The sequence below is a fragment of the Triticum aestivum genome, chromosome 4B, assembly GCF_018294505.1.
Source record: "Triticum aestivum cultivar Chinese Spring chromosome 4B, IWGSC CS RefSeq v2.1, whole genome shotgun sequence".
NCBI classification, from domain to species: domain Eukaryota; kingdom Viridiplantae; phylum Streptophyta; class Magnoliopsida; order Poales; family Poaceae; genus Triticum; species Triticum aestivum.
This window is the reverse complement of record NC_057804.1, coordinates 494424090-494496178: the sequence shown is the minus strand read 5'-3', so window position 1 is coordinate 494496178 and position 72089 is coordinate 494424090.

Genomic DNA, 72089 nt, shown 5'->3' with positions numbered 1-72089 from the left:
CACCAGAACAACAACCAGCGCCGATGAAAAATAGCGTAGATACGAAGGATCTAACCTATTTATAGATCCATGGACACTAGCACCCAGGACTTATTTTTATAGAAGAAACCCACCCAGGTGAGGAACCAGACATTCGACCCCGACAGGATTCGAACCTTGGCCGCAGGGTTTGCCACTGCCCACCCTTGCCACTAGGCTAAAGCCTAGTTCTCACGAACATAGACGAACATACGAACATATCCTAGCAAATCCACCAAAGAATGATCTGCTGGAGACACACCTCCACACATTCGCCGATGATGTTGCACACATCACCGGGACGGGGACTTGGCGAGGAGAACCTTATTCCATCTTCAGGGAGTCGCCGCTCTCTCGTCTTCCTAAGTAAGACACAAACCCTAACAAAACTCAAAGAAACATCTAGAAACGGAACCCTCCCATTAGTGAGGGCGGAGATCCATTGCCCCCAATGGCCCTAAGGCGATCAGAGACGAGATGGACCGGGCGGTAGGCAGAGGAAATCTAGGAATTTTTGGAGTCGAGGCGGTTGCTTACAAGTACCGATACTGATGATTTAGTCCTGTTAGCATTATTGAGTACGTTTTTACTTCTACCGGTTATATATAATGATGTTGTTTTAAACATTGCCCGCTCCCCAAAATATGGCATCGACCGCTACTTTTTATGGTTTTGCTAATTCTCAATCGTATATGAACTACTAAACACTCAAGATGTTGACCATTGTCGATTTGACATCGAGATGGGTATATCATTCTCCATTTTTGAACTTCAATAACAATATGTTATATTTTTAGTTCTAAGTAAACACTAATTAGACGACATACCTTTTTAGACTTGCAAGAACATTCTTGTAAGTGCTAAAATAAGTCTACTGAGACACAGATGAACAAATCATTCTAGGGAGGTGGACTTTTTTTTGATGGTGGCACGGGGGGCGCTACGCCATGGATTCATACATAGACCAATTCCCTCTTTCCTGTAAAGAGAAAAAACGATGGAGAGGGGGAAACAAACGATTGGAATGAACGGTCTCTTTCATTGATGAATTTGGGGTATACTAGTAAGCATGCACGTGCAACGCACGTATTATCGTGTGAAATATCAATAAAATGAACAAAAATATAAGCAAGACAATAGAGAATTAGAGATGTTTAACAATTGTGGAAATAATCATAACTTGGTGTAAAAATAAGATCATAACTTCCAAAAATTAAATGTATAGCAAAAATAACCTAAACTTGCCGAAATAATAAAGATGTACATAGCATCTTCTACTCTCTCAATCCGAAAATAAACTTTGCAGTACTGAAGTTCTTTAAGAACGTACATATGTACATAGTATCTTCCAAAAACTGAAGTTGCTTCTTTCTTTATGACAACGTTTGAGGTGTACAACACTGAACAAAAGAGACTATAGGAACATGTAGTGTCTTTAGCACAAAAGAAGTTGTACAAGTTATTCCAAGGATGTCAAGATGAAATGTTAGTAGATGCACCAGCTGACATCGGGAATCTTGCTAGGCCACTGTTTAGAGGTCCTAAACTGCAGTGTTGCATCTGAACATGGACACTCTAGCTACAGTTACAATCCATTGGACAGATGAACTGTGAAATCTCAAACCATTTTTCAACTCTCACATGCTACACCTCTGAGAGTTTCGGGAAAAGTAGAAGTTCAAATATTAGCCGTGGTACAAATATTAAGAAACTTGATGTACTATCTTACATTTGTTTGCATAGAAACCAATAAACAAACATCACTCCAGTCCAGAGTAGCACGGCAAACAAAATAAAGACTATCTGTAGACAAGAACGGAAACTATGTTAATAAGCTATACAGTGCCACTTGAATGGGAGAATACGTATTGCTAATACACTTTGTCACTCCTCTCATGGAGAATGAATGAATTGCAATTGGCAAAACTTTCTTCCAGGTGAATGAGTGCATCGAGGTAAAATTGCAGACATGATTATATCATTCGTGGGGACAAAAATACTTTAAAAAAAGCAACAACTCCAAAGGATAATTTACGACTTTCAGCTCAAGACGATTTGCCTCTATCACCGGCATTTGAAAGACCAATGAACTGAAGATCTAAGGTGCCACAGGCATAGAAGTTTCAAGTGATATTTCTATTTTTAGTAAACTGAAGAAATATAGTAATAAAAGGGAAGCTAATGTCATGTGTGCACAACCAGCATATGAAAGACCAATGTATTACAGGAGGGTATATTTAGTTCATAGATAATCAGTGAACAAGAGGGCATAATTTTAGTTCATAGCCAGCCTACTATATAATTCATGCTAATTAAAAGACACTACTCTTAACCCATCTTCAATAATTCTATAGCGAGAGCAAATTAGAACACAACCTTTAATTATAAATTCATTTTCTAAGAACACATTTTCATCACCATGTCGTGTTTTACAAAGTTCCCCTGGCAAACGGTTAAAATGTAAGAAAAAATACATTTCAACAGTCATGCTCTCTGGAAACACAACTTTTTGGTACGGTGTGTAAGGTGGGTGGTTTGGTAACCCCGTTTATAGAAGTTTAATGGTGAATAAACCTCAATGTGAGAGTGGGTCTTACCACACTTCCAAGGACTTTAAAGCCTCATCAGGAGCATTTCAAGCCAAATTCATGGCCAGGCTATAAAATCTCCAGAAAATAATACAGGTGAGGTTAATATTGCAAGGCAGCCTTATCAGAGAACCCTTGTTACAGCTTGAAGAGATAAATGCTTCAGCAATTATGAGAGTTTTGCTGACCTGCGAGTTTATCTGGCACCATGAGGGGGCATCAGGAGAGAGTGGCCGATTTTCGGTGAATTTATGCTATACTGTCATCATGGGAGAGAGGAGTTAATACATACTGAATGAATGCGGCAAAAAGCATTATAGATGCTCTTGCATTTAATTGGAACCACGAATAGCTAGAAACAAGTGGGGCCTGACCAAAAGCTGCAAGTAGAAACACATGATGTTAGATATGAGAATTGTTGTACAGAGATGAACCATAGCACAGTCTAATAGAAAAATACATGTTTGTGATAATTGGTCATGGTTAAGACAGTTGAGAGCTGCAACTCCCTTTTGTGATCAGGATATATGATGTTTCGTCTTGTATTCCGCTTTCTTCTCATCAAACGTTGGATTATGTGTCATATTTGCACTACAATCCATAGTTATGTTTCCTTAAACAGGGAACATTCTCTTGATTCAAACAGAGGCACATCAATTTTTTTCTTACTCATTTGCAGATATAAAGTACAAATGATAAACAATATATAGAAGGGCATAGAGATAGTGGTGAATATCATTTAGGCACGAAGTATAGTAATGTGAACCAGATCCTGACTATTATGTACAAAGCATCACCAAACAGTTTCATAAAAATAAAATAAAGATTTGAGTATTAACCGCTATATGACTTGGGAGAAATGTACGTGTATAATATAGTTTTAAATAATTTAGGGTGTTTGGCATCAACAAATATTGCAGTTATAAACCATAGTATCATATATACTGTATGTTTTGAGTATTAAAAAAACAGGTCAGGACCTCTTTTTTCTAAACTGAGAACGCTTTTTTCCCTTCTCTTTCTCACCCCATCCACACTTCACTACTGCCTAGTCTTTTCTACTTGAGTGCTTCAGTTGCATCTTAGTTCCGATCCGTGCGTACAAACTTTAAAGTATTTGCTAGACAAAGATACTTGTTCATCGTTCATCATTCAGGATACTGATGGGTAAAAGTGGACAGTGGTTGTGGAAGGTCCAGGTCCTTCAACATGGCATCAAGCATGGCTCTGATTGGGATTTCGATGATGCCCATGGTCTCAACCTATGAAGAATGCATGGTGTCATTGGGTAAGGCAAAGGAGGAAAATAACAACTGGTAGTTTCATATAAAAAGCACTCTACAATTAATCAATCTGGAAGAAGGGTGATTCTAACCTTCAGTGTCATTCTGGACTATTCTGGACTTCTGGTGACGATTTCCCCGCAATAAAGGTATTCTTTCACCGCTATAGTTCAGAACTATCAAACCAGTGTGGAGAATAGATTATGGCAGATGGTGCAAAATTGGGTTGAATATGTCTTCTTGAAGAATAAATTAATCATAAATCATGGTGACAATGTCACCCCCCCTCTACATCCCTCTCAATAACAGCCAAAGCAACCACCAGAAGACAATTTGTTTTATTACTTTCACCCATCATTCTACCCCTCGATTCACTCTATTTTCACCCACTTTGTTACAACACATTGATTCTCCACTGTGGCCTGACAACTAACAAAGAGACATCATGTGCCATATATTAACATGAATATCAAATTTTAAAAAGCCATGTAGAATTCCAATTGCACATAACACTATTGCCAATTCATGCACGACAAATTTGATAATCACAATACCAGATATTCTACTATAAACAATTCACAAATACAATGTACAATATTGGAACTTCAGGTCTAAAAGAGAAATTGGATTACATGCATAAGACAATAAGTATCCTTGGTAGCCCCCATGTATCTGTTGGGTACTCATGCTTCAATTCAACATGACCAGTACTACATGAGTGGTCATTCTGAATTTTTGACCTAAACTGAGCATGGCCGAAAGGGCACTCTTTTGTAAACTATGTCAGCTCTCTTGGAAAAAGAAAACCACTACCAACAATTTTTTATCCTAGAATTTCAAAAAAAATCATAAAAAGCCCATTTCATTCTGGAAGGAGCTGAGTTTCATCAATGGTCATCATTCTTCTGAGGATTATGAGATACGGTAAACAACAATGCTTGCTTCATGGCTTGCAAGCGCATAAAAAAGGGTAGTAACATTTGTATGTTTGTGAAAATCAAATCATATATTGCTGATTATAATGTGAAACAGCATGGTCATCCATTTATAGCAAGTCCATTTCAATGCTTGCTTCATGAATTGCAGCTAGTGAAAATCATGTATGGTGTTTTGTGTCCTTAAATCAGTTTACAATTCTACCCGGCTAGTAAATGACATAGGTGGCAAAAAATTCAACTGTATTCAAATAACAAGGTTGGGACAAAGTTTTGTATAAGAGGGTACTATTACTCATGAATAAGGCAGCCCATACAAAAATTGAAAACATAGAACAACCAAAATGAAATGACTAAAAGACACATAGTAAGCGTAACGTACTGGAATTATAGTTGCAGAAGTAAATATGGTTTGTTTAAATACCAGCAGGTATGAACTTCTTGTGAGAAACATGTATCAAGCTTCCACTCTGCTAACAAGGATAATCACGTCTCTGTCTACCATGTTTCAGTAACTTGAAACAGGTTGATCATATTACAGTCTTGTATGTTCTCTTGGACAAACACCCATCATCTTTGTGTATGGAGGTCAATGCAAAATATTATCAGAATTATTGTTATATGTTGGCGAAAGATTTATAAATAGTGTTATTTGTTTGCAAAAGGAAATGAAAGCACTACTGCTGGTAATCTTACTGCCAATATTTAAGTGTACTTTCATGTCCCATATATATGATATCACATAGTTGATCATTGGTCAGGGAACAGAACAGTCCAGACTGGTTTGCTCTAAAGAACTGATGTTTGAAGAAGCAAAGTAGTTGTTTTAGCACTCACCAGAGCCTTTGGTGCATTGAAATTGAATGGTCGTACATCAGTACATGTTTGTACCATCCAAACTAAAGCTCCACCTTGTCTTTCACAACTGATGCGTCGCCACAAACCTGGTGATTCCTACAGTTTTTTTCCATCCACTTCATGCCCCCTAAGAAGAAAATTAGTCAGATAAGTAGAGACCAAACCTGAATGGCTATGCCAGGTTGCTTCGTGGCTTCGTCCGCCATCACCAAGAGCTTTCAAAATCACATGAGGAATATATGTGTTAGTTATTGCTCACACTTCGCAAACCCAATATGGAATCACAATCACATGCATAACTCATCTGTATGCCATATAACAATCATATATCATTTTTGTATATGTATATGTGTGTGAAAAATAAGTACATCTAAGAAGACCTTTTATATGTACATCATTTTTTTATTTATAGGAAAATAATAAAGAACATTCAACACCATACAATCAGAGCCGCCCTTGGGCCATGGCGGCGAGTGCGATGGCCTAGGAGCCAGCCCGATCAGGCGCGACCCTGTGCTTGCCTACTGCATATGTATTGCTAGAAAAAAAATACTACTATTACGCAAAGAAACAGGCCCAGCCCATGAAAGGAGGAAAGTCACGTGCAAAAACATATTCCTTTCCTTCGTTCTCTCACAGAAACACCCCGTCAATCATCTCAAAAAAAACACCGTCAATCCAGTCTCTCCATCTTCTTCTTCTCCAATTGATTGTCCCCAGTTTCTAAGAGGCGACTCCAATTCCCCAAGCTAATCAATGATTCTTGGGTATGTTTTATCCTATAAACTACCCCAAAGCCCTTATGTGGGTGGAGGCGAGAACGGCAACCCGCAGTGTGACCATCTATCATCTAGGCCATGGCTAGGCTCAGAGGGCAGGCCATGTAGAGATGGAGTCCGGGCACTGTTCAAGCGAAGCGCTCAGGCCATCGTCGATTCATGTAAATATTTTCATCTCAATTGTTTGAACCTGGTCTATTTGTTTCTGGTATGCTATGATTACTTGATGTTACATTGGCTTGATTATCTCTTTTACAACATTACAATCAGGTAGGTTCTGCTGATTATGGCACTGCTTGCATTTGGATTATTGGATAGCTGGAGTGTGGGCTTTCTTCTAATTTACTCCAAGGACATAATTCTAGAATTCAGGTGTTCTCTCCCCTGTATTGAACAATGTTGCCAGAAGAAACAACATTTATCTGGTTGTGTGAAAATAAAAAGAGGAAACTTGCAGATCAATTTGCTGAATTCAGAAAGGTGCTATGCATAGATTTGTTTTGTGAAATGTCACTGGCGAGGAGGTGTTGGATGTTCATAGTATTGAAGAATAACGACCTCATGAAAACTTAATTGTGAAAAGTTGTGTCAATGAGAGTTCTACAAATTTGCTAGAGAAATTTACACTTGCCTTTATAATGACTTCTCGTGGTAGACGATGCATAGGATAGTACCTTCTAGTACGACGGACGGCGGCTCTGCGGCTCCGGCTCTCCCGTGGCGAAGGGCGGCGACCTGGGGCGCCTCTCCCACGGCGCGCGACGGGCTGCGACTTGCCGGCAACTCCCGCAGCAAAGGGCAGCGGCACCGGCTCTCCCACGGCGAAGGGCGGCGACCTGCGACGGCTCTCCCCCGGCGTGCGACGGGCGGCGGCTCCGGCTCTCCCCCGGCGAAGGGCGGCGACCTGCGGCGGGGCTCCCCCGGCGCGCGATGGGCGGCGGCTCCCGGGGCGACGGGCGCGGTGACCGGCGGCGGCTGCAGGAGGCGGAGAAGGGCGCGGCGGGGCGGCTCTGGTGGCTGGGAAGGCGACGACCCGTGGCGAAACGGCTCCCGCGGCGGGGGCGTGCTCCCGTGGCTGGGGAGGCGGTGACCCGCGGCGGGGGCGGGCTCCCGCGGCTGGGAAGGCGGCGAATGGCGCAGCGGGGGCGGGCTCCCGGTGAGCTGCGGCGGCTTCCCGTGGCTCCGGCGGTGCGAGGCAGTGGTGAAGGGCGCGGTTTCCTGTGGCTCGGCGCGAGGCTGCGGGAGGCGAACGACGGGGGAGGAGAAGGTGGAGGTCGTGCGGGCGACCGGTTTTCTTAGTGCGGGGCAATTAGCGATCGATCGTGGCTTGTTGCGTGGTTGGTAGCGTTAAACATAGAATGATTAAGGGCCATTAGATTTTGACGATGAATGGGTGTGATTGTTTGGATCTACCCCTCTCTTTCTTTTATAGTGGTAGTAGATATACCCTTGGTACAAAGGCAGTTACAAAGAGGTGGTTGCCAAAGTGGGAACCGACATAGCAGGGATTAATCCTTAATTAATGTATTTAATTAATTCCTAACACTCCCTCTAGTCAATGTTTGTCTTAGTGAATGTACATCATCTTGATAATCAACCCTCCTTGTAAGTGTTTGCCTTTGAGAATGTTCATCATCTTCATCTTGAGAAATACTCCTCCAAAAACCCTGTGAGAAAAATATGAGGAGAATGGAATTTGGCATGCTGTTGAAACTCCTTTAAACCCCATGGGAAAAATAAGGACAAAATGATACAACATATAATGATTATTGTCTCATGATAACTTATTTGAGAAAAACCTTTGTAGAAGGAGAAAACTCAATTGTGAGTTTGAAGAACAATAAATATGTCTTGAGTACTTCCTTTAAAAACCCCGATAGGGAAAATAAAAAGTATGACATATGATCTTTGAGAAGATATTACCTCATTAAAAACCATTACGAGGAACTTTGAGAGAAAAATCATAAGGAAAAAGAGTGCAATCTGACATGCCATTGGAAACTCCTTTAAAACCCAATGAGAAAAATATAAGGAAAAACAATATGGCATATATAGACACTTGTGTTTATATTGTCTCACTAAAAACCTTTTATGAGAAACCATTAGAGAAAAACTCATCAATTAAAAAAGAGTACAATATATACAATTTGATGGTTGTTAATACTTAATAGGTTGTAATTTGAGAGATTACTCCCCTTGAACTTTCCAAATATGGAGGATGTGTCATACCAATTCCATTGACATGATCATGACATTGTGAATAATCTATTGGGTTTTCACAGTATTCTGTTTGCAAATTGTTTCCTTACTTTTCAATAAATCGTGAGCATAAGTAATTTCAGAGCATTGTGATTATGATATTGCTCTTCGTATAACATGTAGTTATTGAGTAACACAAGTGGTAGCATCTTGATAAATTAAGTGAAGTTATGTGATTCTGATGAATCTGAACCACATGATTTTGAGTGTGGTTAATCATTCTGCTGAGCCATGCATATTTTGTAATGCTTTTTGCATAAAGCAATTATGTCAGAATGATAAGTGGAAGTAGTCATTAGGGTCTATTTAGATGACTTTCCTGAGAAGACTATTCGAGTGATTTAGTCATTGATATGACATTGTTGGGATCAAATAAAGAGCCAATATCATTTCATCATATCATGGTTATATGTTGATTTTCCTGATGGAATTGTCCAAGATTTACTGTGAGCTTGAGATATAAGCTAATAATTCTTATGTTGACCATATACCTTTTGTTGGGGGTTGCATTCTGAAAAAAGATAGCAAAGACAGTGTCAGGCCTGACGTAGTTTGCAATTATATGAGTGCTTTGACATTAGTGAGATATGAATGAAGGAAATATGCCCTAGAGCAATAATAAAGTTGTTATTTTATATTTCCTTATTCATGATAAATGTTTATTATTCATGCTAGAATTGTACTAACCAAAAACTTGATGCATGTGTGAATGCATAGACAAAACACCGTGTCCCTAGTATGCCTCTATTAGACTAGCTCGTTGATCAAAGATGGTTGAGTTTCCTAGCCATGGACATGAGTTGTCATTTGATAAACGGGATCACATCATTATAGGAATGATGTGATGGACAAGACACATCTGTTAGCTTAGCATAACGAGCGTTCAGTTTTATTGCTACTGTTGGGGAACGTTGCAGAAAATTAAAAATTTTCCTACGGTTCCACCAAGATCCATCTATGAGTTCATCTAAGCAACGAGTCAAGGGAGAGAGTTTGCATCTACATACCACTTGTAGATCACGAGCGGAAGCTTGCCAAGGGGATGGTGATGATGGAGTCGTACTCGAACGTGATTCGGATCACCGATGTCCAAGTGCTGAACGGATAGCACCTCCGCGTTCAACACACGTACGGGACGGGAACGTCTCCTCCTTCTTGATCCAGCAAGGGGGAAGGAGAGGTTGAGGAAGATTGCTCCAACGGTAGCACGACGGCGTGGTGTAGTTGGTGCAGCAGTACTCCGACAGGGCTTCGCCGAGCACGTACGGAGGAGGAGAGGTGTTGGGGAGGGGAGGGGCTGCGCCTTAACTTGTGGTGTGTTGCAGCCCTCCCATCACCCCTCTATATATAGGGGAAAGGTCAAGGGGGGCCGGCCCTCTAGGGAAAACCCTAGGGGGGGCGGCGGCCAAGGGGTGGGGGGCTTGCCCCCCAAGCAAGGGGGTTGCGCCCCCTTTAGGGTTTTCCCCCAACCCTAGGCGCATGGGCCCAAGGGGGGGGCGCGCCAAGCCCACTAGGGGCTGGCTGCTATCCCTACGTAGCCCAAGTGGCCCCCGGGAGGGGTGGCCCCTCCCGGTGGACCCCCGGAACCCTTCCGGTGGCCCCGGTACAATACCGATAAGCCCCCGAAACTTTCCGGTGTCTGTATAACAACTTCCCTTATATAAAACTTCACCTCCGGACTATTCCGGAACTCCTCGTGACGTCCGGGATCTCATCCGGGACTCCGAACAACATTCGGTAGTCACATACTAGTCTTCCTAACAACCCTAGCGTCACCGAACCTTAAGTGTGTAGACCCTACGGGTTCGGGAGACATGCAGACATGACCGAGACCACTCTCGGGCAATAACCAACAGCGGGGTCTGGATACCCATGTTGTCTCCCACATGCTCCTCGATGATTTCATCGGTTGAACCACGATGTCGAGGATTCGATCAAACCCTGTATACAATTCCCTTTGTCAATCGGTACGTTACTTGCCCGAGACTCGATCGTCGGTATCCCAATACCTTGTTCAGTCTCGTTACCGGCAAGTCACTTTACTCGTACTGTAATGCATGATCCCGTGGCCAACACCTTGGTCACCTTGAGCTCATTATGATGATGCATTACCGAGTGGGCCCAGAGATACCTCTCCGTCATACGGAGTGACAAATCCCAGTCTCGATCCGCATAAAACAATAGATACTTTCGGAGATACCTGTAGTGCACCTTTATAGTCACCCAGTTATGTTGTGACGTTTGATACACCCAAAGCACTCCTACGGTATCCAGTAGTTACACGCTCTCATGGTCAAAGGAAGAGATACTTGACATTGGCAAAGCTCTAGCAAATGAACTACACGATCTTTGTGCTATGCTTAGGATTGGGTCTTGTCCATCACATCATTCTCCTAATGATGTGATCCCATTATCAACGACATCCAATGTCCATAGCCAGGAAACCATGACTATCTGTTGATCACAACGAGCTAGTCAACTAGAGGCTCACTAGGGACATATTGTGGTCTTTGTATTCACACGTGTATTACGATTTCCGGATAATACAGTTATAGCATGAAAAAAAGACAATTATCATGAACATTGAAATATAATAATACTTTTATTATTGCCTCTAGGGCATATTTCCAACAGTCTCCCACTTGCACTAGAGTCACCAATCTAGTTACATTGTGATGAATCGAACACCCATAGAGTTCTGGTGTTGATCCTGTTTTGCTCGCGAGAGAGGTTTAGTCAATGGATCTGCGACATTCAGATCCGTATGTACTTTGCAAATTTCTATGTCTCCATCTTGAACATTTTCACGGATGGAGTTGAAACGACGCTTGATGTGCCTGGTCTTCTTGTGAAACCTGGGCTCCTTGGCAAGGGCAATGGCTCCAGTGTTGTCACAGAAGAGTTTGATTGGCCCCGACGCATTGGGTATGACTCCTAGGTCAGTGATGAACTCCTTCACCCAAATCGCTTCATGCGCTGCCTCCGAGGCTGCCATGTATTCCGCTTCACACGTAGATCCCGCCACCACGCTCTGCTTGCAGCTGCACCAGCTTACTGCTCCACCATTCAACATATACACGTATCCGGTTTGCGACTTAGAGTCATCCGGATCTGAGTCGAAGCTAGCGTTGACGTAACCCTTTACGACGAGCTCTTCGTCTCCTCCATAAACGAGAAATATGTCCTTTGTCCTTTTCAGGTACTTCAGGATATTCTTGACCGCTGTCCAGTGTTCCTTGCCGGGATTACTTTGGTATCTTGCTACCAAACTTACGGCAAGGTTTACATCAGGTCTGGTACACAGCATGGCATACATAATAGATCCTATGGCTGAAGCATAGGGGATGACACTCATCTCTTCTTTATCTTTTGCCGTGGTCGGTGACTGAGTCGAGCTCAATCTCACACCTTGTAACATAGGCAAGAACCCTTTCTTGGACTCATCCATTTTGAACCTTTTCAAAATCTTATCAAGGTATGTGCTTTGTGAAAGACCTATGAGGCGTCTTGATCTATCTCTATAGATCTTGATGCCTAATATATAAGCAGCTTCTCCAAGGTCCTTCATTGAAAAACATTTGTTCAAGTAGGCCTTAATGCTGTCCAGAAATTCTATATTATTTCCCATCAAGAGTATGTCATCCACATATAATATGAGAAATGCTACAGAGCTCCCACTCACTTTCTTGTAAACGCAGGCTTCTCCATAAGTCTGCATAAACCCAAACGCTTTGATCATCTCATCAAAGCGAATATTCCAACTCCGAGATGCTTGCACCAGCCCATAAATGGATCGCTGGAGCTTGCATACTTTGTTAGCGTTCTTAGGATCGACAAAACCTTCCGGCTGCATCATATACAGCTCTTCCTTAAGATGCCCGTTAAGGAATGCCGTTTTGACGTCCATCTGCCATATCTCATAATCATAGTATGCGGCAATTGCTAACATGATTCGGATGGACTTAAGCTTCGCTACGGGAGAGAAAGTCTCATCGTAGTCAATCCCTTGAACTTGTCGATAACCCTTAGCGACAAGTCGAGCTTTATAGATGGTAACATTGCCATCCGCGTCCGTCTTCTTCTTAAAGATCCATTTGTTTTCTATCGCTCGCCGATCATCGGGCAAGTATGTCAAAGTCCATACTTTGTTTTCATACATGGATTCTATCTCGGATTTCATGGCTTCAAGCCATTTGTTGGAATCTGGGCCCGCCATCACTTCTTCATAGTTCGAAGGTTCACCGTTGTCTAACAACATGATTTCTAGGACAGGGTTGCCGTACCACTCTGGTGCGGAACGTGTCCTTGTGGACCTACGAAGTTCAGCAGCAACTTGATCCGAAGTACCTTGATCATCATCATTGTTTTCCTCTTCGGTTGGTGTGGGCATCACAGGAACATTTTCCTGAGCTGCACCACTTTCCCGTTCGAGAGGTAGTACTTCATCGAGTTCTACTTTCCTCCCACTTACTTCTTTCGAGAGAAACTCTTTTTCCAGAAAGCATCCGTTCTTGGCAACAAAGATCTTGCCCTCGGATCTTAAATAGAAGGTATACCCTACAGTTTCCTTAGGGTATCCTATGAAGACGCATTTTTCCGACTTGGGTTCGAGCTTTTCAGGTTGAAGTTTCTTGACATAAGCATCGCATCCCCAAACTTTTAGAAACGACAGCTTAGGTTTCTTCCCAAACCATAATTCATACGGTGTCGTCTCAACGGATTTAGACGGTGCCCTATTTAAAGTGAATGTAGCTGTCTCTAGAGCGTATCCCCAAAATGATAGCGGTAAATCGGTAAGAGACATCATAGACCGCACCATATCCAATAGAGTGCGATTACGACGTTCGGACACACCGTTTCGCTGAGGTGTTCCAGGCGGCGTGAGTTGTGAAACGATTCCACATTTCCTTAAGTGTGTGCCAAATTCGTGACTTAAATATTCTCCTCCACGATCTGATCGTAGGAACTTTATCTTTCGGTCACGTTGATTCTCCACCTCATTCTGAAATTCCTTGAACTTTTCAAAGGTCTCAGACTTGTGTTTCATTAAGTAGACATACCCATATGTACTTAAGTCATCAGTGAGAGTGAGAACATAACGATATCCTCCACGAGCCTCAACGCTCATTGGACCGCACACATCGGTATGTATGATTTCCAACAAGTTGGTTGCTCGCTCCATTGTTCCGGAGAACGGAGTCTTGGTCATTTTGCCCATGAGGCATGGTTCGCATGTGTCAAATGATTCATAATCAAGAGACTCCAAAAGTCCATCAGCATGGAGCTTCTTCATGCGCTTGACACCAATGTGACCAAGGCGGCAGTGCCACAAGTATGTGGGACTATCGTTATCAACTTTACATCTTTTGGCATCTACACTATGAACATGTGTAATATTACGCTCGAGATTCATTAAGAATAAACCATTGACCATCGGAGCATGACCATAAAACATATCTCTCATATAAATCGAACAACCATTATTCTCAGACTTAAATGAGTAGCCATCTCGTATTAAACGAGATCCAGATACAATGTTCATGCTCAAACTTGGCACTAAATAACAATTATTAAGGTTCAAAACTAATCCCATAGGTAAATGTAGAGGCAGCGTGCCGACGGTGATCACATCGATTCTGGAACCATTCCCGACGCGCATCGTCACCTCGTCCTTCGCCAGTCTCCGTTTATTCCGTAGCTCCTGCTGTGAGTTACAAATATGAGCAACGGCACCGGTATCAAATACCCAGGAGTTACTACGAGTACTGGTAAGGTACACATCAATTACATGTATATCAAATATACCTTTGCTGTTGCCGGCCTTCTTATCCGCTAAGTATTTGGGGCAGTTCCGCTTCCAGTGACCCTTCCCCTTGCAATAAAAGCACTCAGTCTCAGGCTTGGGTCCATTCTTTGACTTCTTCCCGGCAACTGGCTTACCGGGCGCGGCAACCTCCTTGCCGTCCTTCTTGAAGTTCTTCTTACCCTTGCCCTTCTTGAACTTAGTGGTCTTATTGACCATCAACACTTGATGTTCTTTCTTGATTTCAGCCTCTGCTGACTTCAGCATCGAGAACACTTCAGGAATGGTCTTTTCCATCCCCTGCATGTTGTAGTTCATCACAAAGCTCTTGTAGCTTGGTGGGAGCGACTGGAGGATTCTGTCAATGACCGCCTCATCTGGGAGGTTAATGTTCAGCTGGGTCATACGGTTGTGCAACCCAGACATCTTCAGGATGTGCTCACTGACAGAACTGTTTTCCTCCATCTTACAACTGTAGAACTTGTCGGAGACATCATATCTCTCGACCCGGGCGTGAGCTTGGAAAACTAGTTTCAGCTCTTCGAACATCTCATATGCTCCGTGATGCTCAAAACGCTTTTGGAGCCCCGGTTCTAAGCTGTAAAGCATGCCGCACTGAACGAGGGAGTAATCATCAGCACGAGACTGCCAAGCATTCATAATGTCTTGGTTCTCTGGGACGGGAGCGTCACCTAGCGGTCCTTCTAGGACATATTGTTTCCTGGCAGCTATGAGGATGATCCTCAGGTTCCGGACCCAGTCCGTATAGTTGCTGCCATCATCTTTCAGCTTGGTTTTCTCTAGGAACGCATTGAAGTTCATGTTGACATGAGCGTTGGCCATTTGATCTACAAGACATATTTGCAAAGGTTTTAGACTAAGTTCATGATAATTAAGTTCTAATCAAATTATGAACTCCCACTCAGATTAGACATCCCTCTGGTCATCTAAGTGTTACACGATCCGAGTCGACTAGCCCGTGTCCGATCATCACGTGAGACGGACTAGTCATCGTCGGTGAACATCTTCATGTTGATCGTATCTTCCATACGACTCGTTTTCGACCTTTCGGTCTCCGTGTTCCGAGGCCATGTCTGCACATGCTAGGCTCATCAAGTTAACCCTAAGTGTTTTCGCTGTGTAAAACTGTCTTACACCCGTTGTATGTGAACGTAAGAATCCATCACACCAGATCATCACGTGGTGCTTAGAAGCGACGAACTGTAGCAACGGTGCACAGTTAGGGGAGAACACTTCTTGAAATTTTGTAAGGGATCATCTTATTTACTACCGTCGTCCTAAGTAAACAAGATGCATAAACATAATAAACATCACATGCAATTATATAAAGTAGTGACATGATATGGCCAATATCATATAGCTCCTTTGATCTCCATCTTCGGGGCTCCATGATCATCTTGTCACCGGCATGACACCATGATCTCCATCATCATGATCTCCATCATCGTGTCTTCATGAAGTTGTCACGCCAACGACTACTTCTACTTCTATGACTAACGCGTTTAGCAATAAAGTAAAGTAAGTTACATGGCGTTCTTCAATGACACGCAGGTCATACAAAAATTAAGACAACTCCTATGGCTCCTGCCGGTTGTCATACTCATCGACATGCAAGTCGTGAATCCTATTACAAGAACATGATCTCATACATCACAATTCATCATTCATCACAACTTCTGGCCATATCACATCACATGATCAATCGCTGCAAAAACAAGTTAGACGTCCTCTAATTATTGTTGCATCTTTTACGTGGCTGCAATTGGGTTCTAGCAAGAACGTTTTCTTACCTACGAATAACCACAACGTGATTTTGTCAACTTCTATTTACCCTTCATAAGGGCCCTTTTCATCGAATCCGCTCCAACTAAAGTGGGAGAGACAGACACCCGCTAGCCACCTTATGCAACTAGTGCATGTTAATCGGTGGAACCGGTCTCACGTAAGCGTACATGTAAGGTTGGTCCGGGCCGCTTCATCCCACAATACCGCCGAAGCAAGAAAAAGACTAGTAGGGGCAAGCAAGTTGACAAGATCCACGCCCACAACAAAATTGTGTTCTACTCGTGCAAAGAGAACTACGCATAGACCTAGCTCATGATGCCACTGTTGGGGAACGTTGCAGAAAATTAAAATTTTTCCTACGGTTTCACCAAGATCCATCTATGAGTTCATCTAAGCAACGAGTCAAGGGAGAGAGTTTGCATCTACATACCACTTGTAGATCACGAGCGGAAGCTTGCCAAGGGGATGGTGATGATGGAGTCGTACTCGAACGTGATTCGGATCATCGATGTCCAAGTGCTGAACGGACAGCACCTCCGCGTTCAACACACGTACGGGACGGGGACGTCTCCTCCTTCTTGATCCAGCAAGGGGGAAGGAGAGGTTGAGGAAGATTGCTCCAATGGCAGCACGACGGCGTGGTGTAGTTGGTGCAGCAGTACTCCGACAGGGCTTCGCCGAGCACGTACGGAGGAGGAGAGGTGTTGGGGAGGGGAGGGGCTGCGCCTTAACTTGTGGTGTGTTGCAGCCCTCCCCTCACCCCTCTATATATAGGGGAAAGGGCAAGGGGGGCCGGCCCTCTAGGGAAAACCCTAGGGGGGGGGCGGCGGCCAAGGGGTGGGGGGCTTGCCCCCCAAGCAAGGGGGTTGCGCCCCCTTTAGGGTTTCCCCCCAACCCTAGACGCATGGGCCCAAGGGGGGGCGCGCCAAGCCCACTAGGGTCTGGCTGCTATCCCTACGCAGCCCAAGTGCCCCCCCCGGGAGGGGTGGCCCCTCCCGGTGGACCCCCGGAACCCTTCCGGTGGCCCCGGTACAATACCGATAAGCCCCCGAAACTTTCCGGTGTCTGTATAACAACTTCCCTTATATAAAACTTCACCTCCGAACTATTCTGGAACTCCTCGTGACGTCCGGGATCTCATCCGGGACTCCGAACAACATTCGGTAGTCACATACTAGTCTTCCTAACAACCCTAGCGTCACTGAACCTTAAGTGTGTAGACCCTACGGGTTCGGGAGACATGCAGACATGACCGAGACCACTCTCGGACAATAACCAACAGCGGGGTCTGGATACCCATGTTGGCCCCCACATGCTCCTCAATGATTTCATCGGTTGAACCACGATGTCGAGGATTCGATCAAACCCTGTATACAATTCCCTTTGTCAATCGGTACGTTACTTGCCCGAGACTCGATCGTCGGTATCCCAATACCTTGTTCAGTCTCATTACCGGCAAGTCACTTTACTCGTACCGTAATGCATGATCCCGTGGCCAACACCTTGGTCACCTTGAGCTCATTATGATGATGCATTACCGAGTGGGCCCAGAGATACCTCTCCGTCATACGGAGTGACAAATCCCAGTCTCGATCCGCATAAAACAATAGATACTTTCGGAGATACCTGTAGTGCACCTTTATAGTCACCCAGTTACGTTGTGACGTTTGATACACCCAAAGCACTCCTACGGTATCCAGGAGTTACACGCTCTCATGGTCAAAGGAAGAGATACTTGACATTGGCAAAGCTCTAGCAAATGAACTACACGATCTTTGTGCTATGCTTAGGATTGGGTCTTGTCCATCACATCATTCTCCTAATGATGTGATCCCGTTATCAACGACATCCAATTTTCATAGCCAGGAAACCATGACTATCTGTTGATCACAACGAGCTAGTCAACTAGAGGCTCACTAGGGACATATTGTGGTCTTTGTATTCACACGTGTATTACGATTTCCGGATAATACAGTTATAGCATGAATAAAAGACAATTATCATGAACATTGAAATATAATAATACTTTTATTATTGCCTCTAGGGCATATTTCCAACAGCTACTGCTTTCTTCGTGTCAAATATATATTCCTTCGACTATGAGATTATGCAACTCCCGGACACCGAAGGAATGCCTTGTGTGCTATCAAACGTCACAACATAGTTGGGTGATTATAAAGATGCTCTACAGGTATCTTTGAAGGTGTTTGTTGGGTTGGCATAGATCGAGATTAGGATTCGTCACTCCGAGTATCGGAGAGGTATCTCTGGGCCCTCTTGGTAATGCACATCATATGAAGCCTTGCAAGTAATGTGACTAATGAGATAGTTACAGGTTGATGCACTACGGAATGAGTAAACATACTTACTGGTAACGAGATTGAACTAGGTATGAAGATACCGATGATCGAATCTCGGGCAACTAACATACCGATGACAAAGGGAATAACGTATGTTGACATTGCGATTTGACCGATAAAGATCTTCGTAGAATATGCGGGAACCAATATGAGCATCTAGGTTCCGCTATTGGTTATTGACCGGAGAGGTGTCTCGGTCATGTCTACATAGTTCTCAAACCCGTAGGGTCCGCACGCTTAACTTTCGATGATGATATGTATTATATGAGTTATGTGTTTTGGTGACAGAAGGTTGTTCAGAGTCCCAGATGAGATCACGGATATGACGAGGAGTCTCGAAATGGTCGAGAGGTAAAGATTGATATATTGGAAGGTTATATTCAGACACCGGAATGGTTCCGGAGTGTTTTGGGGATTTTTCAGAGTATCGAGTGGTTACCGGACCTCCCCCCCCCCCCCCGAGAAAGTTAATGGGACTCATGGGAAATTGGGGAGAGGAGGAGGAAGCCCAGAGGAGGTGGCGCCCCCCCATGGGATTCCGAATTGGACTAGGGGAAGGGGTGCGGCCCCCCTTTCCTTCTTCCTCTCTCTCCCTTCCCCCTTTTCCCCCTCCAGAAAGGAAGGGGAGGGGGTCCGAATTGGACTGGAAGTCCTAGTAGGACTCCCCCCTTGGGGTCACGCCCTAGGCCGACCCTCTCCCCTCTCCCTTCTTTATATATGGGGCAGGGGGCACCCCCAAAGCACAATAGTTGTTTCTTAGCCGTGTGCGGTGCCCCCCTCCACCATTTACTCCTCCGGTCATATTGTTGTAGTGCTTAGGCGAAGCCCTGCACGGATCGCATCACCATCACCGTCATCACGCTATCGTGCTGATGAAACTCATCGACTCCTTTGTACCTCTACTAGATCAAGAGTTCGAGGGACGTCATCGAGCTGAATGTGTGCAGAACTCGGAGGTGCCGTACATTCGGTACTTGATCGGTTGATCCAAGAAGACCTTCGACTACATCAAACACGTTAATTTAACGCTTCCGCTTTTGGTCTATGAGGGTACGTGGACACACTCTCCCCCTTCCGTTGTTATGCATCTCCTAGATAGATCTTGAGTGAGTGTAGGAATTTTTTTGAAATTGCATACTACCTTTCCCAACAGGGGTATGTCTACCGTAGAGGGTCTGCACGAGTAGAACACAAACAGTTGTGGGCGGTGATTGTCATACTGCTTACCACCAACATCTTATTTTGATTCACCGGTATTGTTGGATGAAGTGACCCAGACCAACTTTACATGACCGTGTTCATGAGACCGGTTCCACCGATAGACATGCAACTAGTTTTGCATAAAGGTGGCTGGCGGGTGTCTATTTCTCTAACTTTAGTTGAATCAAATTTGACTGCGGCCGGTCCTTGTGAAGGTTTAAACAGCAAACTTGATAGATCACCATTGTGGTTTTTATGCTGTAGGTAAGTACGGTTCATGCTAGAAGCCCATGGCAGCCATGTAAAACTTGCAACAACAAAGTAGAGGACGTATAACTTGTTTTTGCATGGCATGTTGTGATGTGATATGGTCAAGACATGATGTGATATAAGATTGTTGTATGAGATGATCATGTTTTGTAGAAGTTATCGGCAACTGGCAGGAGCCATATGGTTGTCGCTTTATTGTATGAAATACAAACGCTATGTAATTGCTTTACTTTATCACTAAGCGGTAGCGGTAGTCGTAGAAGCAATGGTTGGCGATACGACCACGACGCTACGATGGAGATCAAGGTGTCAAGCCGGTGACGATGGAGATCATGACGTTGCTTTGGTGATGGAGATCAAAAGCACAAGATGATGATGGCCATATCATGTCACATATTTTGATTGCATGTGATGTTTGTCTTTTACGCATCTTATTTTGCTTAGTACGGCGGTAGCATTATAAAATGACCCCTTACTAAATTTCAAAGTATAAGTGTTCTCCCCGAGTATGCACCATTGCGAAAGTTCTTCGTGCTGAGACACCACGTGATGATCGGGTGTGATAGGCTCTACGTTCAAATACAACGGGTACAAGCCAGTTTTGCACACGTGGAATACTCGGGTTAAACTTGACGAGCCTAGCATATACAGATATGGCCTCGAAACATTGGAGACCAAAAGGTCGAACGTGAATCATATAGCAGATATGATCAACATAGAGACGTTCATCATTGATGACTACTCCATCTCACGTGATGAACGGACATGGTTTAGTTGATTTGGATCATGTATCATTTAGATGACTAGAGGGATGTCTATCTAAGTGGGAGTTCTTAAGTAATATGATTAATTGAACTTAATTTATCATGAACTTAGTCCTGATAGTTGTTTGCATATCTATGTTGTAGATCAATGGCCCGTGCTACCGTTCCTTTGAATTTTAATGCGTTCATAGAGAAAGCTAAGTTGAAAGATGATGGTAGCAACTACACGGACTAGGTCCGTAACTTGAGGATTATCCTCATTGCTGCACAGAAGAATTATGTCCTTGATGCACCGCTGGGTGCAAGGCCTGTTGCAGGAGCAGAAGCTGACGTTGTGAACACCTGGCAAGCTCAATCTGATGACTGCTCATTAATTCTGTGTGCCGTGCTTTATGACTTAGAATTGGGACTTCAAAGACGTTTTGAATGTCATGGACCCTATGAGATTCCAGGAGTTGAAGTTAATATTTCAAGCAAATGCCCGAGTTGAGAGATATGAAGTCTCCAACAAGTTCTATAGCTGCAAGATGGAGGAGAACAGTTCTGTTAGTGAGCACATACTCAGAATATCTGGTTACCATACTCACTTGAGTCGGCTAGGAGTTAATCTTCCTGATGATTGTGTCATTGATAGAGTTCTTCAATCACTGCCACAAAGCTACAAAGGCTTTGTGATGAACTATAGTATGCAAGGGATGGAAAAGACTATTCCCGAGCTCTTCGCGATGCTAAAGGCCACGGAGGTAGAAATCAAAAAGGACCATCAAGTGTTGAATGTTAACAAGACCACTAGTTTCAAGAAGAAGGGTTAGGGTAAAAAGAAGGGGAACTTCAAAAAGAATGACAAGCAAGTTGTCACTCCTGGGAAGAAACACAAAGCTGGACCCAAGCCTGAAACTAAGTGCTTCTACTGAAAAGGGACTGGTCACTGGAAGTGGAACTGCCCCAAGTATTTGGCGGATAAGAAGGATGGCAAAGTGAGCAAAGGTATATTTGATATACCTGTTATTGATGTGTACCTTATTAATTCTCATAGTAGTGCCTGGGTATTTGATACCGGTTCGGTTGCTCATATTTGTAACTCGAAGCAGGGACTACAGATTAAACAAAGATTGGCTAAGGACGAGGTGACGATGCTCGTCGGAAATGGTTCCAAGGTCGTGATCATCATTGGCACGCCACCTATACATCTACCTTCGGGATTAGTTTTAGACCTGAATAATTGTTATTTGGTGCCAGCGTTGAGCATGAACATTATATCTGGATCTTGTTTAATGAGAGATGGTTATTCATTTAAATCATAGAATAATGGTTGTTCTATTTATATGAGTAATTTCTTTTATGGTCATGCACCCTTGAAGAGTAGTCTATTTCTATTGAATCTTGATCATGATGATACACATATTCATAATATTCATGCCAAAAGATGCAAAGTTGATAATGATAGTGCAACTTATTTGTGGCACTGCCGTTTGGGTCATATCGGTGTAAAGCGCATGAAGAAACAGCATAAAGATGAACTTTTGGAATCACTTGATTATGAATCATTTGATACTTGCGAACCGTGCCTTATGGGCAAGATGACTAAAACTCCGTTCTCCGGAATAGTGGAACGAGCTAGTGACTTATAAGAAATAATACATAGCGATGTATGCGGTCCAATGAGTGTTGATGCTTGTGGCGGGTATCCTTATTTTCCGACCTTCACAGATGATTTAAGCAGATATGGGTATATCTACTTAATGAAACACAAGTCTGAAACATTTGAAAAGTACAAAGAATTTTAGAGTGAAGTGCAAAATCATCGTAACAAGAAAAATAAAGTTTCTGTGATCTGATCATGGAGGAGAATATTTGAGTTGCGAGTTTGGCCTTCATTTAAAACAATGTGGAATAGTTTCACAGCTCACGCCACCTGGAACACCACAGCGTGATGGTGTGTCCGAACATCGTAACCGCACTTTATTGGATATGGTGCGATCTATGATGTCTCTTACTGATTTACCACTATCGTTTTGGGGTTATGCATTAGAGACAGCTGCATTCACTTTAAACAGGGAACCGTCAAAATCCATTGAGATGACACCATATGAACCATGGTTTGGAAGCAAACCTAAGCTGTTGTTTCTTAAAGTTTGGGGATGCAATGCTTATGTCAAAAGGCTTCAGCCCGATAAGCTCGAACCCAAATCGGAGAAGTGCGTCTTCATAGGATACCCTAAGGAAACAATTGGGTACACCTTCTACCACAAGTCCGAAGGCAAAATCTTTGTTGCTAAGAACGAAACCTTTCTAGAGAAGGAGTTTCTCTCGAAACAAGTGAGTGGGAGGAAAGCAGAACTTGATGAGGTAATTGTACCTGCTGTCAATTTGGAAAGTAGTTGATCCGAGAAATCTGTTCCCATGATGCCTACACCAACTGGAGAGGAAGCTAATCATAAAGATCATGAAACTGCAAATCTAGTTGCTATAGAACCTCATAGGTCGCTGAGCATGATCCGCACCAGAGTGGTACGGTAATCCTATTCTGGAGGTCATGTTACTTGACCATGACGAACCTACGAACTATGAAGAAGCTATGATGAGACCAGATTCCGATATATGGCTTGAGGCCATGAAATCTGAGATAGGATCCATGTATGAGAACAAAGTGTGGACTTTGGTCGATCTTCCTGATGATCGGTGACCCATAGAGAATAAATGAATCTTCAAGAAGAAGACTTACGCTGATGGTAATGTTACTGTCTATAAAGCTCGACTTGTCGCAAAAGGTTTTCGACAAGTTCAAGGAGTTGACTACGATGAGACATTCTCACCCATAGCGATGCTTCAGTCTGTCCGAATCATGTTAGCAATTGTCACATTTTATGATTATGAAATCTGGCAAATGGATGTGAAAACTACATTCCTTAATGGATTTCTTAAAGAACAGTTGTATATGATGCAACCAGAAGGTTTTGTTGATCCTAAAGGTGCTAACAATTTGTGCAAGCTCCGGCGATCCATTTATGGATTGGTGCAATCATCTTGGAGTTGGAATATACGCTTTGATGAGGTGATCAAAGCATATGGTTTTATACAGACTTTTGGAGAAGCCTGTAGTTACAAGAAAGTGAGTGGGAGCTCTATAGCATTTCTAATATTATATGTGGATGACATATTGTTGATTGGAAATGATGTAGAATTTCTGAATAGCATAGAAGGATACTTGAACAAGAGTTTTTCAATGAAAGACCTCGGTGAAGCTTCTTATATATTGGGCATCAAGATCTATAGAGATAGATCAAGACACTTGATAGGACTTTCACAAAGCACATACCTTGATAAAGTTTTGAAGAAGTTCAAAATGGATCAGTCAAAGAAAGGGTTCTTGCCTGTGTTACAAGGTGTGAAGTTGAGTCAGACTCAATGGCCGACCACTACAAAAGATAGAGAGAAAATGAAAGTCCCTATGCCTCATCCATAGGTTCTATCATGTATGCTATGCTGTGTACCAGACCTAATGTGTGCCTTGCTATAAGTTTAGCAGGGAGGTACCAAAGTAATCCAGGAGTGGATCACTAGACAGCGGTCAAGAACATCCTGAAGTACCTGAAAAGGACTAGGGATATGTTTCTTGTTTATGGAGGTGACAAAGAGCTTGTCGTAAGTGGTTACGTCGACGCTAGCTTTGACACTGATCCAGATGACTCTAAGTCGCAAACCAGATATGTATTTTTATTAAATGGTGGAGCTATTAATTGGTGCAGTTCCAGGCAAAGCGTCGTGGCGGGATCTACGTGTGAAGTGGAGTACATAGCTGCTTCAAAAGCAACAAATGAAGGAGTCTAGATGAAGTAGTTCATATCCGATCTAGGTGTAATACCTAGAGCATCGGGTCCAATGAAAATATTTTGTGACAATACTGGAGCAATTGCCTTGGTGAAGGAATCCAGATTTCACAAAAAGATCAAACACATCAAGAGAGGCTTCAAATCTATCTGAGATTTGGTCAAGGAGGGAGACATAGAGATTTGCAAAATACATACGGATCTGAATGTTGCAGGCCCGTTGACTAAGCCTCTTCCACGAGCAAAACATGATCAGCACCAAGACTCCATGGGTGTTAGATTCATTACAATGTAATCTAGATTATTGACTCTAGTGCAAGTGGGAGACTGAAGGAAATATGCCCTAGAAGCAATAATAAAGTTGTTATTTTATATTTCCTTATTCATGATAAATGTTTATTATTCATGATAGAATTGTATTAACTGAAAACTTGATACATGTGTCAATACATAGACAAAACACCGTGTCCCTATAGTATGCCTCTACTAGACTAGCTCGTTGATCAAAGATGGTTGAGTTTCCTAGCCATGGACATGAGTTGTCATTTCATAAATGGGATCACATCATTAGTGGAATGATGTGATGGACAAGACCCATCCATTAGCTTAGCTTAATGATCGTTCAGTTTTATTGCTACTGCTTTCTTCGTGTCAAATATATATTCCTCCAACTATGAGATTATGCAACTCCCGGACACCGAAGGAATGCCTTTTGTGCTATCAAACGTCACAACGTAACTGGGTGATTATAAAGATGCTCTACAGGTATCTCCGAAGGTGTTTTTTGGGTTGGCATAGATTGAGATTAGGATTTGTCACTCCGAGTATCGGAGAGGTGTCTCTGGGCCCTCTCGGTAATGCACATCATATTAAGCCTTACAGGCAATGTGACTAATGAGTTAGTTACGTGATGATGCACTGCGGAATGAGTAAAGAGACTTGACGGTAACGAGATTGAACTAGGTATGAAGATACCGACGATCGAATCTCGGTCAAGTAACATACCGATGATAAAGGGAATAACGTATGTTGACATTGCGGTTCGACCGATAAAGATCTTCGTAGAATATGTGGGAACCAATATGAGCATCTAGGTTCCGCTATTGGTTATTGAACTGAGAGGTGTCTCAGTCATGTCTACATAGTTCTCGAACCCATAGGGTCCGCACGCTTAACGTTCGATGATGATATATATTATATGAATTATGTGTTTTGGTGACCGAAGGTTGTTCGGAGTCCTGGATGAGATCATGGACATGACGAGGAGTCTCGAAATGGTCGAGAGGTAAAGATTGATATATTGGAAGGTTATATTCGGACACCAGAATGGTTCCGGAGTGTTTTGGGGATTTTTTGGAGTACCGAGGGGCTGTCGGACCCCCCCCCCCCCCGAAAAGTTAATGGGCCTCATGGGCCATAGGGGAGAGGAGGAGGCAGGCCACACGAGTTGGCATGCCCCCCCATGGGAGTCTGAATTGGACTAGGGGAGGGGGCGCGGCCCCCCTTTTCTTCTCCCTCTCTCTCTCCCTTCCCTTTCCCCCTCCAGAAAGGAAGGGGGGTCTGAATTGGACCGGGAGTCCTAGTAGGACTCCCCCCTTGGGGGCGCTCCCTAGTCCGGCCCTCTCCCCTCTCCCTCCTTTATATACGCGGGCAGGGGGCACCCCAAAGCACAATAGTTGTTTCTTAGCCGTGTGTGGTGCCCCCCTCCACCATTTACTCCTCCGGTCATATTGTCGTAGTACTTAGGCGAAGCCCTGCGCGGATCATATCACCATCACCGTCACCACGCCGTCGTGCTGACGGAACTCATCGAATCCTTCATACATCTACTGGATCAAGAGTTCGAGGGACGCCATCGAGCTGAACGTGTGCAGAACTCGGAGGTGCCATACGTTCGGTACTTGATCGGTTGATTCGAGAAGACGTTTGACTACATCAACCATGTTAAGTTAACGCTTCCGCTTTCGGTCTACGAGGGTACGTGGACACACTCCCCCCTCTCGTTGCTATGCATCTCCTAGATAGACCTTGTGTGAGCATAGGATTTCTTTTTAAATTGCATACTACGTTTCCCAACAATGAAATTTCAGGTCCTGATATCACTTCATTATCACCCCAAGGTATGAATGGATTTTACCCTATTAGGGCCAGCATGACCATATTACATGTCTTTTATTGGTATATAACCACATTGAACTTCTCGTATATGTTTTGGATATATATAGACTGATATGTATTCTTGAGAGAATGCTCAAGTTGTAAGCTTAAGATAAATTTGGTTGGATCCAAAATTTCCATCTTGAGATGATTTTATGTATTTTTAGGTCTTGTAGAGACATTCATGATGAAATCATCGGCATACAAAGAGGTGAAGTAAGGAAACCAAATTTGTGATTTCTTTGTTAAAACACATAAATAATCATCATTACTCGAGTAATCCTTTTGGAGAAGGAACTCATTTAGTCGGTAGTACCATATGATTTTTGACTATTTGGAGCCATAGAGTGACTTTTGAAGTTTTACTGAAAAATGTTGCGGTTTATTTTTGGATTTAGAATTGTAAGCCCTTCAGGGACTTCAGTATAGATTTCCGAAACGGTGACCGGTATGAGTATGTACTCACTGCATCCATTAACTGCATGGATAATATTATTACTTTTATTGCCAATGATATTTAGTATCGAAACATAATTTCACTCGTACAAAGAGGATATGTTACATCGTAATCGATGTCGGGTCTCTACGTGAACCCTTTTGCTACAAGCCTTGCTTTCCCACCACCTCATTGACTTTGTCTATGAATGGGAAGTTTTTAGTATTCCTTATGGAAGATACTTATGAGGTGTGGGCATCACTGCGGTAAATACCACTCGTTTACAGAGCGAGTGCTACTCTTCATTACTTGCTTTCTTTTATGTGAACCAATATGAGTGCAAGATGCACTCTATCATGGATTTTGGTTCAGAGCCCAAAAGATTTTAGAGAGAAGGAATATATGTCGACAAATGCAGTCTTTATTTTATATGATTCTGATGAAATCATTGAAGTTTGTGGATAATATATTTATTCCTTTTTTAACTCCTTGTGATTTCTTACAACAAATGGAGTCAAGGTGTTTCGATGTCCCAGCCTGTAGAGGGAAAACGAGAGAGAGAGAGAGGGGGGACAAACGATTGGAATGAACAGTCTCTTTCGTTGATGAATTTGGGGTATATATACTCTTGGTACAAAGGAGTTACAAAGAGACGGTTGCCAAAGTGGGAACCGACATAGCAGGGATTAACCCTTAATTAATGTATTTAATTAATTTCTAACATTTCCATCGGGATAGTCCTCCACTTATTTGGCTTTAGCCACCGCATTAGCCTCTTATCTCTGTACAACACCATCCATGCCCATACCAGCTACTGGCCCTACCAATGCATGCAACCAATAGATGCCTAAGAGCAATAAGATCTCTGTGCAACATCCATCCATGCCCATATCAGCTACTACCAGCCCTACCAATGCATGTAACCAACGGATGCCTAGCAAGAGCAATAATTGGGTTAAAAGAATTATATGGAGTCGTGCATGCAGGGCATGCATATTTAGACTGCCCGTAGTGAGTGCAGTATCTTAAGTTAGTGTTTAATATATATTGTTCGTCTGTCCATCGGTTGAACATTTGGAGCAACTGAGTAGAGGATGAATTCAATAATTAATGTATGATAATACCTTCATAATGCATAGTACTCCCTCCGTCTCAGTTTACAAGTCCTACGCGTATATCTAGGTTGTCAATTTGATCACCCTAACATAAACTATATAACACAAAAATTATATCTTTTGAAAATAGAAGATCTGAAGTTTATATTGATATATTTTTTGTAATATATTACTTATATTAGGTTGGTCAAATTGACGACCTAGGAATACGTGCACGCATTGTAAACTGAGAGAGAGGTAGTATAATAAATTAGTATCTTAGGTGACTATTTTCGTCGCTATGCATGACTGTATGTAGCATATGCCTCTCTACATACAGTCGGTTTTCGGCTCACAGGAAATATGGGAAACCGACTATGTAGCATAAACTACGCCAAGTGATAACCTCAACCTCATCTTTAACCTCTCTGTTGCACTGATGATGTGAATTGTACTTGCAACGCAACTGCTACTGGATAGAGAGCAAACTGTAAGAGAATAAAATCATAAGGAAATAGAATGGTACGTAACATTTGGACTGAACAAACATTACTTTCATGACGTGTTCCCTGCAGTATTTTCATTTTCAGTGCATTATTCTGGACAGAGCGAACCAAAGCAATGCGCTTCAGGAAAGAGTTCCCTGCATTATTTTCATTTTCAGTTCAAGGCAGCAATATGGTCACCGGTTAAAGCTTGGAAAAAAATGATATTTCCAACTGACACACCAGACGAAGCATCTAAATGATCTCAACATAGTTAAAGGCCATATTATAAACACATGTATATACCCTGTACAAGCCACTCAAAAACAGAGGAACCATGTTCATGTATGAAAATTCCGGGAAGTAAAAATGACCAATGTGCACCTCCATGTATATCTACATCACAAAATATGGGTTGTTATATACAACCAAAAAACAGCAATCAATCTTGGAGAATAATAAAAATTCAACAGATCATCATAAGGAAAATCATGCCCCTAAGAATTTATTGGTCATGTAACCTGGAAATGAAAGCAAAAGATCTCATACAACCTTTCTAAAAGCAGTTGGCTCTAGTACCAGTACAATATCTTGCAGCATACGGTTGCATAGGAGAGGCGTTCAACTACTTTGGCCTATTAAAAATGAATGTCCGTATAGACCCATTTGCTTCCGCTAGTACCCAACAAATTAGGGAGAAGAAAATGCTTATTATTTTATTGTGAATCCAAACGGAGGTGCTTACAGATGAAATTTATCAGAAGGATACAGATCCGAAAGAAGAGAATATACATCGATTATTATAAGTGAAAAAACACCATAGTAGAGGTAGCGCCTAGATCTGGAAGGGAACGGGGTGGTACTCAAAGAAGGATGCTACGGCGGTCGAGTGACGGCAGTGGCAGCGAAGTTGACGGAGACCCTCCCTGCGGAGGCAGTAGGGAGGTTGACGGCGATATTCCGGAAGGGGTCGTTCCATGGTCGACGACCCTACAAACATGGCAGAGGGGACATGCGAGAGATTGGAGGAGGCGGAGCCGGCGGCGAGGGATTCAGCGCGCAGCCCGACGCGGCGGCGGCGGCGGCGGCTAGGGATTTGGGGCGCATCTGGGCGGCGGCGGCGAGGGATTTGGGACGGAACAGGGACTGGGAAGATAAGGGTGGGTTATGATTTGTGATTTTTTTTCGCCAGGGCTTTATATCAGTCGGTGAGCGGCGGGCCAGAATTCGGCTAAGCGGTGGGACGGGCTTTCACTTTGGCGCGCGCAGCTGAAATTCCAATAGCGCCAAACATGGGCCTCTTTTTCCTGTGAGTTACACACGTCAGGGATACAGGGTAGTTCTGTGGGCTGAGCACGGGCCGACACCAATATTATTAATTCTGTGAGTCTTCGGTTAGCCCACAGGAATATACCTCATTTTCCTGTGAGCTACTGCGGGCCCGACAAGAAAAAATGATGACTCACAGAAATATTTCAGTTTCTGGTAGTGGCATGTATCATGATATGCTTTCTAGTCAACCCTTTATTTCTTCATTTAATTTTATGTCGCCTCATCAAAATTATCTAATTGACGTGCATAATAATAGTTATAATACTTTCATTATAAATAACCTTATTTCGCTTCGTCGTCTTCCTCTCTTTCTAAAGGAAGTGGTGAAGAAGATAGGAAGTGTCAAAAAGAAGAAGATAGGACTGTTGTATGATGCGAAAAGAAATGAAAATTTTCATGATGAAAAATCTCCTATGATATTTCTCCTTGTTCTTTTTCTTGTTTTCTTCTATTTTTTCTTCTGGGCGGTAGTAAAGGTAGTACATTAGTACAGTCCGCTAGAGGAAATAACAGGAGAGGTCATGCGTACAGTTTGTCCCGCACCTACTACGCTACTACTAAACTTCATTTTCTATCTGTATTTTTTGTATCTAAGGAACTAATATTGCATAACTAGTCAGGTTGCTGTTTTTAGGGTGATAACTAGTCAGGTTGTTAACGTAAGTACGATAAATACTGCAATGCCAAAGCGGAAACACACATTATGCGTCCCTGTCCTGCCCATACGTCAATGCATGAATGCATGGCACGTGCCTTGTCGCGAACCCGTGCGGTAATGAACATGTATACACCTGTTGCGTTGCGGCGATGGCGACCACGCTCCTGAACCATTTTCTTCGAGGTTTTCAAACCAGCGTCGGTGCCATGCATGCATGCACGTACGTACGATCGATCAGTCATGACATCAGTGCCTGCCTGCCTCCCGCTTCCCGTGCGGAAAGCGTGCGATCCACACGACTCTGGAGGGGCCGGCCGGGTTGGCGCGGCGTCGCTTGCTAGCTAATACTCCCTCCCTTCTAAAATAGATGACCCAATTTTATAGTAACTTTGTACTAAAGTTAGTACAAAGTTGAGTCATCTATTTTGGAACGGAGGGAGTAGCTGCCTGCCACCGACGCGCCACGTACGTACGGCGCCCGATCTGTAATATCGATCTGCCCACTGGTCCTGGTCCAGATGCAGCGCGTCACGGGACGGGTGGGGTGACCGGCTGTCCGGCGGATCGATTTATCTTTCCGTCTCGGTCGAGCTACACTACACGCCTGGCAATCAACTCCATGCTTGAATGCGAATCAACCTGTGGTTGAGTTGGTTAGGTGGTGTTGATCGGGCCTGCAGCCGGCCGTGGAACCTGAGGTGCAGGCTATTTTTGACTCGTCCATCAAGGTGACGTTGGGGGATGGTAGAAAGGCTCTTTTTTGGACGGATTTTTGGCTCCACAGGCGTTTCATTCAGTTTGAGGCCCCAGAGCTATTCCTAGCGGTGAACGACGGTGCGCGGCGCACGCGAACAGTTCATGAGGCCTTGGCGGACCGCGCTTGGATCAGGGACATCACAGGGGTGTTGACGGTTAGAGTGCTAACTCAATTCTTGATGCTCACGAACTTGCTTCTTGAGGTGCACCTACTCCCTGAGATTCCGGATCGCATAATCTGGAAGTGGACGCCGACTGAAGTATATTCTGCGAGCTCAGCTTACCAGGTGTTCTTTGCTGGTCTCGAGAGGTTCCCATGCGGTCGGGCCCTTTGGAAGACTTGGGCCCCGGCCAAGTGCAAGCTTCACTTCTGGCTAGCGATGAGGCGTCGGATTTAGACGACAGACGCCTTCGACACGGCCTCCAGTCCCACGTCATGTGCCCATTATGCGAGCAGGAGGCTGAGACTGCAGACCACCTGGCACTGGGCTGTGTGTTTGCCAGGGAGGTGTGGCACTCTGCCCTCGCACGGTGCGGCCTTGGCCAGTTGATGCCCAGTATGGATGCAACTCTCATAGAGTGGTGGCCAGCCAGTCGTGCGATGACCCCGAAGGAGTGGAGGAAGGGGTTTGATTCGCTTGCCCTCCTCATCGTCTGGATGCTATGGAGGGAGCGTAATAGTCGTGTCTTCGAGCGGTCAGCGGTCGTTGCTAGAGAGCTTTATCGTCGCATCAGTGATGAGGTTGAGCTATGAAAACTTTCTAGTGCGAGGGGGTTGTCGGACTTCTGGAGGTAGGACCTTCTAGCATGTAGGGCGTTGTTGGGTGCCCCATGGTGTTAATGGCTGCCCACCATATGCTACTGTGGGGATGATTGTAACCGCGGCAAGCCGCCGGACTCTCTGTACTTCTATTTCTTTTCTTCTAATACATCGACGTGCAAAGCTTTTGCGTGTTCGCAAAAAAAAAGTTGGTTAGGTGGACAGTGGTATTCCCAACCCATCAGGGTTCAAATCCTGATGCTCGCATTATTCCTGAATTTATTTTAGGATTTCCGGCGATGCGCTTTTAGTGGGAGGAGACGTTCCCGTCGACGACGAGGCGCCTACGGTGACTTCGTAAATCTCAAGATGATATGCCGGTTCAGTCTCTCGGAGATGCTCATAGGGGTAGGTTGTGCGTGTGTACGTCCATAGGGATGAGTGTATGCGCGTGTATATTAGCGCTTATGTCTGTACTGATGCTAAAAAGAAAACTCCATGCTTGAATAATACTGTGAACACAAAAGAACTTCTGTCTTTCAGTATTGCGCCGTACTCATTAGTAGAACAAAAATGCTAGACCTACTTAATGTCTTATAAAACTTTATGTAAATCCTTTGCAAGCTAATTAAACTGCCTCCTGATTTTCAGAGTGGGTCCGTGCCCCCAAGTAATACCCAATATAAAACTGTCACGTCTCATTTTACGTAGGATACGTAAAATCTTTTACGTAGGTGTAGCTTTGTCATGAATTCACGCACACAAGACCCGCGAGACTGCAAGTGCAACTGCAGTACTTACATCACGACATCATCATGTACTGTTTATGTACACGTGCTGGCTGTCTTAGGGCGGGCAACCACAGCGTGTTGCCACGTAGAGGCGACAAATACTGAAATGACGTTCGGCATCTGTTCCCACACATACTGCGAAGGTGTTGCTAATTCAGGGGAGAGAGGGAACCTGAACATCTTTCATCAAACGATGCTAGTACTCCTAGCAAGAAACATATCAATATTCTTTGTCCAACTGCCAACAGTAATCTGCATGCATATGTCTAAGGTGAGAAGAGATAACGTGTCTTCTATACTACGTGTCACTTTTTTAGGCAGTGGACCCCGAAGGTAAAAGAATTTGAAATCGCCTACGCGAGAGTACCGGCAAATGTAACACTCATGCCAAATAGTAATTTCCTGGCAAATTTGGCATCGTATACGCTCTGGATGGCCTCAATCCGACCCCTCAGACGCTTGTGAAAACGTCCGGTCGTGTCCGCGGATAGTGACTGATCATGTCTCAAATTTACTAGTCTCCATCCGGATATCTCATACTAAAAACTGTGGATCCATGTAAAAACATGCAGACCATGTACTACATAGATCAAATAGCTATAGTACCCAAACCCTTGTCGGTGATGTCCACTATCTTTGTGTCCGGCACCTGCCACATGTGTTGGAGATATGCCCTAAAGGCAATCATGTATGATGATATTTTTTATGTGTTTATGAATAAAGATAGTTCTTGAACATTATTAATCATGTGTATCAGCAAATACGTGACTTATTTGTGAGACTATGCACTGTATGACAACTGTCCTCAAAGGTCCCTAGTCGAAAGGGTTGTGTGGACGCGTAGCCGACTAGACTAGCATATGACACGGTCGATGGCTCGGTCTCACTAGCCATGGAGCATTGGATGCTAACAGGATAATATGGACTTGGAAAGGTCTGGTCGGATTCGACGTAGTCGGATCCGAGTCGAGACAAGGTCCGAGTCGGACAGACCCAACTATGAGACGCAGCGATATGTCATCTGTGAGTCTCTAGTACAACATACGTTCTATGTCCTAAGACCTGAGCTGTCGCATGTACTCGAGATGGTGACAGACTTGGTTTGGGCCGACCAAACGCTACTCCGTGACTGGGTAGTTACAAAGGTAGGTTTCGGATTTGTCCAGACCCATGTTGCGAGACATGGTCGAGCAAGATGGGATTTGACCCTCCGATCAGGAGAGATATACTCTGGGCCCCTTGTGTGAACTGACCAAGAGAAGCATGGCCATGCGACAAGGATTATAAGATAATCCGGATTGTGGTCGGGATCACTAGAATGAGAAAGAGGTCGGGCTAGCACAAGGATGACAGACTCGCCTTGAGCCCGACAACATATATCGTGTGGTAAAGGGAACAAAAGTGTGACACGTTGTACAGGTTCGCCTAACCAGCTTCATAGTCTGCTTGGTGTTCGGCATGCCTTGCTAGAGGCCGCTACCAACCGTGCAGTTCAGAGGTGATCCGAACTGCAACCAAGCCTACTTGAACCTAAGGGATCACGCGCTTAAGGGAAGGAACCTACGACGTCGGATCCGAGGACACTGGTCGGATGTGATCCGAGCTGTATTCGGATTGTGGCCGAGTAGACTTGTGGGCTTTAGGGTCCGTGCAAGGCCCAAGTGTTGAGCCCGCGATGGACGCCTATATAAAGTGGAGGTGCGACACACTCATGGGATTGATCGCTTCGGCGCTGTCACTAGGGTTTGCATGTGTTGCGAATAGCCACCTCCACTCGCCGCCGACTGTGTGATCGGACCTAGCAGTCCGCCGAACGGTGTTCCTCCTGCACGCACGGATACTGTTAGAGGCGGTGCACTTGCGCCGCTCCGGCGAACTTGTACGTGGGATCGGACGACCGGCTGTTCGAGGGAGATCGGACGAGGAGGAGATGATCCACGCGGACACGCTGCCCCAACTCTTCTTCTGCTGCACGGCACTGCACGTCTAGTGGTAATGAACTGTGATCCATCTCCCGTAGCATGTTCCTGCTGTTCTGTGTGTAGAAATTTTTTAATTTGCAGTCGACGCATCCTACTGTAGAACTCAACAGTGGTATCAGAGCCTCTGCTATAGGATTTGGATTCAAATCGTATGCATATCAGATATGTGGAGGCAGCAGATGAGATCTGTTGTCCTTGATGAGATCGGCTATGTGCACGGTTGATGAGATCAATTGCACATGGGATTGAAGAGGCTATGTTTTCTGATGATCAGAGTCGATGAGGTTGTGACACAACCTACCCCTACCGGTCGGTATCTGCCATCGGGGTTAACGGTGAAACGTAAACCCGAATCGGGCGCTACCCGCACCCGCGAGGGGCGCTGCCCCTTTGAACCCCGCCCGCTAACTGGCTAGCGGGACCGCCGTGTGCATAGCGTCGTGTATTTCATACCCGACACACAAACCGGTAGAATGCGATTATATGCATAACTTTATTTTGTAGGGTTTGATGTGAATAGTATGGCTCATCTGTATGTGATGCATGTGTGTAAATTATACATGGCCTGCGTGTAATGTTTGTCAGCCGGTAGGAGCCAAAGTGCTGCCATTATATTGTATAACGACCTGTGTGTCGACTTGTGACTCTATGTAAAATTCATTACTAGTTGTAGTAGTTGGGTAATAGAGATCAGGTTGGTGGCTTGGCGTCCCGGCGTGACAAACAAGATGGAGTTCGTAGATGGTCATCGGAGTCGGAGCCGACCTGGAAGAACGTCCATGAAGGAGCCATACTATTTCATAATATGTGTTTATTTGTGATTGTTATGCTTCTTTATTTCTATGCATGTTAGAATGGTAGAATGATCCCTCATGAATATCAAGCAAATTGCCATCCCCGATGTTGCACCTTCGCACGTCAAGTACGTCTAGTAGCGGACTCATAAAATTGGGGTGTTGCTGGATGTCCTTGAACTGAAGGGTTCGTGTCGGACACGGACATGCACTGCATCAGGTTAACTTGACAAGGCTATCAAAACAGTTTTGGGCCTTGTGGCAAAGAAGGTTGGGAGCCGGGGTATGAGATACCTTCCCGACCGACAGGAGTCGTATAGAGATGCGATTAGCAAGGAGTTGCTTACCGGATAGCTATGTTAGGCTAGCAGTGATGCTAAAGCTCACTAGTCGCATGCGCTAGTCGGATCCTGAATCACTGAGAGTCTGCGGAGGGATGCTGATTTCAGTGGGAGTATTTCTGTTTAGGCTTGAATTACTCTACACAAACACATTGCTTCGTGGTTACATATTTTCTGTTGTAGATTAATGGCACCACCTGCTCAACCCAACTTTGCATTGAAATCAATTCTGGAAAAGGATAAACTGAATGGAACAAAATTTACCACCTGGTATAGAAATCTGAGAATTGTTCTCAAGCACGATAAAAGGGAACATGTTCTAGAGGATCCACTTCCAGAGGAACCTGCCGATAATGCTAATGCCACAACTAAGAATGCCTACCAGAAACTCGTTGATGAATCAACGGAGATAAGATGTTTGATGTTGGCTTGTATGGAGCCCGATTTGCAACAGCATTTCAAAAATGTTGAGGCTTACGATATGATCGAGAGTCTAAAGATCATGTTTCAGACATACGCTAGGACCGAAAGGTTCAACGTCTGGCGATCCTTGATGGATTGCAAGCTGAAAGAAGGTGATCCACTGAGCCCACATGTGATCAAGATGATCGGATATGTGCAGAATTTGGATCGATTGGGCTTCCCGCTCTTGGATGAGCTTGCTACAGATGCAGTTCTGGGTTCTCCTCCGCCCAGCTATGGGACGTTCATCTCGAACTATCATATGCATGGCATGGATAAGAAGCTCACTGAATTGCATGGGATGCTCAAGTTGGCAGAGCAAAATATCAAGAAAGGCACACATCAAGTGTTGATGGTGCAGAAATCGGCTAAGTTCAAGAAGAGTTGGTCCAAGAAAAAGGCTAAGGCAAAGGGCACGGAGACGGTAACCTCCACCGCTGCACCGAAGTCTGGACCGGACTCGAAGACCGTTTGCTATCACTGCAAGGAGACCGGTCACTGGAAGAGGAACTGTAGCAAGTGGCTTGCAGAGCATGGAAAGAAGGCCGGAAATGCTTCTTCGAGCAAAGGTACACTTGTTGCACATGTTATTGATATTTACCTTGCTGACATACCTAGTAGCTCTTGGGTATTTGATACCGGATCGGTTATTCATATTTGCAACTCGATGCAGGGGCTGGTAAGAACTAGGCGTGTGACACAAGGGGAGATTGACATCAGGGTCGGCAACAAAGCAAGAGTAGCTGCGTTGGAGGTCGACATGATGCATCTTTAGCTTCCTTCCGGATTCATTATGAAATTGAATAATTGTTATTACATTCCTGCTCTTAGTCGAAATATTATTTCTGCCTCATGTTTGATGAGTCAAGGTTATGAATTCAATTTAAAGGACAATGGTTGTTCGATATTTTTGAATGGTATGTTACACGGCTATGCACCCATTGTTGACGGGCTATTTATATTGAATCTAGAATAGGAACCAGTCTATAATGTGAATGTCAAGAGGCATAAGCCCAATGAGATAAATCCGACATACTTCTGGTATTGCCGGCTTGGACACATTAGTCTGAAACGCATGAAGAATCTCCATGATGATGGGCTCCTAACTTCGTCTGACTTCGGGTCGTTCAAGACATGTGAATCATGCTTGCTCGGTAAGATTACTAAGTCTCCTTTCACAAAGAGTTGTGAGAGGGCGTCCGAGCTATTGGAGCTTATACACAGTGATGTGTGTGGTCCAATGAGCACAACTGCCAGAGGCGGCTATCAGTACTTCATGACTTTTACCGACGACTTGAGTAGATATGGATATATCTATTTGATGAGGCACAAGTCAGAAACTTTTGAAAAGTTCAAAGAGTTTCATAACGAGGTTGAGAATCAGCTCGGCAAGACTATAAAGCTTCTGCGATCTGATCATGGAGGTGAGTACATGAGCCAGGAGTTTGATGATCATCTGAAAAGTCGAGGTATAGTACCTCAGCTCACACCTCCAGGTACGCCATAGAGAAATGGCGTGTTAGAACAGAGGAATAGGACCTTGTTGGACATGGTCTGTTCTATGATGAGCAAATCGGATTTACCCTTGTCATTCTGGGGATACGCTCTAGAAACTGCAGCTTTCACAGGGTACCATCAACATTCGTAGACAAGACACCACATGAGATGTGGACTGGGAAGAATCCCAGTTTGTCTTTTCTAAAGATTTGGGGTTGCGAATCATTTGTCAAGCGACTTATGTCAGACAAGCTTACACCTAAATCGGATAAAAGCATATTCGTGGGATATCCAAGGGAAACCTTGGGATATAGCTTCTACAACCAGGAAGAGAACAAAGTGTTTGTTGCTCGGAACGGGGTTTTCCTTGAGAAGGAGTTTCTCAGTCGGGAGGCCAATGGGAGGACGGTTCGACCACTCGGGGATGGCTCGGCTGGTGATGAGATCATACCGGAGCCAGTCAGGGAACCCGTAGTGAAAGCGGCACCGGAACCACGGAGGTCGGAAAGATTGCGCAGAGTGTGTGATGTATTGTTGCTAGAAAAAGACGAGCCGACCACGTATGCGGAAGCGATGGTGAGCCCCAATTCCGAGGCATGGCTGGAGGCCATGAGATCCGTGTTAAAGTCCATGGATGAGAATCAAGTCTGGGACTTGGTTGATCCGCCACCTGGCGTAACTGCCATTGGTTGCAAATGGGTCTTTAAGAAGAAAACCGATGTGGATGGAAATGTTCAGATCCACAAAGCTCGGCTTGTCGCTAAAGGTTATGGACAAGTTCAAGGAACTGACTACGGCGAGACTTACTCGCCGGTAGCGATGCTGAAGTCAGTGAGGATCGTACTAGCTATAGCTGCATATTTCGATTACGAGATATGGCGGATGGATGTCAAAACGGCTTTCCTTCATGGAAATTTAACCGAGGACATGTATATGATACAGCCTGGGGGTTTTGTTGATCCGACTAGCGCTAGTAAGGTATGCAAGCTCAAGAGATCCATTTATGGGTTGAGGCAAGCATCTCGGAGCTGGAATATTCATTTTGATGAGGTCGACACTGGTCTCGGTTTCATCAAAAGCAAAGAGGACGCTTGTTTATACAAGAAGTTAAGTGGGAGCTCGATAGTATTTTTGATCTTGTATGTGGATGACATACTACTAATCAGAAATGATGTTTTGATGATAAACTCGGTCAAGGAGTCATTGAATGGCAAGTTTTCGATGAAGGACCTTGGTGAGGCAGTCTATATTTTAGGCATTAAGATATAGAGATAGATCGAGGAGGCTGCTCAGCTTGAGCCAAAGCACATACATAGATAAAGTGTTGAAGCGGTTCAACATGAGTGAGGCGAAGAAAGGGTTCTTGCCACTCTCACATGGTATAAGGCTAAGCGAGACTCGGAGTCCTTCGACTTCTGATGAGCGAAGCAGGATGAGTAGGATTCCGTATGCCTCGGCAATCGGATCCATCATGTATGCCATGATATGTACAAGGCCTGATGTTTCTTTTGCAATAAGCCTAACAAGTAGATACCAGGCCAACCCACGTGAGAGTCACTTGGCAGCGATAAAGACTATTTTAAAGTAACTGAAAAGGACTAAAGAGATGTTCCTAGTTTATGGAGGTGAGGAATAGCTCGTCGTAAGGGGTTACACCGGTGCTAGTTTCCAAACCGACAGAGATGATTGTCGATCACAGTCCAGATTCGTGTACGCCCTCAACGGAGGGGCAGTGCACTGAATGAGTTCCAAGCAGGATATGGTGGCCGATTCTACCACACAAGCCGAATACATTGCAGCTTGTGAAGCTGCAAAGGAAGGTGTTTGTATCCGGCATTTTCTGGATGATCTTGGTATTTTCCCAGCCTCGGTGAAACCGTTGGACCTTTATTGTGATGATTATGGTGCCAAGGAGCCGAGGAATCACCACAAGGTCAGACACATAGATCGGAAATATCACCTCATACGAAAGATCGTAAAGAATGGTGATGTATAGTTATGCAAGATTCACACGGATGCAAATGTTGCAGATCTGTTGACTAAGCCGCATTCACAACCCAAGCATGAGTGGCACATTAGAGCTATGGGCATTCGACGTCTATTTGATTGACTCTAGTGCAAGTGGGAGACTGTTGGAGATATGCCCTAGAGGCAATCATGTATGATGATATTTCCTATGTGTTTATGAATAAAGATAGTCCTTGGACATTTTCAATCATGTGTATCAGCAAGTACATGACTTGTTTGTGGGGGTATGCACTGTATGATGACTGTCCTAAAAGGTCCCTAGTCGAAAGGGCTGTGTGGACGCACAGTCGACTAGACTAGCGTATGACACGGTCGATGGCTCGGTCTCACTAGCCATGGAGCATTGGATGCTAACCGGATAATATGGACTTGGAAAGGTCTGGTCGGATTCGATGTAGTCGGATCCGAGTCGAGACAAGGTCCGAGTCGGACAGACCCAACTATGAGACGCAGCGATATGTCATCTGTGAGTCTCTAGTACAACATACGTTCTATGTCCTAAGACCTGAGCTGGCGCATGTACTCGAGATGGTGACAGACTTGCTTTGGGCCGACCAAACGCTACTTCGTGACTGGGTAGTTACAAAGATAGGTTTCGGATTTGTCCAGACCCATGCTGCGATACATGGTCGAGCAAGATGGGATTTGCCCCTCCGATCAGGAGAGATATACTCTGGGCCCCTTGTGTGATCCGACCAAGAGAAGCATGGCCAAGCGACAAGGATTATGAATAATCCGGATTGTGGTCGGAATCACTGGAACGAGAAAGAGGTCGGGCTAGCACAAGGATGACATACTCGCCTTGAGCCCGAGAACATATATCGTGTGGCAATGGGAATAGAAGTGTGACACGTTGTACAGGTTCGCCTAACCAGCTTCATAGTCTACTTGGTGTTTGGCATGCCTTGCTAGAGGCCGCTACCAATCATGCAGTTCGGAGGTGATCCGAACTGCGACCAAGCCTACTTGAACCTAAGGGGTCTGCTTAAGGGAAGGAACCTATGAGGTCGGATCCGAGGACACTGGTCGGATGTGATCCGAGCTGTATTCGGATTGTGGCCGAGTAGACTTGTGGGATTTAGGGTCCGTGCAAGGTCCAAGTGTTGAGCCCGTGATGAACACTTATATAAAGTGGAGGTGCGGCACACTCATGGGATTGATCGCTTCGGCGCTGTCACTAGGGTTTGCATGTGTTGCGAATAGCCACCTCCACTCGCTGCTGACTGTGTGATCGGACCTAGCAGTCTGCCGCACAGTGTTCCTCCTGCACGCGCGGATACCGTTATAGGCGGTGCACTTGCGCTGCTCCGACGAACTTGTACGTGGGATCATACGACCGGCTGTTCGAGGGAGATTGGACAAGGAGGAGACGATCCACGCGGACGCGCTGCCCAACTCTTCTTTCGCTGCACGGCACTGTGCGTCTAGTGGTAACGAACTGTGATCCATCTCCCGTAGCATGTTCCTGTTGTTTTGCGCGTAGGAAATTTTAATTTGCAGTCGACGCACCCTACCGTAGAACCCAACAACATGGGTGACAGCCGCAACTCCGGCTCCTCCGCGTCGGCCTCCACATTTATCTTTGCTTCGACCTCATCGAAGAGCGCGTCGGTCGCTACCCTTTCCTGCATGTTGGTCTGCACATAGGTTTCATCCTGGATAACCTGCTGCTCTGCTATCTCGGACGCCTGGACGACCGCGAACTCCGCCTCCGCGTCCTCCATGTTGAAGCCCGGAGCTGGCGCCAACTCCTCCTTTGGCTACTCCACCTCATCCTCCTCCGGATCTGCCACCTCCATCAGAGCCAGCTACCACTCCTCTTCCTCCTCCTCCTCCTCCTCCGGCTCCGGCGAGTCTGGAGGTAGGCCGACAGCGATGCGGGTGGTGCGCCTCGCCTAGATTCCTGCTCAGTCTGGAACCGCGCTCTGACATGAACATGGCACACATGGTTATCTTTTGTCGAACCATGGCGAAGCTGGAGGGCGTGGGAAGAGTGGTGGAGTGGGAGATACGTGGATGGGCTCGGGCTGGCGGCGTGAAGAGTGAGGTGGATGAGGCTAGGGTTGGGGGCGCCGGCCAGCTTAAATAGCCGGATTTGGCCACAGGCGGCAAGTCAGAGTGGCATCACGCGGTGTCCACACCCCTGCCGAAGGAGACATCTGTTGGACCGCTGGGTTTCCAGGCGATTTCGTGTGGGACCCTATCTTAGTCCGACGTGGCGCACACGCCTGGGCGCACCCGGCCGTCGCCATACCCGCCCCATGTTTGGGCTGGATATGAGGGGTGCCAGTCAGCCAAGACGTCTGAGGCGCATTTAAGGCGTCCGTCTGGGTCGGTTTTTTGTGACCGATCAGTGATTGGGTCGTTCGCCCGAACTTTTGAGGTGGGTTGGGGTCCACGGCTATAGATGCTCTTAGCTCAACATGGCACCCGCCGGGTTCGGGTACAGGTAATGGTCGCCCAAACCCTTACCCGTCTCAATATTTTTTGCCCCAACCCGTACCCGTACCCACACCTCGGGTTTCAAATTGTTCACATACCCGTACCCGACCGGGTGCAGGTAATACCCGCGGGTAAAAATATCCTTCTCGGCACCTTACCCAATTCACACTTCACCATGTATTTTTTAGTATTTTTCGCATATATACACAAAATTTTAGCATGTATACTTCAAAATTTCAACAAATATATACTCCCTCCTTTCCGGTTTATAGGGCTTATCTCAAAATTTTAGTTTTTCCATTTTATAAGGCTCAATTTGGTTGTTTCCCATCACATGTTCAGATTCCAAGGTGCATTAAATCATTGCATGCAAGTATTGAGAGAAAATTGACCAATGCATGTACTTTATGCATGCATGCATTGCAATTAATGCATTGATAAACATAATTTTTTGAGAAAAACAAGAGCATTAATTAGGTGCTTTTGCAAACTACAAAAAGTATTCCACCACTCACCATCTACCTTGGATGGTGAGATTTTTGAATTGAGCCTTATAAACCGGAAAGGAGGGAGTACCACATTTTAGCATTTCAGTACATGCATATCACGATTTGTTGTGCGATGGAATAAAAAATGGTATTAATTTACAAAAGTGGGTAGCAATAAGCATGAACTAGATGGCACCAAACAATCACATATGTAAGTGAACTTCTTAGAGAAACATACTCATGTCGGGTTCGCGGGTTGCAGGTACCCATTGCCATGTTGACTCTTACCTCAACCAAACGTGGCTAGTTTGACCCCATGTGTGTGTGCATAAAATGTTTTCAATCTTCAGTAGATGCTATGTGCGAATGTAGGTCATCCAGTGTTGTGTCTTGTATGTATGTATGTATGCCGATATTATACTTGGCTCCTTAAAAGATCATTATATTACACATACTTCCACAAGGGCTTCAAGCCTTCAACCAGGCGGTCTTCTACTTGTCTTGCAGTTTCTTCGTCGTCCTGTGTTTATAGCTTTCAGGGGCACAATGAGCAAAGACGTATATTCCCAGATGATTAAGTGATCAACATTTGTATTAGTGCTTAGCATTTCGAATTTTTTTGATTGCTTATCACATGTATAACATGATTTTTTTATTAGTCCTTAGCTTAATTTTGCTAGTTTCGTGCAGTTTTTCTATCTTGTAATCTGAAGCCGGAAACTAGTCTTATAGGTGGGGATTTCAATTTGCTTAGATTTCCAAATGAGAAAAGCCGCGGTAGGTTTGATAATCATTGGCTTTTCCTTTTCAATGATGTTATCAACAGTCTAGATCTGTGAGAGGTCTCCATGATTGAAAGGCAATTCACTTTGGCGAACAATCTTCCGGAACTGACATATGAGAAACTAGATCGCGTTTTAATGGATACCGACTGGGAATCTAAATTTCCTATGGTGTCTGTTCATGCTCTACCTCATATTAAGGCTATATCAGACCACACACCCATTCTCCTAACTACTGGTTTGCCACGACCACAACATAGACGCAAGTTCAATTTCGAACTTGGGTGGTTGCTTCGGGATGGTTTCCATGACATGGTCAAGGAGGTGTGGGAGAAATCGGTGGTCGGGCATACCCCAATTCACAAATGGAATAAAAAAGTGTGTGCTTTACGCAAATTCCTTGGTGGTTGGGATAGGCACACGTTGGGTATCCTCAAAAAGGAGAAGCTTCGTCTTTCATCTATCATTGATGAATTAGAAGCTTTGGCAGAGGTTAGACCTCTATCTGAGAATGGAATCAAGATCAAGAGTCATTCAAATGCATAGATAGCTAGCATGCTGCATGAGGAGGAACTCAAATGGAACCAACATAGTAACTCTTAGTTTATCCTGAAAGGTGATTCGAATACTAGATATTTCCATGGAGTCACCAATGGCAGACACCGTAAGAAATTTATTCATTCCCTACAACAGGATGAGGGCACGATTGAGGGGCTTGAGCAACTTAAATCTTATATCACTAATTATTATAAAAAATTGATTAGGGCGCTAGAGGAAGAAAATTTCTCAATGGATGAGTCCTGAACAGATGATGTCCCACACGTCTTTGATGAGGAAAACGACCTTCTAATAGCCCCAGTTACCGAGGAGGAACTTAGAAAGGTGGCTTTCTTAATGGAGCACAACAAAGCCCCGGGTCCAGATGGTTTTCCCACTGAGTTCTATCAGAACTTCTGGGAAGTCATCAAGCCGGATCTCCTAACACTACTAGGAAAAAGCTTATAGACAAACACTTATCAGTGGCGCTTGTTAAAGCGAAGCGCTACTGCTACGTAGCAGTAGCGCGTGTCGGAACAGCACGCTACTACCACAAAGTTACCAGTAGCGTGTCCCACATAAAATGTGTTGCTACTACGACGACCAGAACCGTTGCTGTCATGCTTGGTATAGTAGCAACGCTCTTCTACAAACCGTGCTACTGCTAAAAAAATAGTAGCAGCGCATTTTAAGGCGACAATGCTGCAACTAACAAAAGGAAAAGAAAAAAAAGAAAGGAAAATTAAAGAAATATAAAAAAATGAAAGCAATAGCAGCAATGCGTTCTTATGAAAGCGCTGCAGCTATTTTAGCTATAGCGTGTTTTCCCAACATGCGCTATAGCTAACTTAGCTATAGCAGTAGCGCGTTCCAGCAAAAATCGCTATAGCTAAGTAGCTATTACGCTTTTTTTAAAGCGCTACTACTAACTTTGACTTGCCGCTTCCCGGGCGTCCCTCCTTCCCTCATTTCCCCATTCTTCTCGCCAGACCCCAACCTCTCCCTCCTCGCCGCCCCTGCTCCCTCGTCGCCCTACCTCTGTCGGCGCCAGAGCCGCCACTGGAGCCGCACGCCATCGCTGCCACCGGAGCTCCATGCCCGCGGAGCCACCCTCGTCCGCTCCTCGCCGCCCCTGCCCCATCGCCACTAGAGCCGCTGTCGCTGTCACCGGAGCCCCTGCTCCCTTGTCGCCCCTGCCACCCTCGTCCGTTCCTTGCCGCCCCTGCTCCGTCGTCGTCCCTCCTCTCTGTAAGCCCCCCTCCCTCTAGGTTAATTAACTTAGGTGAATTTAGTTCATTAGGTTAACTAACTGAACTAGCTAGGTTAATTTAGGTAAACTAACTAGGTTAGGTAACTAAGTGAACTAGCTAGGTTAATTTGGTTTACTAACTAGGTTAATTAGAACTTTTTTAGATGTTTGGTTAACTAATTTGGTTAACAAACTAGGTTAGGTAACTAAGTAGATGTTAATTAGGTTAGGGCAGTAGTGGTACTGTTAATTAGATGCTTTTTAGTTAGGGAAGTAGGTTAGGTAACTAAGTTGATGTTAATTCAGGTTAATTTGGTTAACTAACTAGGTTAGATAACTAAGTAGATGTAAATTAGGTTAGGACAGTAGTGGTACTAGTAGATGTTAATTAGATGTTTTTTAGTTAGGGAAGTAGGGTTTTACTAGGTTAATTAGGTGAAGTTAAATGAATGACCTAAATGAATGAAATTAGTAGCTTAAGTAGTTGTAGATGCTTAAGTAGCTAGCTAGGGTTCATCTAATTTGTTAGTACTTGTAGATGCTTAAGTACTAGGGCAGTAGGGTTAGGACAGTAGGGTTTCACTAGATGTTAATTAGGGCAGTAGGGTTTAGTTTAGAAAAAATCAGTATAAAAATATAAATTTCTAGAATGTGTTGCTCATGTTTATGCTAGGAGATTTGTGTAGATTTTCTTGAAGTGTCAGACACTAGGAGATGCAAATTTGAAGTGGTCATGTTATATGCAAATTCCTCAATAGTGTTTGCTCATTTTTATCTACTGTTGTGCCCAAGTGGCCTTTTGTTGTTTCCAGGGAATGAAGCCGAGTGGCCTATGTTTTGCCGGAATGTTGATTCATTTTCGTTCCGGCAAATTTCGGGTGCTTGATTTGTCCACTTTTAGCAAAGGTTAGGACGAAATTTTTCATGAATTTCGGGATGACTTGTGCTACAAACTTGGACATATCGAGTGCTGGGGATTTGCCGCACCGGGAAGGAATCAACATTCCTGCAAAACATAGGCCTTTTTAATGTCATTATTCATTTTATTAGGTCTAGAATTAATTGACTAGATTTAATTGTAGAAAACAGGGTTCTAGTGATTGCAATGACATCTACCTGGCGACAGACGAATTTTTGAACCTTGCTAATGATCAACAGTTGTTGTTGCTGGGCCCACCTATCACATCCGAGACCGACATCGAGACCGGCGCCGAGACTAGCGTTGAGACCCAGACCAGCACCGAGACCGGCGTCAAGACCGACACCGAGACTGGCAAAGCCATAGAACCGAAACCGAAGAGGAGATGTCGACGCCCAAACTAGCTCCTCACTACTAGATTAGTGGTCACGGAGGTGGACGACGACAATTTTGAGCCAAAACCGCCTGTGGTAGCGCGCTCCTGCTATGGCAATGAAATAGGCTGCATCATACGGACATGTGCCACCATCAACGATGAGGCACTAAAGAAGATACCAAATATGAAACACTCCCTCCTAACCCTGTTGCACCAGCTATTCTTGTTCCCGGGCAATGAAGAAGATAAACAAATGTGCCATGACCAAGTTTAGCGACGCATTGGCTGCCTGGAAAGTAAGGGTGAAACATCGGATCATCAACAAAAAGGAACCCTACTCCTAGATTGTAAAGGATAATCCGAGAATCATGGAAGAGCAGTTTAAAATATTCAAGGCGGCTTGCGATGCCGAAGATGCCAAAGAAAAGTCAAAGTACATGAAGGGGCTTCAACAAAGGAACATGGGGTGCCACCAGCTCGGAAGCCGTGGTTACGCGGGGAAGAGGTCAATATGGGCCAAGGAGGACGCAGAACGCGAAAGTCTGGGCAAGCCAGACCCTTTGGCGGAGTTCACCATCCCGCAGGAGCGTGACGTCCTCAGGGCCCGATACCGTTGGGACCCAGTCAAGAAGGTTTAAGAGACGGACCCGGTCACGATGGAGTTCTTGAGACTGCTGCTAATTTTAGTTTCTGATCAATTTGATTGCATGTTTAGTCATATTTGTAAACGATTCTTGTTCATTTTGTAGAGAGAGCAGCACAGGATTGCGGCCAAAAGCGACTCGCCGTCTGAGGCGTTGGCGAGACCCAAGTGGGACACCCCATTAAACTGGGCATTGAACATATTGAAGCGACTCCTGGTGGACACTCGGCCGTCTTATGGACGCGTGCATGGTGTCAGAGACAGCGCCATGTGGAAGAAGACTACGATGAGACCACGGAGGAGAGAAAGGAAAGACGGAGGTCAACTAAAGAAAATGTCGACAAGAAGGTTGAGATTGCGATTGATAAGAAATCAGTTGAGACAGTCGCAACAGCGGTAGCTGCCACAAAATAAGCGGTAGCTGCCTTGGTTCCGGCCGTCGTTAGTCGGAGCAGGCAAAATCCAAATAAAAATACAGTGGACTTTCCCCTTGCCGACTTCTTTGAGAGCAGCTCGACTAGCGTTGCACCAGCACCTGCTCCTGTACCAGCACCTGCTCATGCACCGGCTTCTGCACCGGCTCCTGCACCTGCTCATAGCAGCCCGTCCTCTGTCTCGGACGTGCTCGGTGGTGCTTCGTCTTTGGCTGAGCTCGACACCCTCACCGTACCTGTCACACCGGCCCTCTTCAATAAATGTATAATCTCAGGTTTCCGTTGCCTTTCGGATGTCTCATGTTGCAGACATGTCTTCGCAGGCCGACACCCCGTCCACCATATTATACGACATCAACGGACAGAAGGTGGACGTGGGGAAGGCCACGATAATGAAGCCAAAGGAACAATTGTTCCACAGTTGTCTGATCCCCCCTGACGTCTTCAAGGTTTCCGTGGCTAGTGTCAAACCCGGCCACAAGAATTTGGCTCCTCCGGTACTAGGGGAGATGATGGCGAGACCCCACAGCAGCTTGGCGATTGCAAGACGTGGGTCTTGTTGTGGCCAAAGAGTCTGCTTCGTCTGGAGGAGGCTGGGAGCACACCCACAACCACGCAGCTTCCGCAAGGTATGAACATCAGCACCCAACCTACCCAATTAGGGTTGCCTGTCGTGTTGGGTGGTAGCGGACGGGGTGAGGAAGAGGCTCCATTAGTCGCTAATGACATCGCCATAGATGAGGATGACGATGACGATGACACTCAACAGTATCTCAATACTGGATCCTATGATGACGGAGCATTGATGGCTCAGCAGTATGAGTACTCAGGGTTTGATCGTCATGAGTCGGTGCCTGAATTGCCGCCTCCGGAGGCTGAACGTATTATAGACAACCTTCCACCAAAGAAGCATCGGAAGAGAGCGAGGAAAGGCAACAATAAAGCTGCTGCTATGATCCAGCCTCCTCCGCAGCCTCGGGTTTAAGACCGCATACCTGTCCACGATGCGGCGAAATACCATATCCCCGGTGAACCAATCCTACCTAAGGCATCGGTAGAGGCCATACACGGCGATCTAAGGAGACTTCATGATGATGTGCTGCGGAGAGAGGAAAGCCTAATCGCCTTGGAAAATCCAGGATACCCACTCTACGTGGTTAACGTGCCGCGACAAAGGTTGTACGTCGACACATTCCCCACGGAGAATTCTTCCTTCGATTCGATTACATCTTCGACATGTTTCACTTGAAGAAGCTGGATTTTATGTTTGTCCGCCTTTATGCCTTGTACATGAACTACATCATCGAGATTGAGCAGATACCTTATATCTTTGTTGCTGTCCCGTACTTCATGCATGAGGGCTTCTTGGCAGTCTGTGAAGAGCACCGTGAATACGCGAGGGACTACATCGTCGATTTCATGGTCGCCAACAAGTACAAGGAGACGATTCTCGTGCCTTATCATCCCCTGTAAGTCATTTGCACGGATATCCTTCCTTCGATTTCAATCGTTCATTTGCACGGTGGAGGCTAACTAATATGAGGTGTACTTATTTTGCACAGCCACGGGCGCGCCGTCCTCATCATCCTTTACCCCCGATACTCCCACTTTCTTTACTTGGACTCGTCGAAGAACATGAACAAAAAGGATTACACCCACATCAAGTCTGTTCTCGATAGTGCTATCTTTTTCTACGGTGTACAGGGTGGAGAGATCAAGACCAAGAGGAAGAGGAACAGCAGGCCCGCCTTCAGCCATAAGACCGACTTCTGCTGCATCTGGCAACCGAGTGATACTCTTAGTGATTGATTCTATGTCCTACACCACATGCTGGAGTACAGACGGGATCAGCAGAACCTTTGCATGTCACCTACATCCGGGGATGCCCATATTCTGCAATGGGCAAAGAACGTAGGAGATATCAAGGATCATCGACTTCAAGATGAGTTCTATCACATCCAGCGTGAACTTGCCCAACATCACGAAGGAGGTCCTCGAAAAAATAGGGATGTTCTACGAGGAAGGGTAAATGTCGCGGGAAGACGTTCGAACACGCGTAGCCGCTCAGCGTCTCGACCTGAAGCCTTTCACTAAGCTCGGGGACTATCTCCCTGACTTGGATGGATGGTGTCGGTGTCAAAACCGGCGGATCTCGGGTAGGGGGTCCCGAACTGTGCGTCTAGGCGGATGGTAACAGGAGATAAGGGACACGATGTTTTACCCAGGTTCGGGCCCTCTTGATGGAGGTAAAACCCTACGTCCTGCTTGATTAATATTGATGATGTGTGTTACAAGAGTAGATCTACCACGAGATCAAGGAGGCTAAACCCTAGAAGCTAGCCTATGGTATGATTGTTGTTCGTCCTACGGACTAAAGCCATCCGGTTTATATAGACACCGGAGAGGGCTAGGGTTACACAGAGTCGGTTACAATGGTAGGAGATCTACATATCCGTATCGCCAAGCTTGCCTTCCACACCAAGAAAAGTCCCATCCGGACACGGGACGAAGTCTTCAATCTTGTATCTTCATAGTCTTGGAGTCTGGCCAATAATGATAGTTTGGCTATCCGGACACCCCCTAGTCCAGGACTCCCTCAGTAGCCCCTGAACCAGGCTTCAATGACGACGAGTCCGGCGCGCATATTGTCTTCGGCATTGCAAGGCGGGTTCCTCCTCCGAATAATTTATGGAAGATTGTGAACACCAGGATAGTGTCCGGCTCTGCAAAATAAATTCCACGTACCACCGTAGAGAGGATAATATTACATAAGTTCAATCTGCTGACGTATTTGGTGGCGTGACGTCACACCACTACCAAGCCTTTACTAGAATTGTTTTTATTGTACCACCTCAGCGCGTTTAGCGAAGCGGTTTCCTTGGCACGTCTTATCGAAGCAGAGATCGTGTTCCCCTTATTCCGGGATTCCCATAAATACGGACGTGGGTAACCCAACCGCGCCCGTTGCCACGCCCCCTCCATGGAAGGCGTGTTCCAAATGGTCACGGGGACGGCTCTTGGTATTCTTCCTCTTTATAATGAGACCAAGGCCCGTTCTTTTTCTTCAATCCTTAATCAAATCTGCCTCTCGCCCCAAGTTCCAACACCCAGGGCTCCAGATTCGGGTACTTTCAACCTTCGACAATGTCCGGCTCTGACCTACGAGGCCGGTGGATGCCCTCTTCCGTCACGGAAGAAGACGTGCTAAAGCTGAGAGATGCCCGGTACTTGACCTATGAGATTTCGCATAGGTTGCCTGCCCGAGGGCAAGTTATTCCTACTCCCGAGCCCAGCGAGAGCGTCGTGTTCGTGTCTCACCTCCATCAGGGTTTAGGCTTCCCGATGGATCCCTTCGTGAGGGGGCTCATGTTTTACTATGGGCTGGAATTCCATGACTTGGCTCCGGAGTCCATCCTCCACATCTCATCATTCATTGTCGTCTGCGAAGCCTTCCTCCGCACTACCCCTCACTTCAGCTTGTGGCTCAAAACCTTCAACGTGGAGCCGAAGATGATAGAGGGGCGTCAGGCAGAGTGCGGCGGGGTGATTTTAAGCAAGAGGGCCGATGCTCCATGGCTCGAGGGCTCTTTTCAGGAGGAGCTCGGCTTGTGGCAACAGGAGTGGTTCTATATCACCGCTCCTAGGGGCAGCAGGCAGAGGTCGCCGCCCGTCTTCCGCTCGGGCCCTCCACAACGGCTGACGTCATGGGTCAACAAGGGGCTTAACTGGGGGCCGTCCAAAGACGTACCCCTGTTGCAGGACCGGATTCGAGGCCTCCAAGAAAGGGAGATTAATCTGGTCATAGTGGCACAGGTTATGCTGATTCGGCGCCTTCTGCCCTGCAAACATCGCCCCCTCCGCCTGTGGGAATTTAATCCGGAGGGGCCACGAGCTCTCCGACACTTCATGGGTTTGACACCCGCGGAGATGTACAAACTATTCTTCGGATCGCAAGAGATGCGTCCGGACTTGACCGAGGACGCTGGCCTAAGCTGCAATCGCCCGGATACTCAAGTAAGTAGCCCTGTGTCCGGACATATTGTCCATTTATTTATCATGGGTTTGCCGTTTAACCAGCTATCCCTTGGACAGGAGTGGATAGCGCAAGCAAAACTGATACGGTGTCCGGCCCCCCTCCCTGAGACCATGCCGGATCCCGTGTTAGTCAAAATGTTGGAGGTCGCGCCTTCAGAGGAGAGCGAAGGGGGGCACAGGGAAACTACCACCTCTGTCAAGGAGGCTTTCAGTAAGGGGGGAATCGAGAGTCCCTCCTTCCAGGGGGAGAAGAGGACTACTTCCGAAGACCCGGAGGCCAAGGCCTCAAAGCGGGGAAAGAAATCTGCACCGGAAGGTCCTGCGCCGGGAAGAGCTCCGGCCGTACTGTCTCCTCAGAGGAATCAGCCCTCCAGCGAGCCGTAAGTAAAAAAGGGGGGATTTTGTAATAGGGGACACCCTTGCTTTATTTCTAAGGGTAACCAAAGTTTTCACCTTGTAGTTCGGATCTCAGCCCATCTCAGCAGAGCTCATCTTCGGGGGACCTTCGTCCGGAGATGATGGAGAGCGAAATGCCTCCATCTGCCGCCCCGTCGGGCGGGGCAGACGACCCTGAGGTGTCGTCACGGAGGGTCTCCCCGAGTCCGGCGGGGCCGGAGAGTCCGGCACCCATTGGAGTACGGCCGGTGGAGCTGCAGGATTTGCTCAAGAGGGCGTCTATCTCAGAAGATCACCGCACATTAATGAGTACGGTGATTGAAAGGATCTCATCCGCCGAGAGCGGGTTGTATGAGGCCGTCAGAAGCTTGCTGACGGGGTTTGAGGTACGCAAAAAATGACATACCTTTTGACAGTTTTGCACATGAAGTGCGCCCTGTATAGATAGTAGCTCCTGAGACTTGGTATGCTGTCGAAAGCGACAGCGTGCCAAGGATCATAATCTCAGTTATAGAATGTCGCATTTCCTATGCAGGTGGCGAAACGTTCGGTGGCCATCCGGACTGATGGAGTTGCCGAGCTGAAGAGGCAACTTGATGTTGCGGATGCGGACATCGCGCTGGTCAATAAACGACTTGATGAGTCACAAGGTAGGTGGTTGCTCCGTGGTCGCCTAGTAAGGGAGCTGACGCCCATTCCTTACAATTTGTATGCTTGATGCAGATGGTGCCGCTGCTGTGGAAGACCTTCGAGCAGAGCTTGCTCGAGCCAAGGAGCAAGCCAGGAAAAGTGATGCGGCTGCCTCGAAGGCAGCGAAAGAGCTAAAAGCCGAAAAGGCTGCTCACTGCCGAAGCAGGGAAGAGATGGCCGGAATGGCCTTGAAATTGAAAGATGCTACCGACCGCTGTGAGGTTCTTGAAGGAGAACGCCGAGTGGAGCAAGAGGACCTGAAGAAGGCTGCCGCCGAAGCCAAGGATGCCCGTGGTGCGATGCGGGCTATGAAGGAGGAACTACGTCAGGCCGGAGACATTGCGGCTGGAAAGCCCTTTCTACTGCGTAGGAAGTTTACGGATCCGAAGTATGCTCAGTTGGGCCAATTGTGTGGTGCGGAGGATCCTTATCTGGATTTGGCGGCGAGTGCGGTGGACGTAGTCGTGCACTTCCGAAGCCAGGAGGATCACGAAATGGAAGAGCTTTTCTGGTCTCAGTTCCATAGTCCGGAGCGTCCACTCCCGTTGGCTGATCGGCTGGCTGAGTGGGTTGAGCTGAATAGATTGTCCGGACTTGCCATGACGGATGTGGTCGCTCATCTGTGTCCGGAAAGGCCCAAGCCGAAGAGTTATTTTGGCTTGTTGCAGCAATTCCTTGGGGCGGTGCGGCATATCAAGGCGATGAAGCGGTCGGCATGCATAGAAGGTGCACGGATGGCTCGCCCGTGTGAAGACCTACTGGGCGGACATGGATGCCACCGCTGTTGCATCCCGGGGTTCGGACAAAAGCCATTACCCGCCGAGCACTATTTTGAGGAAGTCCTACAGGGCGCTCGTTTAATAGAGTCGCAGTGCTCGAAAGATGTCATGTTCAAATGACGTGTATGATTTGTGAGATCATGTTTATAATGCAATAGCTTTTTATACTTGTGCATTCAAGTATTGAACTATCTCCTGTGCGGCCGTATATGTATGTATAACCTGAAAGATGGCAGTCTTTGGCTTCAGCCCCCATGCACATGGTGCGGGGTGTTTGCAAAAAGAAAAGCGCTTTTTCACACTTAATCCAACGTCTTTGTTCTTTTGAAGGAGGTGATAGCGTAGCAAACTAGGCAACCGGACTATAATGCTTTATCACTTTCACTTAGCCATAGGAGCTTGAAGGTGGGGCTACTATATAGCCCCTAGAGGCACCGCGCTCTCCGAACTCGGGGTGCGTATGTGCCTGACCGGGAAGCGGTCCCTCGTCAAAGCGAAGGAATTCTAAACATTCCAATAGTCGATCGAGTGATTGACCAGTCTCTCGCTATATCATGACATTCACTTTTCGGCTTTCTCTACTGAGGTGCTCGCCCGGCCGAACCGGGGCACAATCACAGTAGTTCTCCTGGTGCCGCGTTAGCCGATGGAGCGGAACGTAAGACAGCAAAACACAGGAGCCGGGCAAACCCAACATTTTACCAAAGACATGATTCGGAGTTGATGCATATAAGGCCTAACTCGAGACGCCGAACACTCCCTGAGGTGTTCGGTCTTTATGATACCGGGCAAAACAATGCCCTAAGCCCCTAGTGTCCAGATACAGGCGGGAACTTCTGATGCGGCCGATGCCAAAACGCCAGCCTCCTCCTCGGTTATGGTAGAAAACCGGGGGATGTGTATCAACAAGAGACAGTAAGAAAGGTTTACGCAGGGTCTTAATCTGAAAAGAATCCTTGCAACAGGTCCCTGCTGCACGTCTGCGCCTGTGTCTCTGTTGTGCTGTATCCTGGACGGCTGTAGCACGTGCTTCATCTGTAAAAGAGAAGGACTTAGGTTGGAAGAAATATCGTGCAAAGGATGTATTTAAAATAAAGTATAATTTGGAAGATGAATAAAGTTGAGCTTTATTGACTCTCATTGTTTATACGCGCAGCCCCTTGTAAAGGGGTATGCTGCTGGGAAGCCCCTTGTTTATTTACGCCGGACTCGCCTAACCGTGTCCGAGGTCTGAATGACCTGTTTTTAGGAGCTTTGACCTGCAAGGTCGGATTAGTGTGTGGCTGTCAAGGCGGCCTCACGTTCTCCATGATCGAGGAACACTCGGAGTTACTCTTTAATGAGATTATGCCGCGTGGACCGGGCATTTTAAGCGTAAGAGACGCGTAATGTGTTATTGCGTTAAAGCGGGTGAAAGCGTCGCGTCCCCGTAGTTCTTGAGGGCCACTGTAAAATGGGGCGATATGGAGAGTGAACTTTTCGCGATGGGGGTTGTCGGATGAACCGAACACAACCTCTAGTGGTACAAAGCCTGTTCAATTGGCTTAAAGGCCTGGCGTCACTCCTTTGAAGGAAGTGCTGCTACGGCGAATTTTGGTAGGGTCTATCCCCATTCTGCGGACGGTGTCCTGGTATGGCAGGTGCCACACTGTGTTTTCGTGTTATCACATGAAGTGAGTTCACTGTTTTGACTTCTAGTGGGAAAGTCTTCTGTTTTCCGGCGTGCTGCTTGTGGGGTTCATCGTCGTCTTCGCTTGGTGTGTCGAGCCCCTTGCGTTCGGCGTTAAGTCGGCTGGACTGTTTGAAGACCCAACAATCTCTGTGGGTATGGTTTGCGGGCTTCCCGGAGGTACTATGTATTTGACATAGCCTATCCAGAATTTTGTTTAGGTTGGATAGCTCGTCACTGTTGTCCTTGAGGGGCAGTGTTTTATTATTTGGCCGAGAGCTTTTGAATCCGGCATTGACCGACGTGCTATTTGGGCCATTTTCCTTATTCCGGCGCTGATCTTTTCTGCGTCGTGATTTCCCATTTCCATCCCTGACTTCGGATGTACTTGGGTCGCTGGTACTGCATCTAGCCAGCCAGTTGTCTTCCCCCGCGCAAAAGCGGGTTATGAGGCTTGTTAGTGCGGCCATTGTTCTTGGCTTTTCCTGGCCGAGGTGTCTGGCGAGCCATTCGTCTCGGACGTTGTGCCTAAAGGCTGCTAAGGCTTCATCGTCCGGACAGTCGACTATTTGGTTCTTTTTTATGAGGAACCTGTTCCAGAATTTGCGTGCTGACTCTCCGGGCTGTTGAGTTATGTGACTTAAATCGTCTGCATCCGGAGGGCAGACATAAGTCGATCCCCTGAAAATTTGCTCGAAACGCATCCTCGAGCTCTTCCCAACTTCCAATGGTATTTTCTGGGAGGCTTTTGAGCCAATGCCGAGCTGGCCCTTTGAGCTTGAGGGGTAGGTATTTTATGGCATGGAGATCGTTTTCTCTGGCCATATGTATGTGTAGGATATAATCCTCAATCTAGACTCCGGGGTCTGTTGTTCCGTCATATGCCTCTATGTTTACGGGTTTGAATCCCGTTGGAAATTCATGATCCAGTACCTCGTCGGTGAAACATAGTGGGTGTGCGGCGCCCCTGTATTTGGGTGTGCCGTTGTCTTCAAACGCTCGGCGGGTTGTGTTGCTTCCTGGAGTCTTCTTTTTGGCCCATAGATAGACCTGACCGGGTCATCCTTTTTCCGAGGATCTTTATGCTGATCGTGTGCCGGCTTGTGTGCGGAGCCCCTTGCTGCTCTTAGCCTGTCATCTGGTCGTCTATCCGGCCAGGTGGCCTCTTTCTTTTTTGACTGCGGGGGCTCTAAGGCCTCCTCGTCGAATTCGGGCAACAACTTGCGCTTCGGGTAGCTCTTTGCCTGGCGACTAGCGTCATATTTTTCTGCGGTATTGAGTACTTTGCTCCATCTCATTCTGAGTGCGTCCTTTGCTGTTTTGAGCTTCCGCTTTTGCTTCTTCAAACTTCTTGCAGTAGCGACGAGCCTTTTATGAAGGTTCTTATGCTCTGGTGATGTGTTCGGCGTGAGATCGTCTAGGCTCTTCTTTTCGTCGGGATGGGTTGCTTGTCCAGTTCATCATATTCGGATGGTTGCTTGGTGGCATGTTCGCCGTCCACTGCTTCGCCCTGCTCTAGGGCCGGGTCCGCATGGGTGTCGTTTTTATCAAGGCGGGACTTCGGGCGGCGCTTGCGTCGCCGTTTTGGTTGTTTGTTGGGGGAGTTGTCCTCCGCCACGTCCCGTCGTTCCTCATTATCGCTTCCTTTTGGTGTATCCACCATGTATACATCGTGAGTTGGGGTGGCTTTCCCGTGCTCGATAGGCGCTGGTTCTTGGTCGTCTCCGGCATCGTCGTCCATACTGTTGATGTCTTCGGAGTCGAAGTCTAGCATGTCGGTTAGATCGTCGACAGTGGCTACTAAGTGGGTGGTGGGTGGGATTTGAATTTCTTCGTCGTCCGCATCCCAACCGTCTTGACCGCAGTCCGGCCAGGGCTCTCCTGATAACAAGAGATACTTTAGCGAACTCAAGATGTCGCCGCAAGGTGAGCGTTGAAAGATGTCCGCGGCGGTGAACTCCATGATCGGCGCCCAACCGGATTCGATTGGAGGGGGCATGGGAGGCTCGGAGTACGGCGAGGAGTCCGGCACATCGGAGTTACGGGCTTCACGAGGGACAAGATCAGTGTTCGGCTCTATCGCCGTAGAGATTGCAGCCCCCGAGGCGGTGTCTAGCCATCCGTCCTCGATCCGCGCAGTTGGCTCCGAATTGAAGATTGGAGTAGACTCGAGTGCGGCCTCCAGGATACTGTCCGGCTGCAGAGCTAAATCATGCCCATCGTGACAGTGCGGCACACTCGGCTGTGGCTCGAATCCATCGAGGATCAAGTCCCCGCGGATGTCAGCAGTGAAGTTCAAACTTCCAAATCTGACCTGACGGCCAGGGGCGTAGCTTTCGATCTGCTCCAGATGGCCAAGCGAATTGGCCCGCAGTGCGAAGCCGCCGAATACGAAGGTCTGTCCGGGGAGGAAGGTCTCACCCTGGACTGCGTCGTTGTTGATGATCGAAGAAGCCATCGAGCCTATCAGTGACGACACAGAGGAACTCTCAATGAAAGCACCAATGTCGGTGTCAAAACTGGCGGATCTCGGGTAGGGGGTCCCGAACTGTGCGTCTAGGCAGATGGTAATAGGAGACAAGGGACACGATGTTTTACCCAGGTTCGGGCCCTCTTGATGGAGGTAAAACCCTACGTCCTGCTTGATTAATATTGATGATGTGTGTTACAAGAGTCGATCTACCACGAGATCAAGGAGGCTAAACCCTAGAAGCTAGCCTATGGTATGATTGTTGTTCGTCCTAAGGACTAAAGCCATCCGGTTTATATAGACACCGGAGAGGCCTAGGGTTACACAGAGTCAGTTACAATGGTAGGAGATCTACATATCTGTATCGCCAAGCTTGCCTTCCACGCCAAGAAAAGTCCCATCCGGACACGGGACGAAGTCTTCAATCTTGTATCTTCATAGTCTTGGAGTCCGGCCAATAATGATAGTTCGGCTATCCGGACACCCCCTAGTCCAGGACTCACTCAGATGGCATGACATGTTTGAGTGATTGTCGATATATGACAATGTGTCCGTCTAGTCCATACTTTTTGTATGACAAAACTTTGAGTTATGCACGACGAAACTTTATTTGTGATGTAATTAAACCGTCCTCCTCGACTAGCGAAGATCACTCTAGTTTGGTCATTTTGGGTACGATGAACTCTCTTATTTATGCTTATGGTATGTTGCTTCTATTTTTGCCAAGTCTGTCTGTTTTTGTTGCTTAACTCTATATGTGGCATATCATCGACTCATGTGACGATGCAGGTGCATAGATCATCGATGGCGAAGAAGTTCTACGCCAGGAGTATACAATGAGTGGCCAGAGTGTCAGGCCCAGGTGTACCGGTTTCCGTTTTTTAAGTGACAGCCAGTAGTTAGTTTAGATTCACGCTAGTGCGAGAGAGGGATACAAACTCATGTACTGCATAGTTCCGCTCTCACTCATAGTGACAGCTCTTCTCGCGTATATCATTGTTTAGATGAATGAAGATGTAGTTGCAAGTAACCGAGACTTGTATCGCTATTTTCGAGATGATGACGAGAGACCACTTTGTGTTGGATGATCATTATGATGATGACATGATTTGATGCTATGATTACATTTGTTTGTGTATGATATGATAACGATTATTGTATAAAGCCTGTTCAAATACAAAACAAATATGCAGAAAAGAAACTAATAAAACTAACAGTACAGAGGGAAGTAGAGTTAGCAGCAGTGTGCTCTTACCAGTAGCGTGCCCTAGATAAAAGCGCTGCAAATATTAGCAGTAGCGTGTTGCGCTAAAGCTCGCTGCTGCTAGCCATGTATAGAAGTAGCATGGGTCAACACGCGCTACTGATACATGTTAGTTGTAGTGTCGTATCAGTAGCGCGGGGCCCTGCGCTACTGATACACCTAATATGCGTGCTACTGCTGGGCTTTTCCCTAGTAGTACAATTTTGTTTAGCGACCTACATGCTGGCCATCTAGAATTGTTTCTCTTAAACTTCGGCGAGATTATTTTATTACCTAAGGTTAATGAGGCTGAAATGATACAACAATATAGACCTATTTGCCTCCTTAATGTTAGTTTTAAAATAGTCATGAAGGTTGTGACTATTAGGCTAAATTCGGTTGCTGAACACGTGGTTCGTCCTTCACAGATTGCTTTAATGCAAGGAAGAAACGTCCTAGATGGAGTTGTTATCCTTCATGAAACAGTCCATGAATTACATCGGATAAAGCTGAATGAGGTGGTACTCCAAATATACTTTGGATGACAAAGTCAAATGGCCATTTCTTCAACAGACTCTCAGAATGAAAGGATTTTTTGCAGAGTGGCGCACTATGATCAATAGCTTCGTTTCTGGAGGTAGAGTTGCCATTAAGGTCAATGATGAGGTTGGACACTATTTTCAAACGAAGAAGGGATTGCGACAAGGTGACTTGATATCGCCAATGCTATTCAATATAGTGGCGGATATGCTAGCGGTCATGATTGAGCGTGCCAAGGTTGATGGACAAATTGATGGGGTAGTAAGTCATCTAATTGATGGTGGTCTCTATATTTCAATATGCCGACGATACGATTATCTTCTTGGATCATGACATCGAGAAAGCGAGAAATTTGAAATTAATTTTTTCCAGCATTCGAGCAACTCTCAGGTATCAAGATCAACTTTCATAAAAGTGAATTGTTTTGTTTTGGCGAGGCTCAAGACGAGGCCCACCTGTACGCTAAACTGTTCGGGTGTGGGTTGGGTCAGTTTTCGATCACATATTTGGGGATACTGATACATTATCGAAGACTCACAATTGCTGAATGGAAACACGTCGAGGAGAGAATACAAAAAAAGACTTAGCAGTTGGAAAGTTAAACTGCTGCCTTTGGGTGGAAGATTGGTCCTCATAAAGTCACTAGTAAGTAACATGGTACTATATATGATTTCCTTCTTCCAGTTGCCGAAAGGAGTTTTACATAGATTGGATTATTTCTGATCAAGATTCTTTTGACAAGGAGATAGCGAGCGAAAGAAATATCGACTGGCTAAATGGAGTGTGGTTTGTCATCCCAAAGACCAACGCGGGTTGGGCATTCATGAACTTGAGGTTAAGAATAGGGCCCTCCTCGGCAAATGGTTATTTAAATTACTGACGGAAGATGGTGTATGGAAAACCCTCCCGAGGAGGAAATATGTGGGTTCCAATGCGGTATCCAAATATACTGGAAGCCTAGTGCTTCTCACTTTTGGGCGGGTCTAATGACTACATAGAAATATTTCTTCTCCTATGGATCCTTCTCGATTAAGGACGGTTCGAAAATTAGATTCTGGGAGGACAAGTGGCTAGGAAATGCCACACTCCGGGAACAATATCCGGCTCTATACAACATTGTGTGTCACAAGGGTGATACTATCGCCACGGTAATGAAATCTTTTTCGCCAAATGTTACGTTCAGAAGAGATTTAGTTGGACCCAGACTCCAAAGGTTGTCCACGGTGCAATTGCCATATTGGTCTGATGTATTTCGATGGAACCTACATGGGAATGGGCAATTCTCAGTGGAGTCTATGTATAGAGCGTTAATCCAGTCTGATGTGCCAGTTGATAATAACAAGAAGATCTGGAAGATGAAGATACCTCCTAAGAATAAAATATTTGCATGGTATCTTCGTCGCAGAGATATTCTTACTAAGGATAATCTTATCAAGAGAAATTGGCACGGAAATCCGCAATGTGTTTTTTGTCATCATGATGAGACAATAAAACATTTATTCTTCCAATGCAAATTGGCCCAGTCTATATGGTCTGTCATCCAGATAGCTTCTGGCTTGCATCCTTCTTGTAATGTTGCTAATGTATTTGACAACTGGTTACATGGGATTGGTCACAGGTTTATAACTCTTCTTAGGGTGGGAGCGCTTGCCGTTATTTGGTCGCTTTGGCTATGTAAAAATGATAAGCTTTTTAGCGATAAAAGTACTTCTCTAATGCAGGTTATCTACATATGTACCGGGAGTCTTCGTTTATGGTCCTTTCTACAACACGTGAAGAATCGAGACCTATGTACGAAGGTGTGTACACGATTGAAGAATACGACGAGGGATACTTTTACCCAACATGGGTGGCAACATGATCTTAGGATTGGTCCACCTCCGTTTTAGGTGTTATACGGACTCTACATGTTTCTTTGTATTCCACCTTTTATTTTTTGTTTATAGAAGAGGACTATGTTTGACTATGTGCATCTTAATTATGCAGGGGTGTAATGCTTAAACTTTTTAAGTAATAAAGCGTCCTTTTCAAAAATGGTCAGGAGGTGTTTGATGCCCACTATCCGGTTCGTGTAAATTTGGCCCGATGGTCAACTGGACCAAATTTTGACTGGGCTACGGGCTGGAGCAAATCCTATACGCTGTACGACGAATTGTCCACGAGAGCTATGTCTCTTCTACTCCAAGATTGAGTACCTTATCACAGTACACAATTTGTAAATAATAATAATAATAATAATAATAATAATAATAATAATAATAATAATAATAATAGTAACAATAATAATAATAATAAATCACAGTACACAATCGCTAGGATGAGCCGGTCCAATGCAATGTGTTTAGTGAGTGTTCATGGAACCTTCCAATAGTTTTGGAAGGTTCCACGCGGTAATGTTTTTTACTTTTTGTGTTTTTCTTTCGTTTCTTTATTTTCATTCCTTTTTATGTTCATTTTTTCCTTTCATGTTATTTAATACACGTCAACTATTGTTACTACACCATGTATATTGTTTTTATACACACTTAAAAAATATGCATGTTCAACATTTTTTAAATATATGCTGAACATTTTCTTGAATAAATGTTACATATTTTTGAAATACACATTGATAATTTTATGAATAGAAGCTCAACATATTTTGAATACGTATGAAACATTTTGATAATACACCTTGGATTTTTTAAAATAAATGATGAACATTATTTTCAAATCATGTTTAACATTTTTTGAATACCTGTTTTATAGTTTCTATACACACTGAATTTTTTTATACACGTTCAATTTTTTTTAAAATAGTGATGTATACTTTTCAAATACATGTTCAAACCTTTTCCGAATGCATGGGAAACATTTTTCTGAATGTCACAGATTTTTTTTAAACTTCGCGGGCAATTTCTTTTACAATACATGGACATTTTCTTAAAACATGATTATTTTATTTGAATGAATTAAAAGTTTCTTACAAATTACACGCACAATGTTTTGCATTACATGAACATTTTTTCAATGCAACGTGAATTTTTTAAAAAGTAAGCAAAATATTTTCTGAAATTTATATTTTAGAATATTTGAAATGATAAAGTTGGACGAAATTAACAAATGAAAGAAACAAACAACAACTCTCACTTGGATCGGTCCACTACAACGTCCCTCGAGGTCATCGGCCGTTCGGTCTCGTGCGAGGCGAGACAAAGGCGTACCCCGAATTGTTGGGCCATTAAAGAAGGATTGCTCGCATGGGCTAGGCCGAACTATCAAGCCGATTTTTCTTCACGCTTGCTCCTTGAAGATGGACCAAGGGGAAATGTAAGGTAGTGCTCCAATACATATATTAGAAGTTTCGACTCTCCTAGAAGCAGTAAGTTTTGACTCCCCAAGGTAGGTTTAGATCTCCCGTTGGCGTGTCTGGCATGATGTCGTGCGGGAGCTGACTACGGCTGCTTGTGAGTCGCGGCTCGTGGTTGCCGTCCACATCGCTTGTTTGCTGTCCATGGTGGACGAGACCTGGTGGTGGTGGATTCAACACAAACTTTTATATATTGCGAATACACAAAGATTGAGGGTCAGTTTGGTTGCTTCCCTGGAGCAAAGTTGCCTGGCCTGGTGCTTGCTTGGGAACTGCCTGTGGTTTGTTTGGTTCGTGACCTGGAGATCGAATGCTAGCCTGGCCTGGGAAAGTGGAGCTCGTCGTTAGCCTGTCCGGTAAACCCGAGCGTATGATTAGACTGGTCCAGGCCATGCGAAATGGATGCCTGGACATGCCTGGGACGTGCATAAGATGCTAACCCTGTCATTCAATTTAAAATAGGAGAAGGTACAGGCGAATAGTGACATGGTTTAATATATTTAACACTTACCAGGCATGGCCACGAACCAAACAATGCTTGCCTGGTCAAGCAGAAAACAGAGACATCTCAAGCATAGTACAGGCACACAATTTTTTGAGGCATGACCTCCAGGAAATGAACCAAATAGCCTCTGAGTATCATTGCATTTTTTTATTTTTTATTTTGAAACGAGGCAAATGATTTGCCATTTTATTGATTAAAAAGAAGGTTTCAGACAAAGCCGCAAGCGGCAAAAGGTAAAAGACTACTCTCGCGGCATTACAATACCCAAATGCATGGCACCTGCCAAAGCCCAAAGCGACACCTCTTGCTTGATCTTGTTAATGATTACCACCGGAGGGACTGCAACGTTGCGAAAGACTCTCGCGTTGCGCTCGGACCAAATCTCCCATGAGATGAGCATCATCAATGAGGCAAGGGCTTTGGGCGAGCCGAGACGAATCTGAAGGTTATCGTTCCACCATCCTTTGACCGAAGCGCTCGCCGACCAAGAAGAAGTAGAGATGTGGTGCATTCCGAGCCATGGGAGAATGTCGTTCCAGATGCGCAAAGAGAAGCGTCATTGGAAGAGAAGGTGGGCCGCGGACTCCTGCGCTTGCTTGCAGAGAGGACACTAGCCGCAGTTGGGCCACCTACGACGGATCAAGCGGTCTGATGTCCAGACCCTATTTTGAAGAACCAGCCAAGCAAAGAATTTGCACCTCGGCGGAGCCCAGACACTCCACACTGACTGGACAAGATCAGAGGAGGTGAGGCCTTCGAATTGCGCCTTGTAAGCCGAGGAAGCTGAGTACGTTCCGTCCTTAGAAAACTTCCATATAATCGAGTCTTCCACTTCTTCCTCGAGGGCCACCGTTGAAACCTTTTCCCAAAGGTCAGCAAATTGCTCAATCTGCGCGAGGGACAGACCGTTGGTGACGTCAATATTTGCGATCCAAAGATTGTTGGCCATGGCTTGCCGGACTGAGGAGTTTTTCTTGCGAGAAAGATGGAAGAGGTCCGGTGCAATGTCAGAGGGGCGCAAGCCATTGAGCCACGACGAGTTCCAGAATTGCGCAGTTCGTCCGTTCCCAACAGTGACCGAAGTGGCAGCCGCAAAGAAGTGGCGATCCTCATCAGTACACGGAGTCCCCATGCCAATCCAGGGCTTGCTCCTATCAGTCCATTCGAACCAAAGCCATCGGAGCCGTAGAGCCTTAGCAAGCTTTTCTAGATTAAGCACTCCAAGCCCACCCTTTTCCTTAGGTTTGCAGACAAGCTCCCAGTTAACCTTACATTTTCCTCCAGAGACCTTGTCCGAGCCCGCCCAAAGGTATGCACGGCGAATATTGTCAATTTTCTTGAGGACCTCCACCGGGATGTCGAGGGGCGTGAGGTGATAGATGGCAATGGCGGTTAGGACAGCCTTAACAAGAACAATACGGCCGGCAGAGGCCACAAGCCTTCCTTGCCATGGAGGGAGCTTGCCTGCAATTTTATCCTCAAGGTACTGGAAGTGGATTCGTTTGAGGCGTTTAACAGCAAGCGGGAGTCCAAGGTAACGCATTGGGAACGAGGTGCGCACCGCCGGGAAAGCATGAAGAACCTCATCAAGGTTGATGTTGTCGCATCGGATGGGGGCAACCAAACTTTTTGCACAGTTGGTGACAAGGCCAGTTACCGCTCCAAAGGAGGTCAGAGTTGCAGCAAGGAATTGGACATCTTCCTTAATGGGCTTAACAAATATGGCTGCATCGTCGGCATAGAGCGAGGCCCGAACGGGGGAAGATCTGCCACACAGAGGGTGAAGGTGCCCTTGGGTCGTGGCCTTGCAGAGGAGGTGGTGGAGCGGATCGATGGCCAAGACGAAGAGTAGGGGAGAGAGCGGGTCTCCCTGACGAAGACCACATCCATGCTTTAGCGGATCACCCAACACTCCATTGATCAACACCCTCGAAGTGGCTGTAGAGAGCAAAGCCGAAACCCAGTCGCGAAATCTGTCCGGGAATCCAAGGTGCTTCAACAGATCCATGAGGAAGTCCCAACGCACAGAATCGAAAGCCTTTTTGATGTCAAGCTTGAACAATAGCGTCGGGGAGCGGCTGCGATGGAACTTTCTCGCCAAGTTTCTGACGTACATGAAGTTGTCGTGGATGCTTCTCTTTTTGATGAAGGCACTTTGAGCATTTGAGACAAGGTCGTGCATGTGAGGGGCCAGCCGGTTTGCCATCATTTTTGCAATAATCTTCGCGACGGCGTGGATGAGACTAATGGGACGGAAATCCGAGATACACTCCGCCCCATCCTTCTTCGGGATGAGAGCAATGTTCGCCGAGTTGAGCCAGCTTAAGTTTGAGGAGCGCAGGTTTGAGAAGTGATTGACAGCAAGCAAGATATCATCTTTTATGATCTCCCAACATGCCTTGAAGAAGGCCCCAGAGTAGCCATCCGGACCCGGTGCTTTGTCGCTGGGGAGATCAAAAATCGCCTTTTTCACCTTCTCCTCTGAGAAGGCAGTCCCTAGATCTGTGAGATCGCAAGCAGGCACCGGGATGTTGTCCCAGTTGATGTCGGTGGTGCGCGGCTGACCACGCTTCGTGACCTCTGAGAAGTGGTTTTGAATGATGGACTTCTTGTGGTCGTGAGAAGTAACCCACCCGTTGTTGTGCCTGAGCCGGTGAATGAAGTTCTTCCTTCACCTATGGTTAATGCGAAGGTGGAAGAAACGAGTGTTGGCGTCACCGTCTTTCAAGTTCGAGATTCTTGAGCTTTGTCTTTTCCGCGCACGCTCAAGAACAGCAAGGCCAATCACTTTTCTCTTAAGTATCTTTCAAAGTTCTCGCTCGCTGGTACTAAGGGGGCGAAGATCTTGAGCCACATCCAAGCGAAGAATAAGCTCCAGGGCCATGTGAATTTGCACCTTCGAGTGCGCGAACATTGTTCTGCTCCATTTCCTAAGCTTTTTGCCCACCTCTGTTAGCTTGTGAAAGAGGTTGAGGTATGGGTCAGAGTGACCCGAGTTGGCGCTCCAAGCTCCTTGGACAACCTCTTTAAAACCGGGCATTTTGATCCAAATGTTTTCAAAGCGGAAGGGTTTTGATCTCTGCGGGCCTTTATCATTCGCGAGGAGGAGAGGGCAGTGGTCTGATAAGGATGACGAGAGCGCGTGGAGGATGTGCGTGCCAAAGTCCAAGTCCCAATCTTCGTTGCAAAAGAAAGAGTCAAGTTTGCTGAGAGTTGGGTTGGTCTGCTCATTGCTCCATGTGAATTTTCTGTTTTGCAAATGGATCTCTTTGAGCTCACAGAGATTGAGCGCGTTTCTGAAGCGGACGATACGACTTCGATCGACATTTGGCTTGTTCTTATCTTGCGCACGGTAGATTTGGTTGAAATCACCAGAAACCAACCACTTTGAACCTGGGGGTGGCTTCTCGCTGATCAACTCTAGGAAGAAGGCGTCCTTGAGATTGCTTCGTGTCGGGCCATAGACAGTGGTGAGCTTGAAGGTTGTGGTCGAGGAAACGATCGTGACTGTGCAGGAGAGGAAGAAGGTGCCAATGCACACATCCTTTACATCAACCACACTCTCATCCCAAAGCAGCAGTATGCCACCACGGGTGCCAGTGGCTGGGCGCTGAACAAAGTTTTTCAGGTTGTGGCCACCAAGGAACGAAGCGATGAATGGGTCGACGAGCTCTAGCTTGGTCTCTTGTAGACAGACAATGTGGCAAGGGGTAGCAGCGATCGTCTCTCGGATAGTTGCTCGACGGTCAGGGCAATTTAGACCTCGTATGTTCCAGTTTAGGATGCTAAGATTTTGATCTATCATGGATAACCTTGATTACAACAGTTCTGGAGCTGCATATGGAGCGCATGCATCCAACTTCAACAACAAATGCCACTAGCAGTTCACGGTAGCTAAGGGGATACATAGAAGCCTCGCCAAGGCAAAAGGAGGCAGGCATCAACATGGATGGCTGCAACCAGGCGTACAGGCACACACACATTGAGGTTGTATCTAACATGGAGATGGAAAGGACATCATCAGCGTGGGCATCAGGCTGCGCCATCACTCCGCCTCAGCGGCCACCTCTGCGCTTGTTTCTTGGAGCTCGGTAGCTGCCTGCCCACCATGCTCAAGCAAAGCAGCTTCAACGGCGTTCGCCAGATCACAGTCAAGGTTGAACAGAGCCCGAAGGGCCGAAACTATGATGTCAGGCAGCTGGCCATGGAACATGGCCACGAACTTGTTGATGGCCTCCTCGGTGACTTGCTGCCCCTCGTCGATGACCCCCATGCGCTGGCACAACAACTTCTCCGCCATCTTAGCAATCGGAAGCTTCCTCTGTTTAGCCTGGAGACGTGGACTGGAGCGGCTGATGTTGAAACCCACCACTCCAGCAAGAGTCTTTCTTCTCTTCGATGGCGGCCTTGGCCTTGGCGATGGAGACTTTGGCGCAGCAAGCAATGGTGGCTGACACACCTTGAACAGAGGGGTGCAAGGCAGCGGATCCGGCGCCGGGACGTGGACTGGGGTGTCCGGCTCTAGCTCAGAGGTTGGCGCAGGCTTAGAGCACACACAGGGAGCGTGGGGTGGCGTGGCAGCAACAACATCATCATCCCACCCAGCAGGTGAGGGGGTCGCGGCTTGCAGGGGGGTGACCGGGCACACAGCCACAGGGCGCGGATTGGAGCCAAAACAGGGGCGAGCCAACACCGCCAAGGGGCTTCACCAGAGGGGTCACTGAGTTGCACCACATCACAGGAGGTCGTCCACGGCGAGGATGGAGGCGAGCGTCCACGGGTGTCTTCGGAGAGCGGGCTTGCATCACCTCCAGAACTCCCAGGTCGTGTCTGGCAGTCGTCAGGTCGACGGCGGCCACGCCTACCAGAGGCCGGGATGACCGCACCGTCCGGCAACCGCTGCACCAGCTTGGAGTCGATACGTCGCGCGTCCCGGGCCTCAGGACGGCGGTGGCGCCCATCACGACCACGATCATCGCGCCGAAGGACTCTGGTAGACATGAGGTTACTAGAGAAAGAGTATAGGGCGTGGTTACAAGAGCAACATATACATCATGTGTTGGCATGTGCTCAAAGACCAAAGCAGAGGGACCATGATTGTTAAGCCCAAACATCAATGAAGAAACCTATCTCTCATGTAGCAAAATGGCTAATGCATTGGAGTCGGCGCTAGCCGAGAGACGGGTCTCCACGCCGAAGGACTCCACTAGACATGAGGTTGAGGGCCATTTCACATCTGTTCCGGTGTCTCCAGAGAGCATGATGACAGAGGATAGACCGTTGCGAAGAGCGGATGGGGAGGAAAACCAGGAGGCAGCCCAGGAGTCGACAAAAAGACGTCGATAGGAATGCCAATGTAACCGTATATTGGCACCAAGAGAGCACCTCAAGCTACACTTGCAAGATGACGGACCAACTGGCTAAGCATGTGTTGTAGGTACTCGGGAACCTGTTCGCAAAGAGTGCAATATTCGTCATAGGGGAGGCTGGGACGAGTGAGGTGGTCCACTTTCTAGCGTCTGCGCTGCAAAGCTAGCCAAGTGAAAACCTCAACACGTAAAGGCATCCATGTCTTCAAAGTACTCCCTCCGTTCCAAAATAGATGACCCAACTTTGTACTAACTTTAGAACGGAGGGAGTAGGAAGCTGGAAAGGGTCGGTGGTCGATCCCTGAAAGAGGGTGAGGTAACATGACTTTGTCGTGTACTGGCCGAAGTCAGTCCATCGACACCGTCTACTAGCCGAGGAACTGCAAACTAGTGCAATTGCAGCAAGCCGATAGAGTGAAGAGAGGCGACCAATCATGTTGCCCGACACCACGTTAGCTAATAACTTTCTGGGAAGCACCCACGATAGAAGAGGCACCTCTCGACACCACACCAAGAAGCATGTGCGACACTGAGGGAGCGTTTGGAGTCCCTCCACTCCCAGACTCGGCTCACGGAGTCGGCGGATTTGTACGCTAAAATACTGGAGCTGGAAAGTAGGTGCTTTGCAACTCAAGGGATCTGGTGGATATCCGAACAGAGCCTAAGGAACCACATCGCTCATCACCATGATGACTACACATAAAGGCCTAGGGTACCAACCTACCATCCAGACACCCATAAGATCTGAGACGAACACAGCAGATCCGACTGCGTACAATGCCACCAAGGCAACACGACGCTAGACCCGGGCCCGCCCCATCTCGTCGTCGCCCGAAGCCTTCTCCCTCATCAGGAAAAGGCCAGACCGTCGCAACCCCTTCTCACGACTACAATAAAGGACGACCTCGCCTAACTCCCGCCCCCAGCAGGTAGGTGTTGGGAAACGTTACATGGAAAACAAAAAAATTCAATGCGCACGCAAGATCTATCAAGGAGATGCATATCAATGAGAGTTGGAGAGTGTGGCTACGTACCCTTGTAGAGCGTCAGCGGAAGCGTTTGACAACACGGTTGATGTAGTCGAACTTCTTCATGTTCCAACCAATCAAGCATCGAACGTACGACACCTACACGTTCAGCACACGTTCAGCTCAGTGATGTCCTCCTCCTTCTTGATCCAGCATGATGGCGAGGTAGTAGATGAGTTCCGATAGTACGACGGCATGGTGACGGTGATAGTGATGCAATCTCTGTAGAGCTTCGTCTAAGCACTATGAATATATGACCGAGGGAGTAAACGAAGGATGGGGGCGCCGCACACGACTAAGACAATGTTGTGTACTTATGTGGCGAAACCTCTAAAGGAAATATGCTCTAGAGGCAATAATAAAGTTGTTATTTTATATTTCCTTATATCATGATAAGTGTTTATTATTCATGCTAGAATTATATTAACCGGAAACTTGATACATGTGTGGATACATAGACAGAACACAGTGTCCCTAGTAAGCCTCTACCAGACTAGCTCGTTAATCAAAGATGGTTAAGTTTCCTAGACATGTGTTGTCATTTGATGAACGGGATCACATCATTAGGAGAATGATGTGATGGACAAGACCCATCCGTTAGCTTAGCATATTGATCGCTCAGTTTTACTGCTATTGCTTTCTTCATGTCATATACATATTCCTTTGACTATGAGATTATGCAACTCCCGGATATCGGAGGAATACCTTGTGTGCTATCAAATGTCACAACGTAACTGGGTGATTATAAAGATGCTCTACAGGTATCTCCGAAGGTGTTTGTTGGGTTGGCATAGATCGAGATTAGGATTTGTCACTCTGAGTATCGGAGAGGTATCTCTGGGCCCTCTCGGTAATGCACATCATAATAAGCCTTGCAAGCAATGTGAGTAATGAGTTAATTGCAGGATGATGTATTACGGAACGAGTAATGAGACTTGCCGGTAATGATATTGAACTAGGTATAAAGATACCGACGATCGAATCTCGGGCAAGTAACATACCGATCACAAAGGCAATAACGTATGTTGTCATTACGGTATGACCGATAAAGATTTTCGTAGAATATGTGGGAACCAATAAGAGCATCCAGGTTCCGATGTTGGTTACTGACCGGAGAGGTGTCTCGGTCATGTCTACATAGTTCTCGAACCCGTAGGGTCCGCACGCTTAGCATTCATTGACGGTTTTCTATTATATGAGTTATGTGATTTGGTGACTGTCATGGATTTGTCATGGCAGATGTCCTAGTGTGAGGACTTAGTCACGAGGTCAACGCATCTATGTGGTAGCTTGAGAGGGGTTGGGAGGAATCAAGAGACGCAACATAAGACAAGGGTTTAGACAGCTTCGGGCCCCGGGAAACATCATCCGGTAATAACCCTACATGCTGTTTGTGGCTAGGTCTCATTATCATCATGAGGGAGTCGCCGTAAACCAGCTCTTCGTGTCTATCCCTAGAGATTGTTTCTTGCCTCTCCCCCTTTGGGAGCCCTGCCCCTGCTTATATATGTTGGAGGGGCGGTTTACATGACTAGTCCTAGTTGGATTAGAATTACTCTATTACAAGTGGAGTCCTAGTCTTGCTTCCTTTGTAGGAAAATATTCCTTGTGCTTTCCTCATAAATCGGTCCACCATAACATGATCCGGCCTTCCATAAACCGCCTTCTGGGCCACCGGGTCTTGTCGTTCCTCTGACCCACTCGCCGGGTCACCCATGAGTCGCCAGGCTCGGGCAGGTCACTTAGTGAGTCGTCCAGTCCGGTCGGGTTATACTTCCGGCCGGGTTACGCCGCGGGGTATATCACCGACATTAGCCCCC